The sequence below is a fragment of the Lissotriton helveticus genome, chromosome 4_1 (genome assembly GCF_964261635.1).
Source record: "Lissotriton helveticus chromosome 4_1, aLisHel1.1, whole genome shotgun sequence".
Taxonomy (NCBI): domain Eukaryota; kingdom Metazoa; phylum Chordata; class Amphibia; order Caudata; family Salamandridae; genus Lissotriton; species Lissotriton helveticus.
In genome coordinates this window covers 134,460,133-134,532,221 of record NC_136063.1, presented here as the reverse complement: position 1 = coordinate 134,532,221, position 72,089 = coordinate 134,460,133, and the positions used below count along the sequence as shown (strand labels likewise).

General features: G+C 47.3%; 1 long non-coding RNA gene and 1 pseudogene across 1 annotated transcript; one reads left to right on the top strand and one right to left on the bottom strand.

Annotated features, from left to right (window-relative positions):
• Nucleotides 1-15,118: 15,118 nt before the first annotated feature.
• LOC144827960 (small nuclear ribonucleoprotein F pseudogene) lies at nucleotides 15,119-23,892 on the bottom strand (annotated as a pseudogene).
• Nucleotides 23,893-24,406: 514 nt separating this feature from the next.
• Nucleotides 24,407-69,266, top strand: LOC144827062 (uncharacterized). Its single transcript, XR_013610012.1, has 4 exons — nucleotides 24,407-24,583; nucleotides 26,906-26,953; nucleotides 32,259-32,473; nucleotides 69,136-69,266. It is a non-coding gene; the product is annotated as an uncharacterized LOC144827062 (long non-coding RNA).
• The last annotated feature ends 2,823 nt before the right edge of the window (nucleotides 69,267-72,089 follow it).

The following is a 72,089-nucleotide window of genomic DNA, read 5'->3' as shown; positions in this document are numbered from 1 at the left end:
GCATGTTAATAGCGCAACTCCAGCCCCACTTCTTGCGATTATATAATTCCTTTTCGGACAAGGAAGGGCCGACGCCCGCCATGGGTATGGCAGAAATACCTCTTATCCCCAAACTGGGTAAAGATCCCACGTTATGTGCATCCTATCGCCCCATGGCTCTGTTGAACACGGACCTCAAAGTCTACACTAAAATACTTGCTAAACGCCTAGATCCCCACATGCCTGGCCTTGTGGAGCAGGACCAAGTTGGCTTAATCCACAATAGACAAGGGGCGGACAATGTGCGTAGAATCTCTCACCTGGTGGGGAAAGCGCACCACTGGAACAAACCAGCCTGCCTTCTGTCGCTTGACGCGGAGAAAGCGTTTGACGGAGTGGACTGGAGTTTCCTTCGAGCGGTGTTGCAGGAAATTGGACTGGACTGGAAAATGATCTCTGATCATGGCCCCTTACCTCTCCCTGTGAGCTAGGGTTCGGGTCAATGGACAGCTTACAGAACCCTTTTCCATTAATAGGGGTACACAGTAAGGCTGCCCCCTGTCCCCTCTGCTGTTTGCCCTTGTGATAGAACCTCTAGCAGAGATGATCAGGCAGACTGCGGACATACACGGCCTCTCCCTTGGAGAACAACAGAACAAGGTAACACAATTCGCAGATGATCTTATCTTCACACTATTGCGTCCACATATATCCCTTCCGGCGCTTCACTCTCTGCTACAGTCCTTTGAGTGTGCCTCTGGCCTTAAAATTAATAATGGCTGGGCTTTGAACCTTACAGAGGAGATGCCAGTCTTGAAGACGCTCACTCCTTATTAATGGGCCACTGATCATATGTGATCTTTAGGGCTCCAACTGACTCCCTCTCTGGACACGTGGACCTAGGTAAATTGGCGGGAATGCAGGAGAACTTTCTTGGAAGACTTGAGAGGGTGGAAATCCCTGACTTTCTCCTGGTTGGGTAGGCTTAATGCTGTCAAAATGTCAATACTCCCTAAAATCTTGTATCTATTCCAATGTCTTCCCACCCCTATCCCGCAACACCAAATACAGGGGCTCCAACGAGATCTCACTAGCTTCATATGGGGCGGGCGTAGACCACGACTTTCCCACAAGATCCTCATGCTCCCGCGAGACAGAGGAGAGCTAGCATGCCCCAACCTTCTGGAATACTATTGGGCCTCTCATCTCCGCTTTGTCTCAGAGTGGACAACCACTGAAAGTGAAAAGATCTGATTCCATATGGACAGGCTGGTAACTGGGCGTACCATCTGGGATCTTACGTGGCTCCACCGTATTGAACGCTCTCGCAGTGCCTATATTGCTGTGCCCACAAAAACAGTCCTAGATATATGGGACTAAGTGGCCGTGCGTAAGGGATTAACGATCTTTCCCTCCCCCCCCCCCCATTCTCCTATTGCCGGTAACCCACTATTCCCACCGGTCCTTCACCCACTAACATTCGCCAAATGATTACAGGGGGATGCAGAGTGATCGGAGACCTGTACAAAGGGGGACCACTTAAGGCATTAGCCCAGTGCGGGGAGGAATTTCATCTTCCACTGGTAGCGGGACTACAATATGCACAGCTACGGCATTGGGTGTCCCCACCATAGTGGCAACGGGCAGCTGTCCGGCCATTCACCCCCTTTGAGCGGCTGGTCCGTTCCTTCGACGAATCGAAGGGCCTTATCTCTCGGACATACAAGATCCTGCAGCATCCTCCGGACCTAACTGCACATCTACAACCCCTGACCTTCTGGTAGGTCGCTCCCCCCTCCGTTGCAGCGCCTCCATCGCCAGTGCCTTGTGCCCTCTGCGGCCGCTCCTGCGGACTCCCCTCCCTGGTGCGACGATCGCAGTCACCGCCGCCTCCTGAGTGCCCGTGCCCACCCCTCTGCCATCTGTACCCTGACTGCCTGAGCCCCGCTTTCTTTGTTCCTCGTGTGCCTGCCTCTCCTTTGCCCTACTGGTCTTGCCCTTGAGCTTGCCTGCCTTCCCTTGGCATCGCTCTGGTGGTTTCCGCTGCCGTATTTTCCCGCCGCTGCCTCCCCTGCGGCCCCGCCCTCGTGCCCATTCGATGCCCCCTTCCGCCTCCCAGCTGACCCTCCCTCCTCACCTCCCCCTCATATGGCGGCCGCTGCGCGCCCAAGGCAAGCCCGTCTGGCCCGTCCGCACCTGGACCACGCCCAGCGCCAGAACCCCTGGCCCCCACGCCAGCGACAAAGCAAGACTCCACTACGACGCCCACACCCTCATCGCTCTCAATCACGGACGGACCTCCAACTGCTACAAAGCCACCGCCAAGCGCACCCACGGCCCCTTCACCTGCCGAAACTTCACCTTCACCTGCACCAACGACGCCAAAGCACCAACAGCAACGGGATCCAACCGACTGCGATGCATCCTGCTCAACACCGCTCTGCACGCAAGCACGCCGTCGAGCTCTGGGACCTACTCACCACCACATCACCAGACATCGCCTTCCTGACCGAAACCTGGATGAACGAAACCTCCGCCCCAGAAATCGCAGTGGCCATCCCAGACTGATACAAGATCTCCCGTAGAGACCGCACCAACGGAGTGGGAGGAGGAATCGCCATCGTCCACAAGAACACCATCAAGATCTCCACAAACACCGACGACACCCTCACCACCGCCGAACACCTGCACTTCAAGATCCACACGGACCCCAAGACCACCCTCAGAGGCACCCTCGTCTACAGACAGCCCGGCCCGCGTCCCCAATTTTGCAACTCCATCGCCGACTTCATCAGCACGCACGCTCTGACCTCCACCAACTACATCCTGCTCGGCGACCTGAACTACCATCTGGAGAACAACAGCGACAACAACTCTTCCACCCTGGTCGACAACCCCGCCACCCTCGGAATGAAATAGATCGTCACCACCCCGACCCACATCGCCGGCCACACGCTCGATGCCATCTTCTCCTCAAGCCCCCACGTCACCTTCAGCCACGCCTCCGAACTCACCTGGACCGACCACCACTGCGTCGACTTCACCTTCCAGAAATCAGTCACCCATCACCGCACCCTACAGATCCCCCGCCGACGCTGGGGCAAAGTCACCAAGGAACTACTAGAAACTCACCTCGCACTCAACCCACCAACCAGCCCCATCGACCCATATGGTGGGCCCGCACCCTCAGACTCTGGATGGAAGACTGCGCCAACACCGTAGAACCTTCTAGGCTACCCACCAACAGAGACACCAGCCAGAGAACCAGCTGGTTCACCCCGGACCTCCTGGCCTCCAAGCGCGCCTGCCGAAAACTCAAACACCTGGCTCAGCGCCCGCCAACCGCGCAGCCCACAAAGACGCCATCCGCAACCATCACCACCTCATCAGGACCACCAAAAGAGCCTCATTCACAGACCGCCTCGACAACAACGCCCACAACAACAAAGAGCTCTTCAACATCGTGAAAGAACTCTCCAATCCCAACTCCTGCACCAACAACATGCCGCCTTCACACGCCCTGTGCGACACCCTCGCTGCCTTTTTTCACCGCAAGATCACCGACATCCACGACAGCTTCAACCCCCGGCTGAACACTACGGACTCCGCCACGACGAACACTCCGATCCCCACCCACCACGACCTCCTGACCACCTGGACCGACGTCAGCACCGAAGACCTAATCAAGACCATGAACACCATCCACTCAGTTTCCCCGTCTGATCCTCTTCCCCACCACATCGCCAACAAGGCGGACAGCCTCATCGCACCCCACCTGCGTAACATCATCAACCTCTCCTTCGGAACCGCCACCTTCCCTGAGAGCTGGAAGCACGCCGAGATCAACGCCATGCTAAAAAAAACAAAGGCGGACCCGAGCGACCTCAAGAACTTCCGGCCCATCTCCCTGCTTCCGTTCCCAGCGAAAGTCATCAAAAAGATCGCCAACTCCCAGCTCACCCGCTACCTAGAAGACAACAGCATCCTAGACCCCTCCCAGTCAGGCTTCAGCATCAACCACAGCACCGAGACCGCCCTCATCGCCGCCACAGACGACATCAGAATCCTACTTGACAACGGCGAGACGGCGGCCCTCATCCTCCTGGACCTCTCCGCCGCCTTCGACACAGTCTGCCACCACACACTCCGCACACGCCTCTACGACGCAGGGATCCGAGACAAGGCCCTGGACTGGACCTCCTCGTTCCTCACCGACAGAACCCAGAGAGTCCGCCTCCCCCCGTTCCATTCCGGAACCACCAAAACATCTGCGGCGTCCCGCAGGGATCCTCCCTCAGCCCAACGCTTTTCAACGTCTACATGGCTCCCCTCGCTCGCATCGCCAGACGACATGACCTCAACATAATCTTCTACGCCGACGACACCCAACTGATCCTCTCCCTCACCAAGGACCCCCTCACCGCCAAATCCAACCTGCACCAGGGCATGAAGGCCGTCGCCGACTGAATGGAGGCAAGCCGGCTCAAGCTGAACACAGACAAGACGGAGATCCTCATCCTTGGGCCCAACCCATCAGCCTGGGACGACTCCTGGTGGCATGCATCACTGGGAACCCTCCCGGCACCTACCAACCACGCACGCAACCTAGGGGTCATCCTTGACTCCAAGCTCAGCATGACCAACCAAGTCAACAGTCTCCTCCTCCTGCTTCCACACCCTCCGTATGCTCCGCAAGATCTACAGATGGATCCCTGTGGACACATGGAAAACTGTCACCCACGCCCTCGTCAGCAGCCGGCTCGACTACGGAAACGCCCTCTATGCCGGAGCCCTGTCCAAACTCATCAACAGACTCCAAAGAATCCAGAACGCCTTTGCACGCCTGATCCTAGACGTCCCACATTGAGACCACATCACCTGGCACCTGAGACCTGCACTGGCTCCCCGTCAACAAAAGAATCACATTCAAACTCATGATCCACGCACACAAAGCACTCCACATGAATGGCCCTGCCTACCTCAACAGTAAACTCACCTTCCACGTGCCTAACAGGAAACTCCGCTCCGCCGACCTGTCCCTGGCCTCCGTCCCACGCATCCACAGAACCACCGCCGGGGGCCGATCATTCTCCTATCGCGCCGCCAAGACCTGGAACGCCCTCCCCCTCCACCTACGACAGACCGCAGACCTCCCGGCCTTTAGGAGACTGCTCAAGACCTGGCTCTTCGACCACTAGCAGCAGCTTCCACCCCCCTACCCCCCCCCCGCGCCTTGAGACCCTAACGGGTAAGTAGTGCGCTTTATAAATTCCCTGATTGATTGATTGATTGATTGATCTATATCAACGCTAATGGCAGCTGACGTCATCCACGGAAATCACACCTGCAGTGTGGAATTGCTTATGGCGGGACATTCCTAAGGTCTATCGTAGCATCCCATAGAGGGAAAATGCATACAAAATTATGACACAATGGTATTACCCACCCACTCGACTGCACAAAATGTTCCCTGCCACAACCCCTTTGTGCTGGAGGTGCTCGAATGCGTTTAGAGACTTCATTCACATTTGGTGGGATTGCCCGCTCCTGACCCTGCTCTGGAAGGAAGTCCTTAGTCCTATTAAGGAGGTATTGGGCTTCCCCCTGCCCGAGTCCACAAACATGATCCTCTTGGGCCTGAAGCCTGACCGCCTAAAGGCACTTACCCGCAGCGATTAGATTATAGCCCTTCACATGCTTGGGGCGGCTAAAAAACTCATAGCATTATATTGGAAAAAAGCGGAGGCTCCCCCAATTGCCGCTTGGTTCGTGCGCTTATGGCATGTAATAACCATGGAACTTTTTACAGCTCGACTGCAAGCATGCGACACCCGCTTCACCGCTGTCTGGCAACCCCTAGTTAAATACCTCTGTAAAATAGAACATGCATGCTATCTACCCTCCAAACTTAGAGCTTTACGACTCTTTGAAGATGCCAGATCCTAACAGGCTACTCATGTAATGTAATCAGATCAACTTTGCGCGCAGTCCCACCGACAAGGATTAGGGCCTCCAATCTCAACAACATGCGCTGCTGCACCTCTCCCCCGTCCATCCGCACGGCCTCTTTAGCTGCCGTCTACTTCTCTTTCCTACTGACTCTTCTCTTTTCGACACTTTTCTGTTCACTCACCTCTAATTATTTTATATGGGCCTCTTGCCCGTGTTCTCAATGTTGTTGTTTTTTTAAAAAAGGTCCTGAGATTTCCCACAATGGACTGATATTGCTCTATATAATATGTCACGCGGCCGGCCCAACAAGAGTTGTAGGCAACATGCTGTGTTCAAGCTGCTCCACTAATGCCTCTCCATATATTTGGAGACCTTCTTATAATACGGTGCCGGCCCTAAATGGGTTGTTGGCCTGACGCTGTGTAAGTCTGGACCTATGCTCTACTCCTTATCTAGAAAATAAAAAACAGATTTCAAATAAAAAAAAGGTTTAAGATAGTTCAGTCTTTAAAAACTATGGATGCGTCACTTTACTTTTAGCACAAAGTACCTGGGATGTGTCAAAATCAAGGATGAAAACCGGCGCAGGGAAGGTGAGGCGCTGGAAAACAAAGTTATGCGTCGGTTCCTTACGCCCAGGGGAAGTGATTCTTTGGTTCCTTACTGCAGTGTAGGGGAGATAATATGTTGGTTCCTTACTGACAGGGAGAAGTGATGCGTTGGTTCCTTACTGTGATTGGAGGTGATGTGTCGATTTTCGGTTACGTGGCCTCGGTTCCTTACTGCTGGGTAACATTGATAAAGAACTTGTCGCAGCGATGCGTGGAAAATCCAGATGCGCTGGGGTCGGTACGGCTGAGGCGAAACCAGCCCTGTGTCGAATTTTCCCCGCCGCGAGCTGGTGATAAGTACAATCTTCAGGGCCTGAGTTGGAGCGGGTGTCTCTGACATCGAAGAGAAGGTGCTCGGGACTCACGACAGGCGCTACATCGATTCTAAGTCTGCATCGATGCGTTGGTTCTTCAAGCGCACGGCAGGCTTGTGGCGAGAAAACAGGAGCTGAAGATTGGTGCATGGATTTTCTTCTTTTCTTGCAGCAGAAGCCACCTCCAAGGGCCCAGAATTGGAATTGGCACTACTTGGCAGCTCAGAACTCCCAGCAGAGTAGTTCAGGGGCTGCAGTGTAGTCTTTGATGGCCCTTAGACTTTTTAACAGGAGGCAAGCACACACAAGCCCTTGGAAAACCTTGGCAAACAGGATACTGAAACAAAGTCCAGTCATTTCACTCTCTAAGACAGAAGCAGCAAGCAGTAGGCCAGCACAACACATTAACAAGCAGAGTGACAGTTTTCCTCCTACAGGTTCTCCGGCTCTTCTTCTTGGCAGAATCTCCTCTTAACCCGAAAGTGTTCTCAAAGTCTGGGGTTACAGGTACAATATCAAAAGGATAATCTTCGTAGTGTACAGATCCTGCCTTTCCGGCACGTGGCTCCAGGCACACCACAAGGGGTGAAGACAGTATTTTGAGAGGACAGGCACAGCCCCTATTCAGGTGTCAGTGACAACTCCTCCTACCACTCTAGCTCAGGAAGGATTATCCGCCTGGTGATGGGCCATCAGGATATGCAGTGCAAACCTCAGCTTCCTTTGTGTGACTGTCTAGAGTGAATGCACAAACAGCCCACCTGTCAGTCTAAACCAGACCTGGATTCCAAAGGCAGGCAGACGCACGGGATGGTAAAGATAGAAAATTCCCACTTTCTAAAAGTAGCATTTTCAAACACACAATTTAAAACCACCTCCACGGAAAGATGTTGTTTTAAATTCAGAGTTCAGGGAACCCTAACTCCAAATGTTATCTCCTCCTAATTGAAAGTTACACTTGTAAGATGTTGTAAGGCAACTCCAATAATAACCTATGTAAGAGTTAGTCCTTTCAATAGTGAACAACGAAATTGGCAGTATTTCACTATCAGGACATGTAAAACACACCAGTACATGCCCTACCTTCACATACACTGCACCTTGCCCATGGGGCTACCTTGGGTATACATTAGGGGTGCCTTACATGGAGAAAAAGTAAGGTTTGGGCCTGGTCCACATGTGTGAGTAAGTGCCTCTTTTGACATGATTAGTCCCCCATTTTTTACCTTAAAAATGATGTGGTTTTGATTGAAAGTCCACAGGTTCCCTGCCAACCAGGTCCCTTAGGCCAGAGCTCCTTCCCTAAAACTGTACAACAATCGGCAACTTCAGAGCCCGTTGAAAGTCCCTAGTAAATGGTACCCTGGTACCTAGGGCATTGGGACTAAACAGGGCCCTCTACGGACCCCTCACCAAGGCCATGAAAACTGCCACTGCAGCATGCAGAGACAAACAACACAGTTGACATGGCCTGTGTGTCCTGCCAAGCAGCACTGCCTAATGTATAGGTAAGTAACCCTTCTAGCAGGCTTTACAAACCCTAAGGCAGGGTGCACTGTATCTCAGGCGTGGGCATATCTCCATGAGTAGATATGCACCTACAATATCGAAATCATAGAGAGTACATGGGGTGGAAACTCAAGAACTCGAGTTCCCCAGCACCCTGATGGCTTCCCCGAATCTAAGAGTGTTTGGTACTACACTGATGCCAGTGTTGAATTTATTAAAACATGTACTCAGAGGGCACCTCAGAGGAGCCCCCTGAAAACCTGCCAACCCTGGTGTGGTCTCTAATTGGCTTTAACAGCCTGCCACCACCAGACATGTTTCTGGACCCCTGAGTCCAAAAACAAAGCCCACCCTGGGTAGAGGTGTCAAACCTTCCCACCCCCCCCAGGATGAGCACAGTGCTCAAGAGGGAAGCTTCCAAGGTGTTGTTGCCACCTGTGTAATGCAACCCCAGCCTCTGCTGCTAGCAGCAGATGGCAGCCACTGGTTCAAACACCCCACTTTTGGCAGGAAAACTTGGTGGGGAAAAAGAGGCACAAAGCACATTTTTCAGTGCAAAACCATCTTGAAGATGGTGGGACCTATCCAATCAGGGCTAGGGCTATGCCCCCACCCACAGGAGGATGGCATAATAGAGGCTGTAGACACCCAAGGCAAGCAACCCATTGGTCCCTACCTATTACTCCCCTATAACGCCCCTAAATCTAGTATTTAAGTGGCACCCCCAGATCCTGAAGTCCGATTCCTGATGACCTATGAAGCCCGGACACCGAAGAGCCGCAAGAAAGAAGAAGGAACAGCGACTGACTGCGCCAGCCCTGTCGGCCTGTCTGCCACCTTTCACCCTTGCTACAACAAGTCAACTCGTCCTGCAGGCCCAGCAACCTCAAAAACCCTGGGAGGACTGCCTATCTTGAACAAAGTTTCTAGATCTCCCATGGACAGCGGACTTGTCCAGAAGAAACCAACTTTAAAGAAAAATAACTTTGTCCTGAGGAACTGCAAAACCACCCCCTGACCCACTTCTGCACCCGAGGCTCACAGCCTGAGTCCAAGTGGCCCACTTGTCCTACGAGTGTTCCCCAGCAATTGTCACCCAAAGTTCACCGCGGGCTGAGCTCTGCTGGACTCTACCCCGATGCCTGCAGCCTTAATCCGAAGACTCCCCCTGACCTCGACCTGCTCGGTAAGCTGTTCCCGGCACCAAAGTATACCCCATGACAAGAAGCCCTTGGGCCATGGGGCAGCTTGACAAATGGTGTCCCTTCTTTCCCTAGCATCAGAACTTATCTGGGCAGCTGTGGGTTTTCTTCATCCAGCCTCCTGGCCTGAGTCTGCAGCCTTTTTCCAAATCCGATCTCCCCCACCGATTTACATTGGGTGCTGGATGCTGTGTTGGCACTCTGCACCTGGCCACCCCAGTGCCGCTAAGGGTGTAAGTTTGGTGCTACCTTGTGGCCTTTCTTGTGCTTATCATAGGAGATCGACCCATGACACTACTTTACTCACCTGTGAGCAGCGCTTTGTGGATCGCCCTCAGTCTCCATTGGTTAACAATTAGTGCCAGACCCCGAGTTTGACCTCTTCACCCGGCCTCCCCTGTGCCACTGATGGTGTAGTCTTGGTACCAAATTGAACCTTACCTGGTGTTGACCTCAAACCACGAAAACTGGATTTGTAAGTCGTATACTTACCTTCAAAATAACATTCTTGTTTTCCTCCCATAGGTTAACATTGCTGAACAAAAACATTTTTGAAAGTGAAAAGTACTTTTCTTAAAAAACGTACTCACCTTTTACCATACATCTTGGTCTTAAAATAATTTTTCTAAAATTGGTGTGGATCGCCTTTTTGAGTTGTGTGTGATTTATTAGTCACTGTGTGTATAACAAATGTCTTGCACTCCTCTGTGCTAGGCCTAAGGCTGCTCGACCACCTTACCACAAAATGAGCACTTTGGGTTTACATTGACCCTGTACACTTCTGTGGGAATCTCTGAACTCTTTACATGATATACCTAGTTATTGTTATATCACGTAAAGAGCCAGCTTCCTACAACTGGGCAGTTAAAACTGCAATCACAGACATGCAGTGGTAAGTAAAAATTAATACTTGTATAGCGCACTACTCACCCGCAAGGGTCTCAAGGCGCTTGTACGACTACCGCTGTGGAACCCATCCTGGCTTTCCCTGTGAGGTGTCCACTCTTGGGTGGAGGCCAGGCATCCTTAGCGTTGTGGGGTCGTTGTGGAGATTAAGCCTGAGACATGGTTGCTGGGCTACTCGTGGGTGGCAATCGGTGCTGCATGCCCACTATTATCATTTGATGTATGGGCCCTTGGCACACACAGTGAACTTTACTAGGGACTGACCAGTAAATTAAACAAGGCAATCATGAATAACCAATTATAATATAATTTAGACAGCAAGCATATGCACTTTCACACTGGTTGGCAGTGGTAAAGTGCCCAGAGTCCTAAAGCCAACAAAAACAGGTCAGAATAAATAGAAGAAAGAAGGCAAAACGTTTGGGGATAACCCTGTCTAAAGGGCCATGTCAAACAGTTAGCAATGAGATTTTGTATGGTTTGAAAGACGGTCTCTTAGATCCATTATTTTAGCATGTTAAAAAAACCTTGATTTCATTAAGATTCAGATAAACCATCAGTTGACGTTGAATTCTTACTGTTTATTTAAATGATTTTTTTCCAGAATTCTGAAGCCCATGAATTCCATCCGTGTTCCCATACTGACTTAAAAGAGGTGACACCTGTATATGCCAACTCTGAAGACAATGTGGACTTGGCTAAGGTAACAACTTTATCTGGCAATTCCGAACACAAGACACTGCCTTTAAGGTCTTGTGGTGATGGGTGAGACATCACTTGTACGTGTTAACTCAGTGAGCCTAAGTTTATTGTATTGTATTAAAATTAATTTTGTTTGATTCAGAAATGAGGTAGGCAGTGAGGTCAGTGGATAAGGATTCTCCTCCAAACATGGACGACATTCACAACGACATTCACTAATTGTCAAAGGTAGAAGATGTGATATCACTCACCCTTTGTTTCCACCTTCCTCATATAACGTATGCCCAGATGCAGAGACAAACTTTAAACACTGGAGGGGTCTTGTCCGTACGGGACCAGGTAGGACAATCTAGTTAAACAAACAAGCAAAAACCTGGTCTCGAATTTGTCTCAAGCTGCTCTTTATTTTAAGCAGACTGAGTGCCTCGATTAATTAATTCTGGGGCACTTATGTCATTACTCATATGAATACTTCCTTATTTCTTTAGGAGATTTACATAATTTAAACATGTCAAATTTCGAAACACCAAAACACAATTTTTTTTTTAAAAAAAGCAAAATTAAATTATAAACAATGAGTTATAAGCAACTGATACATCAACATTTAACAAATTATAAATCATTGGCAAGTTCACATTGGTACACCAGAATTTTTAAATAATAAACACTCCTATCCGAGGTTTGCTCTCAACATTAAGGACCGTTCTCACGACAGGCTTGTTGTTATTCTAACTCTACTGTGTCAAATAAAAATAGACACTGCTAAGTTGCATGCCTTTGATGTATCAGTTGCTTATAACTAATAGTTTATAATTTAATTTTGCTTTTTTTAAAAATTGTGTTTTGGTGTCTGCATACAATTTAGTGCACTACCCCGATTTCCCGCCCGTGTCTGAACTGAGGCAAGTGAAAGTTCCAAGCAAACAAGTCTATTTTCAATAGAATCCAATCTATCGTATATTGGGTGACATAACTTCTTAAAGGTGCATTCCAGTCTTTTCCATAAAGATGGGCCCAGATCAAACAATGGTTCACCCCCCTCCCCCCACATACTATTTGATTTGCCCCTTCATTAACTGATGGTAATTGGGTGAAACCAGGTGAAGTCCTTGGGGTGGAAACCTCATTGGGCACATGCGTTTTGCCAGTTTTTGCTTTTTTTCCTACTGCTTGCTCTTGTGCCCCCGTACGTTTCCTTTTCGACGTCAAACCTAATGATTGCATTATTGCATTACTGTTCCCGTTTTGGCGTTACTGGCTGACCGAGTCTTAATGTTAGGTGAAAGCATACTCCTAGGGTCAGTATTGAAATCACTCATGTCCTTTGAGGTAATAGAGCTTGTATCCAGAGGCCTGGCTAGCTGTAATGTCTGGCTTCTCTCATCCCCCCCCCCAAGGAGGATGAAATATCCTGAGACTCAGAATGCTGGGGAACTGGTGACCTAGCCTTTGCCAAACTCCCCATTGAAGATCTCTTGTCAAAGGGAATATCGAGAGATCGTCTTTTCTCTGTAAGTTCTATATCTTTGGCTGATGATACTCTAACGAGAAAATTGTCCAAGGTGCCCATTAACGATCCTCCAGTTGATTTCCTGCCATTCCCCCCTGTAGTCGGTGAGGTTGCCATGATCTTAACACCATCGCTGCTGGTCTCATTCCTCTCCTGTGCTGGGCCATAATAAAAATGTGTGTGGTCATGACGAGCTCAGCTCGTCATGAGCACAGGAGCACTGTACTGCATGACGAGCTGAGCTCGTCATGAGCACCGAAGGGGTTAACAAGAAGCGAAACTACCTCCTAATCTCAAATGACAGTAGAGACCCCAAGCACCTATGACCATCAGGACAAGGGATCAAGGGTACAATCGCTCACTAACCTTGTTCGCAGTTGTTAGAGGGGTGGCCCGTCCCCGTCCTCGACCGCGCTTGAACGGGCTTAAACGGGCCCGCCCTTGGCCCGGGCTTCGCCCAGCGTGACCCGCGCACCATCCCGCGACATCGGGGCTGTCCTCAGTTTTAAAGCGCCTCCGGGCACGGAAATGGCGGTGGCGGCTTTCGCCGCAAAGGAGCCTAGAAGTTGTAGTCCCCCTCCGCACTGCGGCCGCAAGATGAAAGGCTGCGGCGGCGGGAGGGAGACCAGGACGACCAGGGGCAAGGCAGGGAACAGGTAGGTACTCAGTAATGCCCCCTCAAGTGTCCAGATAGCGCCCCTGATCTTGTTTCTCTTGCCACAAATCTGCTCCTGAGTTTCTGATGTGAGGTCAGCTACATCTGGTACCTTGTAATATAATTCATGTATGAGAAGCTTTTGTTTTGGGTCCTATCATAGTCAGCGGTTACTGGACAGTATCCCCTGAGGCCCAAGTCTGTTATGTCTATCCCCAGCAGCTGGCTTCCTAAAAGGGGTTCAAGCGCACAATTATTTTAATAATGTATGGGTGGCACCCACTGTGCCAAGAATTTGTCTGAATCCAAACCACTGCTGTACTCTATGGGATACCATACGCCTCCATTGTATCACAAGAACTCTTTAGTATGTACTTGGAATCACTAGAAGTACTACTGGGCAACAATGACACAAGTTTAACATTGATGGGGTGACTCACAGCAATTCAGCAATCCAACACACTACATAAAACTGAGATCTGATCCCACCGTGAGAATACGGAAAGAGATTTTATCACTCACGATGGTAGGCCTGGAGGGTCTTTGGCTAAGTACCAAAGAATTTGACTATGAATAAAAAGGACTTTGTGATACCAGCGTTTTATACGCTGCCCAAAATTCATAAAGACAGCATTTCCCCCCTGGGAGACCCATTGTGGCAGGTTGCCAGTCAATACTTCAACCGCTGGCAGAATATGTTGATTATTTTTTGAAACCTTTTGTTCCTTTGACCAGAGCATATACACAAGACAGCAGAGATGTTATCACTAAACTGGAAGGCCAACCTTTTGATCCAACCAATGACATTTTGGTGACCATGGATATCAATAGTTTGTACACCAATATTCCTCAAGAAGATGCACTCTCTATAATCAGTGACATTTTGGAAACACGCATTCGACCTCATCAGGTTCCCACTGACTTTATAGTTCAATGTGCCAGAATTGCTCTGAAAGAGAATTATTTCATCTTTGGGTCTGATTTTTATGGCCAACTTAAAGGTGTGGCAATGGGCGCGATTTTCGCGCCTGATATAGCAAACCTCTATGTGGCAACTTTTGAGGACAGGGTAATATTCAACAATAATCCCTATGATGATAATCTACGTTATTACTTGCGTTACATCGATGACGTTTGTTTAGTTTGGACAGGCACAGAGACGAGATTGCAAGAGTTTCATGAGTGGCTAAACATGCAGGACACTAATTTACAATTCACACTGGAGAGCAACAGATCCTCGATCAATTTCCTTGATCTATCCATTTACAGCGATAATAACATCTTGGCGGTGAAGCTTTATACGAAACCAACAGCGAGGAATACTCTCTTAAAATATGATAGTCATCACCCACGCAACCTACGCAATAATCTTCCTTTTGAGCAGTTTTTGCGCCTGTGGCGCAACTGCACCAAGTAGACTAATTATTTTCGCGAGGCTAAGGTGCTACAACTTAAATTGGTGATGCGGTCCTACCCTCGTAGACTAGTGAAACGGGCAATGAAACGTGCTTGGTATTATGACCGGGAGGCCTTGTTGACAAAAAAAGAACACATTTGTTCGTTTGAGCTAGACACAAAACCTCACATGCGTTACTACGTTTGGTTCTGAATCCCACCAGATTAAGACTATCATAAAAAACAACTGGCATTTGATCGATAAAGTTGGACCCCATTTTGAGCAACCGCGTTTTGCCTTCAAAAGAGGTAGAAATCTTAGAGATTCTCTGGTGAGGGCTCATAATGAACCAGCACCTATGACTATACAGTCCCAATGGGGGTTACCACCGGTGGTTGGGCATTTCCCTTGCGGTTCCTGTGCAGCATGTGCGACTACCAAGACACTTAAAAATTGTACTGTGAATGGCAAAAACATCAAACTGTATCACCAATCAAATTGCAATACAAAGAATGTTATCTATTGCATACAATGTCCTTGCATGTTATCTTACATTGGTAAAACTACACAGCAAGTTAAGAAACGTGTGTTACAGCATCAGTCACGAATAAGATGTAATGTTACAACTGCCCCGTTAGTAGAACACTATCAACAAAAGTTACATCTGCCTACTGAAATGCAATGGTTTGTGATTGAAGTAATTAAAGGGACTAAACGTTGACCAAATGTAGATCGCTTACTTACTGTGAAGGAAAATAAGTGGATTTGGACCTGTGACACTGTGGATAGAGGTTTAAATTCCCTGATTGAATGGCATACTGTAGCCACCCTGTGAGTCATTGATAGCCCTATATGCCCAGTATTCTGGATTCTAAGTTGTGTAGAGATTACATCATTTAGCGGTTAGATTCCTGTTATGATAAAAATAGGTTGTTCTGACTGCTTCGCCCAACTGTCCGCTTTACTAATAGTTTTGTTCTAGCCAGGTATGTGATTATAGTTTTCGCCAGTTTTGACCCCAATATGTCAGTTCCATGGTTCCTGTTAGTTGTGGCTGGCTCTCTTACGTTACGTTGTGACATGGTCACTGACTTGCCTTTCGCCAGAGCTACAGTCTCTGACCCCGATGGCTTCACACTGTACCAAGATGGCTGCCGAGAACGTGTTACGTCATTACGCTCTGGACGCATATACACGTTAGCGTTTCGAGTCTTGGCTTGAACGCGGATACGGTTCGTGGAGCAACTGTGGTGCTTTCTGCATGTTATTAAGTAAGTTGGACCTGGGAGTGTACGGGTAAATACAGGACTAGTCGAATACTGCTAAGATTATCGTCAGCAATACTGATGCAGTGTTTTGATTTATAGGTGACGTGTACTTCCCTTAACTTATGCCCGAATTTTCATTTGAAACACGAGACTACTGGAGTCATTTACGTCTTCTGTAGGTAGGTGTATTGATACGAGGGTTGATATAAGATGTGTTATTTCGCATTCCTTAGTCAGTGGTGACATCTTATGTGATATTGATAGAGGTTGTTTCCCCCCCTGTTTCAGACTTGAGGTTAATGCAGCGCATGACCTTATGACTTCCGGCTGGAGGTCCTGGGTAAGCCCTGTGCTGTCCAGATTTTGTGTTTGTTTGGTTTATAATGTACTGAGTTCACGGCGGTGCTATGACAATGGTGGTGGTTTTGGCACTGGTGGATTTTTTAAGTGTCACAGTTAAGGTGTTTTCCTTTGGAGTGAGTGGACGATACCCTTTTGGCAAGGTTATATATATATTTTTTTTATATGTATTTGTTTTTAGATTAATATGTGCAGCGCTTGGTCCTGAAGATGGTCCTATGGATTGTTTAAACCAGCTAAGGACCGAAACGTCGACGCTTGGCAACGTTTTGTTCATTTTCTATATCATCATTTGATTGCTAAATGACTGTATTGTGATAAGTATTAGTTTTCACATGACATTCACTTTTCCATGTGTCTAACAAAAGTTGCCCTATACTACTAAAAATTTTGCCTGTCAATATTGTAGTAGTTTTGTTGCCATATTTGTAGTCTTGTATATGAAAAAAAGCACATAAGAAGAAATTGAGAATATTTGGAATAAAAAAACAGTTTAACTCTGTTTTCCTTGCTTTCAGTTAATGTTTGACCACTATGGTGGCAATATGAAAATTGATTCAATTTTGCTGAAATAATTCCTACAGGGACATCTGTGAAAACTGTTATTCACAGCAATTCTAGCATGGATGACAATGGCGTAATATAAGCTCTTCTTACTAAGGCCCTGATCACACGTTGGGTGCATATCTGTATAGCTAGAATTTCCGCTGTATTCTAGTATCTCCACACATACATCTACCTATTAGTATATAAAGTCCACAGAACAGTAGAATTTCTGTGCCTACCCAGAGTTACTGGGCAGAATTACACATGTAAATCCCATTTACAATGGGTTTAACACAGAAATGTACCACCTGCTCTGCAAGTGGGACAGTGAAGGGAGCTTAAGTGAGATGGGTGTGTAGAGGGAGCGATACTGCCTTACAAGAAGAGTGCATACTCCCGCTGTGCCTTAGTCCAATTAGAGTGCTAGAATGCTTCTAAAATTCAGCATATGAGGAATCCTGGATTTGCAGAACTATTTGGTGCTAATGACTTTAATTAAGATTCTCTTGAAGGAGAACTGGAAGAATTGGTCACTAAATTTTCTATCCTTTTGAAACAGAAAAATGCAACCATATTGCTTTTTGCGTTTTCCTTGCACTCCTGTTTATCAAGAGAACAAGGGCACTATTTAGATTGTAGAGAATGTTATTTACTCCTTTAACTGTACTCTGGATTTAGAGAACTCTGTAGCCCCAGTGGACAGAAATGCCATAATGGTGTCCTGTAAATGCACTGTAAGTGTACCATGCAGCTCCATCAACATGACGGCCCACTTTCAATATCTTTTTTAATTTTCAACAACACAATCCCAAAGTGAGATTTATTCTTTTTGAAAATAGAAAACACAATGACCCCTTGCCGAGGGAGTTTTATCCCATAGCGTGGTTGATCATTAAAATGTGTTTACTTTTTTAATTACACTCAAGTTTTGGATCGTTATGTGTGAAAGTAAAAACAAGCCATTTGTCCACCCACTCTAAATAGAGCAGGCAGACAAAAGGCCAAATCTCCGACTGCAATACTACATTGGGTTGAGAGAGGAGTATTTCAGTAGCAGATACCGAGTAGTCTCCATCACTGAGATACTTAAGGTCCACCTGTCTCTAAATGAGGCGGGCGGAACTTCAGTTTGGCCGTGCTGCTCCTCCTTTGCTGTTCGCTGGAGTACCTTCTCTGCCAAACTCTAAATCAGGCCTTAATTTTGCAATGGCTGTGCTTTTAGAGGCATTTTCTCCTCCTAGTTATAGCACCGTTTTAAAACGAGAAGTCAGTCCATACCTTCTGTAAAAGTCTTAGAACACTCTAACTTTCTTGAACAAGTGGAACTAGTGATAACTTGTGAGAATTGCTGAGGCTCCATGATAAAAGTCGAGTATTAATCACGTAGCACAGCAAAGGGACAAGCGAGACCAAGGAGGGGTTGAAGAGTTATTTGCATATAGAGGCACAAAATACAACTAAATTGCAGTAACCATAACAACCATATGTGCACTGGGGGTGTCGTGGTGGGTGAACGGCGCAGTGACACATGTGATTAAGCAACAACGGGGAGCGGCGAAAAAACAATAATAATAAACAGAGGGGGTCAAACAAAAGTATGTACAGTCACAAACATAGTTCTATTATTTGTGAATGACCCTTTGGTTGCCGCAAATGGCGTTTTAGAGTCGACGGGTTTCGACCTCTTTAGCTTGAGGTTATCATCAGGACAATGGTTACACGATTCAAAAAAGTGCTCTGGTGGTACTATGTGGGGCGAGGGAGGAAGTATCCAAAGTGTGTGCCTGCTAATCTGGAAGCGCGGTGCAGCGTTACTGGAAACAGAAGTCCGGTTGCTGGGGTGCGTTCATTCTTGGTAGGTCTTACATCGAGGGATTGAAGCATGCGGAGGACTTTGGCTGCGCTCTGAGGCGTTGGTTTGAGGGCTCGAGGGTGTCCAGTCCAGCTGTAACTCGCGGTCGAGGCAGTCCAGGAACGGGGGCCGCGATAAGTCCTGGGGCAAGGGGGCGTAGGAGCGAGTGAAGCGTCTCGGACTACGTGATTAATACTCGTGTTTAACAGTCCCCCTACATGATTTACCAGTTGAGACATTGTCCTTTTGCTGTTACACTTACCCGGTCTCAATTGGGTTAATGGGTTCACTCCTGTCTCTGTTTGCCATGATAAAAGTCAGCACTTAACAAAACACATTGCATAAATAAGCAAATCCCTGATTTTCATACAAAGGTCTATCTAATTTCACCTCAATTGTCTCTGCCGAGGCCTGAATATCACTAGTCCAGTTTGTTAAACTTTATTTGATTTTTGATAAAATCATGAAAGTGTACATTTCATTAATTAGCAGCAATATATCACAGTAAAAATACATTGAATCAAGATACATCAGCTAGAACTTTTAAGAGGATATTAGATAAAAACAAGCAATTGATGATAAAATAATTTCTAAAAATACCATCATTGTCCTGATAAAGCTAGAGTCTATAGTTCAGACACTTAATAACTTGCAGATAGAACACCAGACAAAACACAGGAAACAAAAAAAACGAATTTTGTGTGTCAGTAAAAGCGTTAAATAAAGATATATCGGTCTAATCTGTCTGAATTATTCAGAAACCAGAAGAGGACTTATATATTTATGTCAGAGATTCAAGAACTTAGGGGAAATGAATAATACATACATAGTGGCACAAACTGTTATCACAGTTACGAACAGGCAAATTAGATGGTTTATACCAAACCCTCTTCAGGAACAAGTGCTGATAAAATATGTCGAACCTCAGGAATGTCAAGAAGGTATGTTGCCGATTAGGCATATCCAAGAGGAGGTAGGACTTGATCATGCTGCCAGATTTAACAAGGACATACTTGCACATGGTTTGCTTTGTTAAAGCAGAGTTCTCCTGATCGGATGCCACTCTCTGAGAAAAGGCCTGCTTGAACCACGCAAGATCACTTTTCAAAATATCCCCGGGGTTGGTAAATAGTCAAGGTCACCCTAGATCCTGAAATTATTTCTTAATGTATTGTATTCATGGGATCTGGGCTACCTTGTCTAAATGAAAACAATCCTGGAGACTGTTGGACTTGGGCCTTAGGGCAGGTTCACCCCTAATCTTTTTGCTTTTATTTGTGACCCAATGTTAGTGATTTTTGGGTCTTGGCGCACTTTTTCCCTGTGCCCCAGAGTGAAGTGCGTGCGTGTAGTATGGCTGGCCTGCCCTCCCATAGGAATGCATGGGGAATGTGTGTGTCCATGTTAGTTCCTGATGTGTGGGGAGTGCAAGCTCGAGTTTGGTATGTATGAACTCGTGAGAATGAATGCTGCGCAATGGTATGTGCGGCTTGTATGTGTCTAGAAGGGAAGTGCTACTTCTGGACATTGATGTATGTGTGCAGTGAGGATGCTGGAGGGTGATTGGCTGGAGCTGGCTGGCATGCCAGGCTCCAGGAAGTCTGGATGGGTCTGCCCGGTGGTGAGTGTGAGATCAGCATGAGTGATGTGTGGGAGGAGTGCACCTGGGTCCTGGATGGGCTGGGTTTTTCCCCACACAATGCTGGCTCCGCCCCCCTGTGGTTCGTCTAACGACCCAAGCCTCCCCAGTGAATGAAAGGGGTGGTTGGGCCATCAAGGGTACTCCCAAGCCAGCTGCAACTGGTTTCCCCCCACCCTGCACCCTGAAACAAAGGATTTCACAGTATAAGAAGGGGCTGTGTCCCCTTACAATTTGTTCTACTTTTGGATCCTTGCCAGAGGGGGCTGTTGCTGCTGCTGGGGCCAGGAGGACCGCCACTTGGAGTGTCTCCCTGCCTGGAGACCCAGTGTGCTGGCTCTAGCCCTGCCTTGCCCCCCTGCCTTCCTCCAGACCCTGCTGGAACCTTTGCTTTACTCTTAGCGCTTGGGAGCGCTTATTTGCCCACTAGCGCTGTGGAGCGCTTTTCCTTTTACTCCTAGCGCTGAAGAGCGCTTTATTTTACCCCTAAGCGCTGGGTGCGCTTTATTTTGATTCTAGCGCTTTGGAGCGCTTTGCCAGGCCGAGCGAGTGCCCACCTCGCTTTATATTTAATTTGACGCCGGTGCCCACCCGGCATTGCCCCGTTGTTTCACCGCCGCAGTCCCAGGATCGAGGAGAAGGCGAGAGGAGGCAGCCGCTGACGTCACGAGGGGGCCGCGCTGGGATTGGCCCAGCCGGCGGAGATTCCCTCGCGTCATAGGACAGAAGCTCTGTGATTGGTCCCGACCTCAGGGACTCCCGTAGCGTCATCCCGGGGCCGCACAGGGATTGGCCAAGCCTCGAGGGCTTCCCCGTGTGCACCCAGGAGACCGCCAAGCCGCCCAGAAGGAGAGCCGACCGAGAGTGAGAAGCGCCGCCCGGGAAGCAGCCGGTGAGTGCGGGGGCGTGCCTCTTTGTTCCCGAGCGGCCCCAGTTGGCAGACGGCCGCTCCAACGTGGGCAGCATTTCGTTGTGGGAGCCAAGGGCTCCGGGGGCAATTGATCTTTGTCGAGCCTGCAAGGCTCCCGCCCTATGTATAATTACGAGCCCCGAGGCTCGAGGGGGCATTCGTTTTAAGAGCCCACGAGGCTCCAGGGACCTGCATTTGTTCTTTGAGCCCCGAGAGGCTCGAGTGCCGGCACCCTGGCCCATTGAGCCCTGAGAGAGGCTCTTGAGCGCCCATCATTGGTTTAGAGCGCAGAAGCTCTTTGGTGCCAGCACATTTGTTTTGCGAGCCAGAGAGGCTCTGGGGACACGAGTGTGGTCAGTAGCCCCGAGGCTCCCACACAGTGTCTCCTCCCCACCAGTGTTCTTGAGCCCACGTGGCTCCAACGTTTGCCTACCTGCTATTTACAACTGTCCAGCACTTAGTGGACAGTTGCTACGTTTAGGCTTTGTTCTTGGCTGCCTGCGCAGCCTTCCCTGACATTGGACTCAGGGCATTCCAGCCCCTTGCGAGGCCAGTTGGCCTGGGGGACAGTTCTAGTGTTGTGCTTCATGCACCCTGCGCAATTTGTGATTTACTTGTGAATTTGATTCCTGCGCAAATGTTCTACCTGCACCTCTGAATGTGTTTTAATGTTTCATGTGCCATTGTTTGTTATTACCTTTGCTAAAAGTGACCTGCTTAGGTGATTCTTTATGTGTTGTTCCCCTTTGCTAAAAGTGACCTGCTTAGAGGAATGTTTGTTGTTACCTTTGCTAAAAGTGACCTGCTTAGGTAATTGTTTGTTTTATCCCCTTTGCTAAATGTGACTTGCTTAGGTGATTATTTTAGGTTTCCTTCCCTTTGCTAAATGTGACTTGCTTAGGTGATAGGTTTTCCTTCCATAGGTCCTGATGATAAGGTCCTAGTTCCCTGCGTGATATCCCTACAGTGTTTAGGGTGGCGTAGGAGGTATTTACCCTTTACCAGTAGTTACTGGTGGTATGCTACATTAACTATTTTCTGTGTTACAGTCATTATATGTTTATGTGCTAAGTGTTATACCTACAAGTGCTATTTCTAAAAAGTGCATACCCCTGACAGTGGTCCAGGTGGCCCTGTCCTGTACATAATCCCTTGTAAATCTTGCCCGTGCCTGTTGGCACATTGTAAAGTGTGTGTGTTATCTAATGTGTTTTTATTATTATAATACAAAGGCTATTTTTGATATAACCTTGTGTGGAGTTTCCTTTGTGGTGGGCCTAGGGTGTTGTCGCTGGGGTGCGCGCGCAAACGCTTTACACATCGCCTCCGAGATTAGCCTTGCTGCTCGCGTCACGTTACCCAGAGGGTGAGCAGGGGTTATCTTGGTGTGTGTGACTCCCTTGCCCTGACCTTAGAAATGGCGATCCCTGACTGACTTTGGCGTGAGCCTTGGCCGGCCGGGGGTCCCGTTTCTAACAGAGACTATGTCGGTTAAAATGTAATTCTTCCTTACACCACACTGGACACCACAATAAAAGTGGGCAAACACGAATAAAATCTATATTATAAGACCCACCCAGTTCTTCGTGAATTATTTCAGCAGGGGTTCCGCTGCCATGTCCAGTAGGTTTCTCAGAAACCTCTTTTCAATCAATTGAACATAATCAGTGTTTGCATACCCCCAGATTTCATAGCCGAAGGTGGCCTTTGGGATACATTTAGCCTTATATACATCTAATGAATGTTTAGGGGGTTTATGCCCAAAGCGTCTGGCAAAGTCGTTTCAGCCCCAAGATGGCCCTTTGTTAAACCCTCCATTTTGAGATCTGTATAAAGTTGTAGTCCCAGATAAGAAAGATTTTGTACTCTAGATAAAACCTGGCCCTGTACTGCAAAATTGCAGGATTTTGTATTCTTGAGACGTACCACCATAAAATGTGATTTCTTAAAATTAGTATATAAATCCAAGCTATTCATAAAATCAAGAAATGTATCTAGAAGTCATTGCAGGCACTTAGCTGTACAAGTGATTAAAACCACATCATCGGATACATGCGTACTGGATCATTCTTCTAACAACTCAAGGAACATCTGAGCCGATGTCTGAGTACCTACTCTAGCTGATTTATATATATGATAATTAAAAAGGGGGCAAGAATGCAGCTCTGCTGAATACCATTTTTTTTTTCTTTTACAAAAAAAAAGTTTTATTGTATAACCCAAAATTCTACATTCATACAGACAGCGATCCATAAATGATACATCTACTAAAGATTTAACAGCCATCTTCAGACTTAATTCTCTCATTTCTCCATCTTCTTTCTCCTCTTCCACCCCTCTGATATAGAGGACATTGTTACACCTTATCAGATAACGCCCCATCAATGTATTCTTCTGTGTTTGCCAGCTGCATGTTCATATATCCATCGACAGATACTAAATACCCTTTGTATTCTATTCCCCATTTTAGTTTGCCCATTACTGGCTTGCCAGTCAGTCCATTGAAGAAAGGCTTTGGGTTCAGTGGTAAACTCATGCTGGGTTAATTTTCCCTCACCGGGAAAACACAAAAAAAATTCCTCCCCGGGGCCGTAGAAATCACGTGCCACCGCCGGAGTGCTACGAAAGAAAATGGCGAGCCGAACACCATTTTTAAGATCAAAGAACTTAGCGCGTCCATCATTAGAAACAAATCTAACCTACCCCTTTTAGGCCACTATATAAGTCTCTCATGAAGGGGACGAGTACCTGATCCACCCTCAGCATCACTAATATACATAATCACACTATCTGCTCCCCCTTAGTACAGAAAGATGCATTCCAGTACTTTTGTTGGTGATACTGATACATGCAAGGCATATTATTTGTCTTGCTTGCATCATGAAACAACTAAATGCTCCTATCGATCCAATAATAATGGTTCGGAGCGATCCATTATTCTTGAAGAAGTAAGAACCTATGTCCTAAACTACAGTTTTACATGTAAGTAAAGAATATTTCAGTTTTTTACTTTTTTCAATGAATACTGTGTTGCCTGTTGCAAATATGATCACCTACATTAACCAAAGCTTTCTTTGCTGATATCTTACAGGAACTATATGTTCAATCAAGAAGAAAGCCACATTGATACCACAGAGTTTGACGATAGTTATCCAGAGTGTATGCCGTCTCAAGAGGAATGTGAAGGGTCTTCAAATGGCAGTGAATTGTCTGACGCTACGATACTAGTTCCATCTACTGAAGTTCCAAAAACAAACATACATACAGCCAGAGTAAGTCTTTCGGGACAGCTGACAACAGATAGCACAGACTCACATCAATGTAATGCAACCAATAGCGATGACAATGACTCTGTTACAGATATTTTTTCTAGTAACAAGCTCAGCACACTTGTAGCTGAAAACGTTGAAATAAATAGAAGAGGAAAATTGATTCATAACAAAAAACAATATTGCTACTATGTCTAAAAACACAGGTTAAAATGCTGCGCCACCTGTGTCGGAAATATCAAACTGAGAAAGAGGTTTCTCATGCAATGCCAGTAAAATGTCGGAAAGAAAGGTTGAAGAGGTTTGCTCTAATTAGAAACTCAGGAAACTATCAGCATAACCAAGAGGTAAAACAAACCTCAGGAGATCAGAGAGGAAGACAACCCAAACAATTATTTGCACTGTGTGTATTGCAAAGTATGTGTGAAAAGATTTGAGTTATGGAGACACAAGAAGAACTGTGCTTTTGCTCTAAAGTCTGAAGTAAAGGTATAGAGACAAAGTCCTGCGCAAGCTCTTGCTGCTTTTTATGAAGCAAAACTAAGTAATGTTTCAAACAGTCTTTGGGAGTTACTTAGACATATTCGTGGCAATGATATAATGTATGCAATCCGAAGTTATTTGTCAATAAGAGAATATGGGCAATATCTGTATAATAAATTTCAACATGCTATAGATGATAAAAAGGAATACATCAGATGTAAATTACATGAGCTAGGACCACTCATTTTTCAGCTCAGAAAAGAAAAACATGAGCATAGCCTTGAAGATGCTGTAAAGTCAAATAACCGTAAGCATGTCAGCTGTTAAAGGTATTGCAGGTATACATTTTACTACAGGAACACGGAAGACACCATCACTCATTTTAAAGTTAGGATATTTACTATCACACACAATGCAGAGCTCTGTAACCCAGAGACAACCTGCCACTTAACAATCAAAGCATATTGCATTGACATTTAACAAAAACATTATACAAAAGAAAACTGAAATGATAAGAAAACATAACCCCCCCTGCACTGTCTTTGCACACCACCAATGTTTGTACACAGTCGCCCGCACATAAAGAACACCATTATCAGGACCCAACAAGCCCAGAACCACAACTCCTGCCCAGCTTATCCCTCAAGTGCCACATCTCTCACAACAGGGGGCTTCAGATCCAAGCACCGATATACCGCCCACCTCTTCCAGATCTTATAATGTTTCATCGGGCACCCACATGCCTGAAAGATGGGAACCTTCAAGCCCATATTAAAGTCCCAAACCATTTTTCCACACCAATAGCGGAGGTCGAGCCCTAGCCTTCCACCTAAGTGCAATGTCCCGCTAAGCCAGCGTAAAGCCCAGCATCATCAATTGACGTTTATAAATATTCCCCCCCGTTATATGTAACCACACCAATTTTGGGGAGTAAGGAACCTCCCATCCCAGGACTTCCGCAAGGCAGGCCAAGACTCTTCGCCATAACCTTTCTATCACTGTGCATTGCCAAATTGTGTGAAAGAGAGTACCATCCTCCGAGCCACAACTCATGCACACCGGGGTCTCTATCACGCCAGCCCTCCAGAGCCGGACGCGAGTATAATACATACGGTGAGATAGTTAAATTGAATCAGCCAGAGAGGCATGGCTATCACCGCTCCACAAGGGGACACAAGCGCTTCCGTCCAGTCCTCCTTATTCATGGGACCCATGCCATCTTCCCACCTACCCCTGCGTTTATCTAGCGTGGTAGGACTATTTGTCACTACGGTTTGGTATACTTTAGAGATTTTATGGTCGTGCAGGTCCCTCATAAATACTTTGGCTTCAACGGGCAAACAACACATTTTTGAAAGCATCACCTTTACTGTTTTTTTTTTAATTAAATTAGTGTTAAAGAAAAGCCTACAAGGTATGACAAACAGAGGACACAGGATTAAAGGTAGGTGGTACATTTTTCAGAAAGGTCCTCTGCGTATGCTTTCCCAAGGCTGCAACTCTTCCAGAATCACTCTTTAGGCACAAGAGTCTACTTCATCGTCACAGAGATGGAAAAAGTAACCATAGTGAGAAAATGAAGAAAGTAAACTAATTCTTTATTTTCTTCATGCAACTTACCCAGAGAAAGCATCAGAGAGATCCTCAAATAATTTTTAACTGAGAAAGTGTCAATACCCTCATAGTCTTTTATCCAAAGTTGCAGAAGACGTTGACACACTGCGGCTGTTCCTGTCTATCAGAAGTAGATCTAAATGTTGAAACAAACTGTAAATGACTGCCTTCATAACGTGTGTAAAGGATATGGCCTTAAAATTCTTCTATTTTATTTTCTTATTTTAGAACTTGTGGAAGAAGATACGAGACAATATTTAAGTGCTAAAGATCAAGGTATGCAACCTATATTACAATTATGTTTCTTATGCTTCCAACTGTATAAACATACAAATGTATCATGTTAATTAATGTACTCGCTGTACGAGGAGATGCTATATGAGAGGGCTTATGTTTTAGCTGTTAATTATTCACTGCTGATGTTTTATGTCTACAAAGTCACCTCATATCCAAATATAAGCAGGTTGCTGCCTTTTCACTGCTAGGCAGGGTAAGCAATTCAAAAACACTTTACGAAAGACACTGCATGTCCCTAGAGCACCCATGTATACTGTCCAGTGTGTTGCTGCTATACTCACTGACATCGCTGTGTTGGCTGTCCAGACACTAGTAGTGTGTGAAATGTGGTGGGCTCATCTAGGCTGGGAACAGAGCTGTGGTGTCTAAACACAACAGGTGGGTCCCATGCAGTTAAGTGACATCCTGTGCCTTAAGCTTCATGCATGAGCTACTTACTATTTCTTCACTTTCTCCAACATTGGTTCTTTTATATATTCACATGCTTGAATCATTCTCCGTTGTCAGGCTGGGAATCCCCGGTACACTGGCAGGAAATTTTCTGCTCCGCTTACCAGCGAGTCACCCATTGCATTCCAATCAGCTATGCCATAATATTCGGTTCCTCATTCTAAAATGGCCGCCGGCGTGAAGCGTTGCATGACAACTCTCATATTAATTCCAGGTGGTAAAGCGGCAGAATGCTAACAGGAAAGAAGCAGCACACTCTGCAGTTGCTCGTGTAACAAGCAATAAGCGCCACTTAAAATTTTGATTAAAAATAGTTAATTTTCTAGACAAACGACCAATCCAGGATCATGAGGATCAGCATGAGCCCCATGTAGGAATTGTCACCACTTTTATGTTAATGTTGTACCCTGCCCGGTGCCGGCATGGAGGGTAGGTGAGTCTGCTGATCCCCAAACAACTGAATGGGCACCACGCTACAAGGTGTCCAATAGAATCACCGCACATGGATTGAGGCGATATCCCCTACTATGGGAGATCGATGAACCACACTATTGAATATCTTTATCATAGTGACCACTTGTGGTAGGTAGCTACTAGCCTCACTACTGAGTGTAGATAGATTCACTTCACATAGAGTAGGTCCTGAAGAATTGCAACAGATTATTAGAACCAATAGGCAAGAAACATGTTGACCCTAGGAGATGAGCATAGCTTGTACTGAACCTAGAAGCCAGGAAGCTGCCACTCTACACGTTTTTAGTCAAGGGCATAACCAACCTGAATAAAAGTATTATTTGGATTATCCTACTTGTTTAACCACACACTTCACTGTTTCTACACTTCACGGGCCACACCCCCCCACTTAATCATACTGCAAGGAACAAAAGACCTCCGACAAAGAGCCCGTTTAAGGGAGCCCGTTGGGTATTGCAGCACCGACCCAACGAGGAGCAGGTCCAAATGATGAAGCATGACACCTAGCTTGCTGGGTGTGTAAGGACCTTAGTTCCGACAGAGCGGGATCCCTCCACTTTTAACAGTGCCTGACCTCCATACCGTATTCCAGGGTATTGGTGGGTCGGCCGTCATCAAACCTTCATTGCAGAGATCTATACAGGGCATCTTTGCTGGACCTCAGTAAAAAGCCCCCCTGTTCCCTTACTTTGTTGAACAACAATCCCCGGTAGACTGTCACGGCATTTTCTGCTCCGCTTACCAGCGACTCACCCATTGCATTCAAATCAGCTATGCTATAATATTTGGTTCCTCATTCTAAAATGGCTGCCAGTGTGAAGCGTTGCTTGACAACTCACATATTAAATCCCAGGTGGTAAAGCGGCAGAATACTAACAGGAAAGAAGCAGCACACTCTGCAATGACAAGAAATTCAAGAGTACAGTTGCTCGCATAGCCAGCAATAAGCGCCACTTAAAATTTAGATTAAACATAGTTAATTTTCCAGGCAAACGGCCAATCCATTCAAAGCTTGTAAGTCGCCAAACTATTGCTAAGAAAGGGGACCCCTGAAACTAGTACAAAGTACACCTAGACAGGGAAAATACAATAATGTAAAAAATGCGAGGGATACTTCAAAAAAGGACACAACTTTTTATGTCATGATTAAAGAGAAAACACAATGGTGACACACAAGAACAAACTATTTGTTTAAGAAAGTGCAAACTTATTTATTTATCTAATGATATTATTCCATTGTTTGGTATTTTATAAAAAGACACATGTAAGATTGAAAAGTTATTACTGTCAAACATTAAATATTAGCACAACTCTCGCAGACGCACAACACTCTTACCTCTATCACACAAGACCATACACACTGAGATCACACAGAATATACATAGATTGCCATAGTTAATATGTTACAGTTGATTATCATTATCAGAAAAGGGGGACTGAGGAAACTAATAATTATATTGGGATGAGTTATCCGGTCCTCTAGATTGGAGCAGATGTAAGGCTGACTCTACGCGCGTTTCGACAGATCCACTGTCTTCATCAGGAGTTTCACCTTTACATGTTGTGCTCATTTGCTGGCTCGATTGTCATTCTTCCACCCACTGTGGATTGCACCACCGCACAACAGTAATTAAAGTATTAATGGATTCAAAAGAAAATGTCCATCCAGTGTTGGTACAGTTTTAACATATTTCTTTAATCTTCTTTATTTATTTCAATTTCATTGGCCAGCCAATGCCTTTCGTTCAGAAAGAACTTCGTCAGGGCGTATTTCTGTGTCCAATAATCACAGAACTCTAACTTGTCTGTCGTGGCTTGATACCTTGCTCGTAGTCTGCTAATGTACCAGGGTTGCGGCGTGCTCCAGCGGCAATAGAGTATCTACTTGAGTGTTCAAAGTCGCCAAACTATTCCATCCAATTCGAAAAATATATTATTCTATCCAACTTGATGAGTGAGACGATGGGGTGATGATGAGGATCAGCATGAGCCCCATGTAGGAATTGTCACCAACATTCATGTTAATGTTGTACCCTGCCCAACTTCGTGAGTTTTATGAGGCTATGCACCTCATTTTTGAGTGGGATGACCCCTCTGGAGCGCCTTTAGGCCCTGTGTGCTCATTGAGTGTCCCCACTGGATTTCCACCAGCAGGTCCACCCTTGGCGTTAGTCTGGCTCCCTGGATCTGGTGCTGGATTCAGAGCAGCGTGGATCACAAGACTGCGACCTACACTAGAGCTCATTCCAGATATGTCATTCCCGGCACTACCTACGCCCCAGGGCAGCACCGATCCCATCATCATACCCAACTCCAGTATGGAACTGGACCTGCATCACCCGATGGCTGTTCTGGCCCCGGCCAGAACTCAACCTTCCGAGTCAGTTCCAGTGCCTCCTTTTTTCAACAGCCCTGCACAGGCGTATGTTTGGGGTGGATCATACAACCTCCTTGAGGAGGCCGATGACGTCTGGTTTGAGGAATTGGTGAATGCCAAAGGTATGGACACCTCTCCAGACATTGGCCTGGGCTCTTCTCCCACTGTGGCTACAGAAGAAGGGGCGGCTTTGCTATGGTTGTGAGGAGGACGGCTGAGATGCTGGATCTTCAGCTGCCCTCGGTGGCAAATGATGCCAAGGAGTGACGAGGAAGTCAAATTTATAGTAAATATTTTCCAAAAAGTACTTTCAAAAAGCCACCTTTTGCCTGCCTGAAGCCTCTAGAAACCTATCTGCCTGAGTTTCCAAATGTCACCCAGGAGCTGAATGCCTCATTAATGAGGTGTGAATTGGCCCCCAGAGCTGAAACACAGGCCTTGGGTGTTTGCAGGTGCAGGTGTTTTGTTGCTCTGACAGATGTGCATCTGGGCAGTGCCCAGAACTTAATTATCTTCAAAGATGTCTCCCCTGTCACAGGCAGCTCTAGTTAACACCTGGGCTTGACCCATCTTTTGTCCTATTAGCCAGCCAGACACCAATCCCAGTTGGAGAGGAGCTTCCCTCAGAACCGGTTTTGAATGAGAACAGGGAAATGGCTCATTTCCCTGGCCATACCTCTATGGTAGGCACATGAGTTCTGCACAAAAGAAGAAAGCCTCTTACATCTTGGTTTTCGGTAGAGAGGGGCACTGTGGGATTGGTTGCAGTAGGGCATACAGAAACCACTGCAAACGTATGTAGAGTTACCCCGGGGAATTTGTTCCCTATTGATTAGGGAGGGGCCTGGATTTACCCACACCCACAGGCTAGTGTCAAACACAAATGTGGCATCCCTACCACCCTCATCAGAACACTACTATGACCTGTGGAAGACAGAAGGTCTGCACCAGCTGTTGAGACTTGTGAGGAGAATCCTAAGAGCTGGACCTGGTTCCACCTGTACCCAGGATAACAAGTGGACTGCAAGGGTCAGTCAACCAACCTCCTGTTAAGCTACAGAGACACAAAAAAAGTAAGAAGCCCATTTTCATGGAAACCCCTAGCTGGACCCACCTTAGGTTCTGCCGATGGCTTTTGTTGAAGTGAGTCCTTGTCCCCATGCCCTGTTTCTGAGGTCCTGGTACCCTCGGCTGGTGACGTTGTAATCCTCCTACCTAAACCTAAAAGCTGGGACTTTTTGCCTGGAGAACTGGTGTGGGACCAGGACCAAGCTGTCATCTGTTGAAGGTGCTTCTCCAGTGGGCTTGACTTCCCCACAGCTCCAGCTTCGTTGTACTCCATCCTGCATGACATGTCAGACGGCGGTCGGCTTTTTTTTGCAGTAAAGGCACGCGTATTCTTTGACTTAGGATTGACCTGCAGGCTATCCTCCAGGGCGCGATAATTCCTGCCTGCAAGTCCAGACCCACCTGTTCCCCTCCTCTCCTTCCACTGTCTTGATAAAGACCCGCCGTGACCACCAATCGGGGCGCATCAGGGTCGAAACGTCGACGTATAACCTTGGTCAAGTACCCTCCAGGAACGGGCACAGTAACCATCTGTTTCCTTGGAGCATTAACTCAGAACTCTGACCGTTCAACTACAAAACTTTCCTCCCTTCTCTCCCCCCCCTCGTGTACAATACTGTATAAAGTTGTATATAAGTGTCACTGAATATTATTGCACTATTCACTTTGTTCACCAACAGTCACTCTTCACTTGTTTTTATCATTTACTGAAACGCATACGGAATGAAGTAATTCCTCTATATTGCATCTGTGACTGTTTACTATATAAAAACTTTGAATTTTGTTTGTTTTCAGAGAGGTTTTTATTGAATTTATTTGAACCTAATTCATCTATTGTGTTATGAGCTAATATTGCCTTTCTTTGAAGCAATGTATTCTGCCACGCAACAGAAGCACTGTTTTCTTTAATCGTAGTACTCCACAGCAGCAAATCAGATTCACCAGACCTGCGCTGTCCGGCATCCGACGATGTCAAACCCTCTTCAGCTACAGCCTGCAGCCTGCAGCCTTGCCCCACTGAGGAAATCAGAATGCCAGAAAAGAAGTCCAAAAGTATACATCTTCAGTAGATGCAGGAGAGAAATTCAATCACTTCTCATTCAGACTTCTCACACTTTGAAAGGAATAAGGTAACTAGCCCCCAATATCTGTTTAACACTGAACATGCCGTCAATTTCCCCAATTACTGATGAGTTAAATCACTGACTTTCTTTCTTCAACCCTCTGTGGAAAAGTGGGTTGACTTTGAGATTTAACATATTAGACTTTTACAAGTCAGATCAACTCTTTGGTCAATTCTAACTTGATAAATAATGACCTCTTCCAAAGCAACATATTGCTTAGTTCATCACAGCATGCGTTCTCATCCGCCATGCCATATCCTGCAGAGATTTATGACACAATGTAAGGGCCCGCTCAAGAGGCATGCCCATCCCCACTGAGCTGTTTGGCCCACAAAGATATCTGTAAGGCAGTGACTGGGGCTTCCACCTCTGCTTTCACAAAGCACGGCCACCTTTGAATTTGATTCAAGATCAGAAACAGCACTTGGATATGTGGTGCTGCACAACCAAACCCATTAAGGTATGCCCCAATTATGACTTTTGTCTATATGCGGTTTATCTTACTTCATTGATAATCATTATTCTGGCATGTTAATCTGTGAGAGCTAATGTTGAAGAAGAAGAGGTTCTCTTCCAGGGGATACTCTTCTATCGTTATAAGCATTGAATAGTTCTGCCCATGCGCTGGGATCCCAGAGCACATTTTAAATATATTACAAATATATGTTTAGCTGCACTAAAGTATGTAGCACTCTAAAAAAAACCACATATATATGTATACATCTATATACACATGCCGCCTATAGAAAAGGTTGAACAAATGCTCAAATTACAGTGAGTGTTTCATTTAAACATTCAACATTTCAGCAATACAGAAAATGAGACTTTAGAGTGTAAAACATAGTCTTTATTTCAAAGGAAGAGGCAATGGAATGGAAGGCATTGTTAGCCAAAAGGCTGCATTGAAACCATAACATAGAAAGCTGGCACTGGGCCTTGTTAGACCTCACAGGGCCTGCTGCATCCTATCATGTCCCACAGGTGACATTCAGGTCAGTTTTTTTATCTGTCTCCTTCAGTGAGAATCCTCTGTGACCACTACGCTCTACAGTTTTTCAAATTCTTGTGAGAAAATTCTCCAAAGATTTTGTGTTAACTCTACTGTTTTAAGTACCCGGTGTCCTTTAAACTATTTTTGGGCTGAAAAATATTTTTCCTCATTCGCATAATTTTTTTATGTAGGGGAAGGAAGAGATAGGTAAGAGACGAGCAATAGTCACAAATACAAGAGAGGTGCAAACAGAGAAGATTAACCAGATGATAAACTAGATCAAAAGACAAAAGGACTGATTTTAGGGCAAAAATGTGTTCATCAGAAATGTTTTCACTTCTTTTTTGAAGGAGGCAGTAGACGGAATCAGGCAGATTTCCAGAGGCAGAGTTTTCCAAATTTTTCGGGGCAATGCCCGAGAAGGCTCTGCTGCATGTTTTCTTTTTGTGGAAAATTTGATCTTTCAGCTGCAGAGAGCTGGTACTTCGCAATGATCTGAATCCACCTGATAATTCTAGTTTTTGTGCCAAATTCCTAGGTGTAGTGAAATGTAAGGCTTTATGAGTAATTCACACAATCTTTAGTTGTATTCTTGACTCATAAGAGAGCCAGCTAGGGAGATGTGCTTGTTCCCTTTTGTTCCAGTGATGAATCTGGCAGAAGATTTGAGAAAAGCCCTTAAAGGGGCCAGTTTGTATCTAGGCAAGCCACAGAGTGTAGCACTTCCAGAAATCCACGCTGGGTAAGACCAGAGCTTGGACCCCAGATTTAAGGTCATCCTGGTGGAGGAAGTGTTTTAGTTTCCTTAAAACGCTCCTTTGGTGGCAGTACTGATGTGATCCCTCATGTTCAGGTACTTGTCTAAGGTAATTACCAAAGATCTAGCAGAGTCTATAATGCAAGAAGAGCAGGTGAGGGGGCGTTAGATGCTTCACCCATTAGTCAATCTTGAGATTGTGGTTAGATGGGGTAATGAGGAGGAATTCCGTTTTGGCAGCATTGAGTTTGATATAGTTGAAAGTTTGCCAATTCTGGGTATTTTTTAGAGTAGTGTTGAGGGACATGATGTCTTCTGGGGAGGATATTTTCAGATACAATTGGGTGCCATCTACATACATGTGATAATGAATGTTCGAGGATGTCAAGGAGTCTGCTAGAGGTTCCATGAATAAGATGAAGAGAGTGGGGTAGAGGGTGGATCCCAGTGGGACCGCAAGGGTGACTGCGGTGTGCTTTGACAAGGATTGATTACCCTTGACTCTTTGTGTTCTGTTATGAATGAGGTAAACCAGTGTAGGACGGACCCTGATAAACCCATACTTCATTCAATTAGGTTTAGTAGACTGTCCTGTTCTACAGTATTGAACGCAGGTGATTAGTCAAAGAGCATAGAAAGAAAGGATTCATTCTCATCCAGCATTTTTGATACGTCATCCACTATGTGAGTGAGTGCTGATTCTGTGCTGTGACCTTGAACGAAGCCAGCTTGGCATTGAACAAGGATTTGGAAATGATCTATGTGGTTGCAGAGTTGGATCTGGACATTTTTCAAGAAGAGTCCAGGTTCCGACTACTCTCAGATCTACTCGCCAGGGTCTCTAAACGTACACCACCGCCAAAATGTACTCCTTCTTGTACATTTTCTCCTGAGGCTACATCCTCAATTGCTCAGGGACAGACAAGGTCTCTGCGAACATATAAGAGTCCGCGGATACAAAATGACCATCTAGGACTCCAAGGAGGCACAGGTCAAAATCAAGGACACCTGTCCAGATCTCAACAGTCTCGCCGATCTAGATCTCATAGAGACAGGCACAGGACTCCTTCCTGGTCCACCACCTCTCTCTCATGGGTGTAAGATTATTCAACAACATTATCGCACTCACCCCGGCGAGGGTATCTCCAGTGATTGATCTCATCTGTTTCAATAATGCACTCATCAGAGGGCCAGCTAAGCTGAATATTGACATTCCTGCACCTGTCACTTCATCATCAGTCATATTCGAGATTCTCCATCTCAGAGTGGCATCCAGACCACTGCTACCTTTGACTCCAGGTCTACTGGAGCCTGCAATGCAAATTTTCCTGACTACAGCATCCCCAAAGGCTACACCGTCACAAATTAAAAAAAATACAAAGCCCCCGACCAAGACCTGTTTTTCATCTGAACCACCTCCAGAACCTGTGATCGTAGCTGCCTCAAGAAAAAAGCATACTGCTGCATCTCGACAGTGCCTCCAGATAAGGAAAGCAAACAATTGGTGTCTGTGTGCAAAAAAATGTGCAGTACATCTGCATCCTTTATGAAGGTGGCCAGCCCCTGCGCATTATTTATTTATTTATTAGTTTCGTCATAAAACACAATACAAACAATTGCACACACAGTTACATCGATTCAAGTCATCTTAATACTTGTCAAAGTTATTATTCAAAAGCATGAGTCAGACATTTAGGGATTACTAACTTCTCGATGTCTACTATGGGCCAAATCTCGGGCAGTGCTAGTAAAGTGCTCAATGCCACCTGCCAGTGTCTTACGTGAGTCTCGGCTCCTTCCTGACGTCCCTGCCGTAGGTGTTTTTATATGTGCCAGTGACCTCCTTAGTCTTCTATGTGTCCACCACCTGTGATGATGTCTCGAGGGGAGTAGTCTGTGGGTTGGAGACTGTGTCAGAGGTTGTGTTTGAAAATTAGGTTTGGTATGGCCCCCAGTAATTCCCGGGACCGCTTCTTGGAGGGAGTAACTCATTGTATATATTGGCCTGTGTTTTACAATATAAGTCAGTAAGCCATTCTTTAATCAGTGGTAGCGGTACGTCCATCCAGCGCAGTGCCACACAATGTTTAGCTAGGAGAAGCCCAATGGCAAGCAACGGCCTTACTGCCTTGCTAGCCCTGAGATCCTACCCCAAAAGGCCATTTTAGGCTCTGGTTCCAAATCGGCGCTGATAATTGTACCCAGCTCCTGAAACACCTTGTCCCAAAATACCTTAATCCCCGGGCACTGGCAAGCTAGGGGCAAGAATCCAGCGTTCACCGCCCCACACCTCTGGCAGCGGGAGTCTTCTGCTAGCCCGCACCGAAACTGGCGCAGGGGTGCAGTATGCCCTATGCAAAAATGTATGATGGTTAAGTCTGTGCCTCCCGTTGAAAGAAAATGACCAGGTACGGGAGCAACAATACTGCCACTCTTTGTCGCTTAACGGGGTGCCAAGATCCTATTGCCATTCCAATCTGACTCTGAGTACCTCAGACGTACGAGTGGCCTGCAGGCTAGTGTAAAATTTAATAATCAGCTTAAGGGGCTCTTCGACCTTAATGAGGCTAGTGAGTGTCTCCATAGCTTGTGGTTCCTGTAAGTTGTCGCCCAGGAGATCGCGCCACGTGTGTCTAGCCCTGAAGAAATGAAACAGCGCTGTACCTGCCGGCTTCACCTCCGGTTGTTGCAAAGCCACCCGGGAGGTTAGTGTACCATCTCAAAAGAAATCTCCCATTCTAGTGATGCCCACGGATTGTAGTGCCTGTCTTGCTCCCGCATCCTGACACAGCGAGAAATACAAATCCCACTGGAGTGGCATTTCTGGGGAATACAGGAAGGCCCCTGCCTGCATATCTAGTAGCCTCTGCCATGCATGTATCGTAACAGCCAAAGAATTAAAGACCCGCAGACTCCTAGATGGCAGGTGTGTAAGCAACTGGAGTAATAATAGTGGTTCCGCCGCATTTCTTTCCAGATGCAAAAAGGGTGTGTCTTGTGGACCATGAATCCAGTAATGGGCAAATGTACTGTTAACCGCATTGTAATATTCAAATCTGGGACACCCAACCCGCTGAGCTCATAAGGCAGAGTGAGCGAGTCCTACCGTATTCGGGGCTGTTTACCAGTTGTGTTCGCCAGATCTTCAATAGATATTTAGGTAAGAGAATAGGTATATTCTGAAAGAGAAAGAGGAATCTTGGTAGGATTACCATTTTCATGATAGCGATTCTTCCCGTTAATGAAAGCAGGAGTTTTATCAATTTATCTACATTGTCTACTAGTCTTTGTGTGGCCTTACCATAGTTTTCCTGAATCACAATTGTTGGGTCAGTAAGACATTTAATCCCCAAGTAACGCACAGCCTCTTTGGTCCAGCGCAGGGGGAACTCCATACAGGGTTTGATGGTGACAGGGGTGAGGGGGAATATGATAGATTTAGTCCAGTTTACTCGTAGCCCAGTACCCACCAAACCGGACCACCTCCCGTATTATAGGGTGTCAAATTTACCTCTGGGTCATGAACATATAGCAACGTGTCATCCACGTTGACGGAAATGTTAAGGTTGTACTCGGGGAATCCCAGCCCTCTTCGAGTGTGATATTCACGAATGGCACAAGCAAAGGGCTCTGCAACTATTGCGTACAGTAGGCACCCCTGCCGTGTTCCACGTGTAATGCGGAATGACTGGGAGACTACATCTCCAATCCTCACTCTGGCTGTGGGCGATGCATACAACACTGTCACTAAAAGTAGAAATATATTTCCAACTCCTATCTGGCCCAGTACCACAAACATAAAACCCCACTCAACAGAGTCAAAAGCTTTCTCGGCATCGAGAAACACTGTTGCAGCTTTAACTTCTGGTCTCAGCACTACACCAAACAGGGTTCTCAGGGTGTGAGACAGGTTACAACTGGGGACAAACCCCACCTGTTCTGGTCGTGTAATGCCAGGTACTAAGGGGGCCAACCTATTGGCTAGAATTTTTGCGTAGATCTTCGTGTCCACGTTCAGCAAGGACAATGGCCTATATGAGGAGCAAGTGCTTGGTGACTTTCCCGGTTTTAATAAGGTGACAGTGATAGCCTCGCGCATGGAGGGCGGCATGATACCTGACTCCGCCATCTCTTCATCGAGCATTTTGAGGTGGGGGATCAGTATATCTAGAAATTCTTTGTAGAAGAACCATCTGCCCCCGGGGCCTTCCCTGCTGCCATCCCGCGCGGCGCACCTTGAATCTCATCAGTTGTCAACGGCGCCACTAAATGTTCACTAGCAAGGACATTTTGATGTATTATAGATATTTCTATATGGCCTCACTGTCTGTTGGGATTTGGGAGGTATATAAATTCTGGTAATACGCGCGGAAGTGTGTTACAATATCTTCAGTGGTGCCAAGCGGATTCCCGCTATCGTCAGTCATGCCTACCATTTTATCTGATTCCCTCTTGGGCCTCAGCAATCCTGCCAACATGGCACTTAGTCGATCCCGCCCCCCCTAAATACGTGCCGTTGCATACTTCCCCATATTTCTAATTTCAGTGTTAGCGGTATCCGGGAACTCCACTAATTTTAGTTTAAGGTTTGCGGCGGTTTGTGCGTTCCCGGTCTTAGACAGTGCCCGTTCTAGTTGTCCAATTTCCTTTTCTAATAGATCCAACCCGCCCCTAATGAAGCGCAGTACTCCGGCATGCTTTGAAATCACCACCTCCCTGATATAAACTTTTAAATGCTCCCAGACAGTGGCAAATGATTGTACGGAGCTAATGTTATTGGAAAAGAACTCTTCTATCGCCGTTGCCAGCCCCTCTTTAAATTCAGTGCCTAATAAAGAATAATGAGCCAAGCGCTACGTAAATGCCGTGACGCGAGGAGCGTTGTAGCTCAGTGTTAGCCGAACCGGGGAGTGGTCAGAATATGTGCGCAGGAGATGTTCGCAGGTGAATACCTTAGACTTTTACCCCGCAGATATTAACCAAAAGTCTATATGGGTATAGTTATTGTAAACGGAGGAGTAGTGTGTACAACCCCGCTCTGTGGGAGATCTATCAGCCTGATTCATGAAGCGAAATAGCGCCCGCAATGGCAGCGAAAACGCAATTGCGGGTGCAAAACATGGAATCGGCATTCATGTACGAAATAGCGAAATCGCTAAAAAATAATAGCGAGCGGAATAGCGATTACGCTGTAAAAGTCGCAGACTCCGGGAAGTCGAGCATTAGCGAAAATGAAATAGCGACCAACCACGGAATCTGCGATTTGAATAGCGAAACGCAATACTGTCTCAATCGGCATTCATGAAAGAAATACATTAGCGAAAAATCGCTAAATCGCACATTAGCGCGGCGCAATTTAAGGACAACTCAAAGCAGGTGGTAACCATAAAAGCCATGATTAACCAAATTTTGAAAAACTGTTAGCCAATCACCAACAGGTCCAGGCCTGACCAATCACACATAAGGACATTCAGCAGCAGCAATAGGCGTTCCACAATGCCTGGGATGTACATGGTGGTGAGGCGGCGAAGGCTACAGCGAGCAGCACGGAGGAGACGCATGAGGCAGGCACGGATTTACCGGCAGCGGGTCACCTTGCTGGGGCAAACCAGAGAACAGATTTATGCCAAATACAGGCTGAATGGGGAAATGATCACCTGGCTGATACAAGAACTCGACCCCATCATGCAGCACCCAACAAGGCGAAACAATTCTGTGCCCACACATGTGCAGGTATTGTGCAGCCTGCACCTCCTGGCATCCGGCAGTTTCCAGGGCATAGTAGCCGCTGCTGGGGGGATTTCCCAGCCCACCATGTCACGCTGCCTCCACACTTTTGTTGACGCCATGCTCACCCAGCTCCACCAGCACATCACATTTCCCACCAGCCAACAGGATTTGGACCTCACAAAACTACAATTTTATAATGTTGCCCATTTTCCCCATGTCCTTGGCTGCATAGACTGTACCCACGTCGCCATCTGCCCACCAGCTGGCACGGAGTATATGTACCGCAACAGGAAGTCCTACCACTCCCTCAACATACAGATGGTCTGCAATGCCAAGACCATCATCACTGACATTGTGGCCCAGTACCCAGGGAGTACCCATGACTCCTTTATCTTCAGGCACAGCGGACTCCACACACGACTGATCAGGGGAGAGTTTGGGGAAGGACACCTACTTGGTAAGTACACTTTGTCGACAATGTCACATTGCTATGAAGTAACTGCGCTGCACAGGCAATCAACATCTGCTCCTCTCATTCAGGTGACAGTGGCTACGCCCTACGGGAATACCTCCTGACCCCTTACCTCAACCCTGCCACACCTCAGCAACGCCGCTACAATGTTGCGCACATCCGGACAAGGAACTGTATTGAAAGGACATTTGGCCTGCTCAAGAGCAGGTTCCGTATACTGCACAAGACAGGTGGGGCCATGTATTACAGTCCTGCAGCGTGCTGCCGCATTGTGGCTGTCTGTGCAATGCTTCATAACATTGCAACCAAGCGCCGGATACCTGTTGACATCTCAGGCAGTGAATCTGAGGGGGACGACCGGCCACCAGCACATGCGCACCATGCACGCGGGGAGAACCCAGCTGAAGGCCACAGACGTCGCAACCATATCACAGCTAACAATTTCTAGCCCACCCCCTTCCCCCACCCCACATATCACAATTGCATGCAAACTGTAATGATTACACAAGGCGTATGTGTGCACCAAAATAAATGTATTTGTTTGAATCACAAAAAATATGAATGGGTGTTCGTAATAACTATATACAAAAAGCAGTATTCATGCATACTGCATGGGACGCTCCATTGCAGGCTTAAGTTCAGCCTGCGTCTGTGTCCCTGTCACAATGTCATTGCCGTCTCCGGCGCACAAGTTGCTGGCGCCTGGGAGCCTCTTCCTCTTCCTGGGCAGCTGGAGGTGGGGCAGCCCTTGCGCTGCGCCTAGGTGGGGGGGCCTGCGCGGCAGAGTGGCTGCTGACACTAGAGGTACCCTCACTAGCATCATCACCCCCCACAATTGCCGGAATCACAGGTGCGTGCAGTGCGGTGACCGCGGTTGTCAAGTGCTCCAGCACCCGGGTGATATCTTCGCAGCACTGGACGAGTTGGTGCTGCTGGGTTAAGGAGCGGCGCGCAAGCAGGGCGGTGGCATTTGCCGAGGAATAATTGGAGCGGCTGTTGGTGGTCAGCCGGCTCAGCAACTGGTGGTGGCGCCTGCCAGCAACACTTCGGTGCTTCACCAGCGCAGCGGTGTTGTCTTCCATTGCCGTCGTCATGCGGTCAATGGCCGCCGTCATGCGGTCCACCCTGTCGCCCACTCCCGCAACATTGCGGCCGATCTTCTGCAGCTGGAGCTGGATGGCTCCCTGCTGCTGCGACTGGCGCTGGTGTAAACGCAGCATGCGCCGCTCCACACTCATGCATGCGTGGAAGTGGCCATTGCCCCTCCTGGTGGTCGGCCGCTGTGTAGCCGATGTGGCTGGCCCAGATGGTGGTGGACGAGCTGCAGGTCTTGCAGCAGCTGGTGTTGCAGGTGCGGCAGGTGTGGTGGGTGGCCTGGCCTTGGCAGCTGGTGGGCCTGAGGCAGATGCGGCAGGTGTGGTGGGTGGCCTGGCCTTGGCAGCTGGTGGGCCTGAGGCGGATGCTGCAGGCAAGGTGGGTGGCCTAGACTTGGCAGCCGGTGGGCCTGAGGCGGATGCTGCAGGCAAGGTGGGTGGCCTAGACTTGGCAGCCGGTGGGCCTGAGGCGGATGCTGCAGGCAAGGTGGGTGGCCTAGACTTGGCAGCCGGTGGGCCTGAGGCGGATGCTGCAGGCAAGGTGGGTGGCCTAGACTTGGCAGCCGGTGGGCCTGAGGCGGATGCGGCAGGTGTGGTGGGTGGCCTGGCTGCTGGTGATGGCGCTGGCGCAGGGGCTGGTGGCTGGGTGGCAGGTAGGGATTCCTCCTCCTGGGCCTCCTCGTCGATCAGCAGCCTCTCACTGTCGCTGCTATCTCCTGCACCTGTGAGGGTAAGTGGATACTCATTAGGTGCATGTGACTGACAGACGTGCAGATGTTACATGCATGCTGGGTGTCATTCCCTGGGTGGCTGTGTATTTGCGCACTTTGGAACCTTTCGGGCCGCATTGTGGTAGTACTACATTGTGGACATACTACGTCTCCCACAATGCTTCAGGGCATTTCCTGATGCACGGCATGACTAAGGGCCAATGAGTGAGCCTATTTGGTCATGGGCGGTCATAGGGACAGGGTCGCAGTCGCATGCCACTTACCTTGGGTGTCTTGGGTGGGGCGGGAGGAGTCCAGAGGGGTGACGCCAACACACGCCTCCCTCTCCAACGTGTCCTCTACCCGGTCCTCCAGGGGGGTGTTGGGTGGGACAGTCGGGCCACCTCCTCCGGTGCCTGATGCCTCACCAAGGCGCTCCGCAACCCTCTCCTTGGCACGCCCTCGGAGGTCGTACCACCGCTTCTTTAATTCCTCAAGGGACCTGTCCGCAACTCCCACAGAGTTCACACTTGCCGCAATCCCCACCCAGATCCTCCTCTTCTCCTGCTCCGGGACCCTCCGGGAGTTTGCACCAAACAGCTGGTCGTGGTTGGCCACCACACCCTCTATGAGGTTCTCCAGCTCCTGTTCCGAAAATTTCAATTTGCGCTTTCGGCCAGCGCTGTTGCTGGGTCCTGCCTGCTGGTCCTCTGCCATAGCGGTCGCTATTTCGGCGGGGTCGGGATGCGCAAACGGCGAGTTGGTGGCAGCTTTCCGTCGTGGACAGTCGACAGTTGGCGTCACTGTGGTGTTTGGGGGTGGGATTTGGCTGCTTCCTGGTTGTGATGTCATCACGGTGCTCGGAATGCGTCTTCCCGTTTTCCTGATCCCGCGAGAATGCGACTCGCAATCCCGTGCAATCGGGATTGCGAGCGCAATCTCGTGCGATCGGGATTGCGAGTCGCAATTCCCGTTCGCCGGTAGCCGGAAATAGCGATTATTCTGCGTTTTTGGTGGGTCGCTAACGGCTTTAGCGCCCGCATGCGAGTCGCTATTTTTTCTCAGATAGGTACATGAATGCCGTTTTGCGTTTCCTCAATAGCGAGTCGCTATTGATCGCTATTAGGGACACGCAAAACGGCCCGTACATATGTCTCCAGATATCTAGGAGGTCGTCTGTATGCATAATGTCCTGTAGGGCTACTGCTGCGGTAGCTGGGCGTCTGGGCGGTCCCTAATTTTGGGTCTAATGTGTGGGATACCCTCCATTGTACCAATTTGGCCGCCAGTGACTTTACGCCTGCCTTTCTGTCGATCCATAACAGAACCCTTCTAGCATGAGATGCGAAATCAGAGGAAAAAGTTCCTTGTAATTTACGTTGCACATCTCAGCTACATTCTGGGGTGAGATGTGTCTCCTGTAAAATTGCAACAGTCACAGAGTGTCTTTTTAGATAAGCACTTATTTTTCTGACTTTTTTGCCGTCATATAGGCGGCGAACATTCCAAGTAATAAGTTGAAGACCCTGTGGTCCTACCCTGTCAGTGGCCATTCGGTGGAAGCGACCACTGTGGAAGACGGAACCCCTTGCCTACGGTGTACACTGTGCGGAAACAACATAACCAATTAAAACCAATGCAATCATGAATATAAATATCAAGAACATTCCCTCCCACCCCATGAAAACCCACAACAAGTGCTGCTATTTGCATTCCCCCCACCCCAACCCCAAAAAGCGAACCTTAACCCCAGAAAAAAGAATACGAATAGTCTGATACACTTGGGGGCAGATGTTGCCATCAGTTCTGGTTCCCTTTCCCACCATGTCTATGATTTAGATCACAAACAAGTGAACCCTGCATCCCTGTGAGGTGCTGAATAACATAGTCTATGCACCCAGCAAGATGTGCCTGCATCTGACAATCAGACATTTTTCTTGGGGCCATTGATAGAGCCCTCTCCCAACAATACATACTAAACGTGCTGTGTTGTAACTATGCTTGTTACCCCTAAGCATCAAGTCACGCTAGTTACCCATATTGTCTCATGATAGTTCATAAAGTGTCCTCCGCAGGACAGTTTTTGCAGTCACTTCTCCTGTGCTCTGTCTTCGGGGAGACTTGAGGAATCCTCCGCATGCGACTGCGAGGCCGACGGTATATCACGTTGTTTCAAGGACAGGACAGCTTTTGGGTCAGTGAAAAAGTGGACCTTACCGTCCAGTTTGACTCTTAACATCGCGGGGTAGAGCATGCTGTATTCTAAATTCAAGTCCAGGATCTTCTTTTTTGCTGGGATAAAGAGCCTACGCACCTTCTGAACTTGAAATGTAAAATCAGGAAATAGAGAGATATCTGAACCCTCGTGATGTAGCGATCCCAGTTCACGGGCCTTACGCAGGGCAGAATCTAGGTCCCTGTAGTTCAGGAATCATGCAATTATAGGCAGAGGGGGTGCCCCGGGAATTGGCCTGGGTACCAACGAACGGTGCGCACGTTCTATTATGAAAATTTCAGAGGAGGTGTTCCGGCCCTGAAGTGTGACAAGAAGTTGCTCCACATACTGCTCCATATTGGCAATATTAGATGATTCAGCCACATCCAAAATGCGAACATTGTTCAGTCTCGATCTCGCTTCAAGATCTTCAACCTTTGCTTAGAGCACACGTACAATTTTGTCACTTTCTTAGTCAATCTCTGCGTCCGCACGTATGACATCTTCCATGTCGGAAACCCGTTGTTCCGCAGTATCAAGTCGTTCCCCGTGCTTGTCCAGCCGTTCTGACATGCGGTCCATTTGAAAAGATAGTGCATCAATTTTACTGTCTATTTTTGAGAGACTTTGTTTCACATCTATATCTGCCCCTGCTTCTGGGTCATCTGAGACATTGTCTTGTTCAATAGGAGCGGGGTCCCTCGACCTTGGGGTTTTGCATAAGTCAAAATGCAGCTTGGGCTGGAGCTTGTCTGGTTTGCCCTTGATGTGTGGATGAGCACAAGTTAAGTGAGCTGTGCAGGAATTACTGTTCGCCTTGAGGCACAGCTATACAGGGACTCACTCGTGGTGGGATCTCAGGGCTGTTGTTGGCCGTGGGATCAGTCTAAGCTCTCGTGCCACAATTCACACAGTTCTCGTGCCGTGTCCACGTGTAGAACTACTGTTTGACTCCCACTTGATATTAGCTTTGATGCGGCGACACACCTCACCTTAAAGAGCCGACCTTTGTGAGCGTGTGGTGAACGGCGCGGTACTCGTGCAACTACACCCACCTAAATGCGTTGATTTGGCTAACCAAGAATATGAGCACACTCCAGAAGGGAACGCATGTTCACAAGGGCCCACAGACGCTGTCTCTTGTGAGTCATCTGCGTGAGTCATCTGCGCCCTCAAGCACTGGAATCCATTGAAGTCACAAGGCGATGCACGTCGCAGGGCCCCCACGTCTCTCAACCAGTCTGCACTCAGGGCATCAGCATGATGCCTTATTGCAGAGGGAGCCTCCTCCCGGAAGAAGTGCGTCTTGTTTATGTAGCGGCCCTTGAAGAGAACAGGCCACAAACGTATGCTCCGTAGACACTTTGAGGAATACTCCTGGCCCTGGTCCGTGCCTCTGCCCGTCACCCCGTGGATGCAGCAGCTTACTGCGACGTGTACCTGCGTGTACCAGGAGTCCAGCCAGTCACATCACTGCTGTTGTTCGCAGGGCACACAGCGCTCCACCGAGAGGGCGTTCGTCAGGTTTTTCCCCTCCGAGTAGGGCCGCTGAAAGGTCTCACGCTTCATTACTGCCAAAGTGCATCATTGTCAGCAGCTTCCATGATATTGTGCCGATTTTTAAACCGCAGGGTGCTTTCGGTAGCTCTTGGCTGCGGTAAGACAATGCCGCCTCTCAGGTAGGCTACCAACTGGATTTTCATGCTGATATTGCCGGATTGTTGGTGGTAATTTGCGGAGCTGCCGTAACTCGCGGCCATCTTGGAGTCAGGCAAGCTCCGCCCCTCCACATTATTGGGGACATACGACAGATCACTCTGGGACTCGATGTCCAGGTCTATGAAAAATTTGCCAAAAGAGGACAGGCAAGACTTTCAGGAGATTCTTCAAGAGGGCAGACTGGTTGCAAACCAGTTCATCAGTGCAGCTGCTGATGCTTCTGACCTTGCAGCTTAAAGGTATTAACATAGGATTTATGTAAGACGCTCCTCCTTACAGGCCTGAAACCTGAGGCCCAACAAAGGATACTGAATCTGCCATTCACAAGAAATTCTCGGTTCAGAACAAACGCAGATGATGAGATGGCAAAAGTGAACTCAGGACTAAATACACTCAAGGCAGTGAGTCTCAAGACGTGATAAGAATTCCTCTGCAGGTCCTGGCCCTATGATCGGCAATCTTATCAACTGAGGGTTTGAACCCCTCACTGGGTACCACAGCAACAACACCACACCCAATAACACTACCATCCCCATCGTCGACCTCGAGGAAGAGGAGCCTTTTGTCCATAAGCATCCTCCTCCAAGACACCAGCAAAACAATGAGCGATCACTTCCCACTTCTCCATTTCCCGCTCCAGTGGGGGGAAGTATTGTCTAACACTTGGACAAGTGGCATGAGATAACAAGCAACAAGGGGGTCTTGAACATTGTTAAAAATGATTACTCAGTCATGTACAAGTCCCCTCCTCCTGCTGTCCCACCGAGGAAAACATCCTGTCATCAACGAGTCTTATTGCAAAACAAAGTAGAAACACTGCTCCAAAAGGAAGCCATTGAGGAGGGTCCATTCTCTCAAAAGGGACTGGTAATATAACACTTCTACTTCCTGGTCCAGAAAAAAGGCCCTAATCGAGAGTACAGGCCCATTGTAGACTTATGGCTTCAGAACAAGTTCATCCACAAGAAGAAATTCAGGATGCTTGCCCTTCACCAAATCTACCCCCAACTCCATCAGGGGAACTGGATGTGTGCCATTGCTCTTCAAGATACCTACTTCCACATTCCAATTTCCAGGAAACATATGAATTTTCTGTGCTTCAGAGTGGCATCCAAGCACTACCAGTACAAGGTGTTGCCCTTCAAACTAAACCATCACCTCGCACATTGTTGAAATGCATGGCAGTAGTCTCAGCATACCAGCGGAGGAAGAAAATATTAGTCTACCCATACTTAGATGCCTTAAAATGCTACAAGATCTGGGCTTACAAGTCAACTTCAAAAAGTCAATGTAAGTACTGACAAAAAATACACTACCTGGGTGCGATTCCAGATACAAAAGACGCAAGAGTTTATCCTTCGGAGGAGAGCTTATCCTCAGTGAGTCCGAAATGTTACACTCCTTTGCACTCTTCATCCATTGGCCAGACAAGTGGCTCCTCTGCTAGGGTTGATGGCCTCTTGCATCTTCATTGTCCCCAATGCCAGGTTACACATGAGGCTGCTACAGCAAGCTCTGGAAGATCAGTGGTCTCAGTTTTCAGTCCTCTGGGAGGGCAAAGTGGTTCTCCCACAAGATGCCGGGCAGTTGCTCATGTGATGTGTGCAGAGTCAACACCTAATGGTAGGTGTTCTCTTTTACCAGGAATTTCCCATGCAGACTCTTATCACAGATGCTTCATTCTAGGGTTGGGGAGCTCACGTGGGCTCTCTACAAACTCAAGGCCTGTGGTCAGACAAGAAGCAGCTATACCACACCAACATGCTGGAGCTGAGGGCAGTCCATCTCGCCCTCAAGTCTTTTTTATCCATCCATAAAGACAAACTTTCTCCTGCTGCAAACAGACAACACAGCAGTAATGCTTTTCTTGAACTAACAAGGATATCCTGAGTCCTGTCCCCTATCGCTGGATGCACAAGTCATCTGGAAGTGGCTAATTGCCAGGGGCCTGACATTCTCTGCCATCCACCTGCCAGGGACACTATCCACTCAAGCAGGTGGTCTCTGTCTTCACCGAAGTGCATGACTGGATTCTAAATGAAGACGTCACACAAGAGATCTTTCGGGAATGGGGACAACCGCAAATCGACCTGTTTGCAGACGAAAACAACAAAAAATGCCAAGACTATGCATTTAGGTTCTCCTGACTAGGTACAAAGGGGAATGCCCTTTTGATAAACTGGTCATTGAGATTTCTCTGCGCATTCCTCCCAGTTCCGTTGATTGCTACAGTGATCAACCATCTCTACAGGTCCACGACCAGAATGATTGTCATAGCACCGGAATGGCCCACCAGTGGTAGTTCCCAGACATGCTACACCTTTCAGAAAGACCACACAAGCGGTTATCATGCAGACAATGAAGGAAGTGACCCAATTAGGGCCATCCGGGTCACTCACGACCACCTCTCAGCCTTCCATACAAATGAAGAGTCGGTCAGACAGTAGAGAATACAAACCAAAGTTATTTTATTAGTATTCGCGGAGTGCAGTCTAACCCCCCTACTTAGATAGCTGCAGAGGGAGTAACCCCGTCCACAAAGTAAAGTTAGATATACATTTACAACACCCCTAAGACACGCCCAGACTGAAACTTTCCAACCTGGGCACAGATGAACAAAGGAGGTACAGAAAGATGAGCTATCATCCTGAGACCTGGTACACACTATCTTAGCTTTAAGGTTACTCAGCCAGTGCCCGTCTCTAAGAGATTAGGAGCAGGGCTACATACTAAGAAAGGCATGCAAACACAGAACAAGCTGTTCATTAGTGCAACGAAGCTCAACCTTGAATTATAAAAAGAAACAATAGAGGCTACTTTCTGCTGAGGCAGACTGTATGAGACAAGCTTCATTTCGATCATGGCACAAAGTGGTGGCTGAATAGAAAATGGTGCAGCAAATGCTAACTTAACTCGCACAAGGATAGAAGGAGTCAGCTAGACATATTTTCAGTCCAACAACAGGTTCCCCTTCATAAGTTTGGAGGACAGATTTTCCGTCCCATCCTGCCCTCGCTAGGCTAATGTATGGAACATGCACTTGAAAATCGACAATGGAAAGATGTGAAATGCTATGTAAAAAAAATGCACTGATAGCACTAAAAGGTTGATGATGAATGGAGGAGTGTACCCTTGCCATTTAACAAATCACCAGTGTGCCTTGGGGCAATGATTCCCACTGGATGAAAAGAATGTCATCTCTACCTGAAACACATCATGTTGTTCAGTATGTAAGCATTTAACATGAGTGTTCCGAGAAGATGCCTTTGTGATGTGATTTATTGCAAAAAGAACATTAGAAGTCATATAGCCTTATAGACCAGCATGTACGAAAGCAACGCTATGCCTGAATAAAATGCGATATCAGCTGTTAGTATATATGCAGATGCATACAGTGTAATATGCTATTTATTTCCATAGTTGTGTGGGGGGAGGGGCCATGATTCACAAGAGACAAAGCTTGGAATCTCGTTTGATGCCTCTCCCTTCCCTCAACAATAGTAATAAATAGCATATTACACTCTGAGCATCTTTGTACATGGGTTGACCTATTTTTCATGTTATATTTCTTTTTTTTTATAAAGGTATTTAATCAAAACCAGGATGCAAGGGGTTAGATTTGTTTAGTCTGCAAACATCACAAATACCTGATATTGTGCATACTCACATTATTATCAGTGTATCAATTACGGGTGAACACGCAGTTTTTAGCTTATGTGTGCGTTCACCCAATTGTGATACAGAAGACTAGGGGTCAACTAAATAAAGGCCACTATAAGCTCAACTTATTTATTTCTTATCTAGTTCCAGATTTAAAGTTAGCATTGGTTGCCATTGTCAGTTCTTCTTGCATGAGGAACATTCAATATCTACTACTGCAGTATTGATTATGGGGATATTAGGTAATTTTTTTGCAATTTGGGTATGTGGTAGTTTATTGGCAGATTTTTTTTAATGTACTTCCACTTTGCTATTCTAAATCAAACAAGAAAGTATTTTGGTTTAAATAAGATTAAACACAACCCTTTAATAAAACAATGTCTTTATTTATTTGTAATCTATGTCTGAGCACAGTGGCTAATTATAATTAATGTGTTCCCATTATGGAAATTCTAATCTCCTCAATTGTGAGTTTTCACTCGGCAATGCTGGGACTACAAGACAAACAGAACTCTGACAATGATTGTTTTAAGCACCTGATTTTAATCTCGGTAAGAGGTAAAATACCACAGAAGACACCAAACAAAATAAATCTGGATACAAACACAGTGATTACAGACATTTTATTATAACTCAATTAGCATTTTAAAGACTGCAGTCACCTGTTAATATGGCACTGCAGTGTTTCCGTAAATTAGCAGTGCAAATTGGAGTTTGAATAGATTGAATGAGATGTTAGGAGAGCAAAGGAATGTTTTTCTTTTAGGTGAAAGAATCAAATGTTGGGTATTTGAGAATGGGGGATGAGGCTAAATGTCTGTGCCGTTATGATTCTTGTCATCCAGTATGCACGCCTGTTGCCTGGCAGATGTATCAATATGTTAATTAGCTAGTAACTACATGTTCTGTTGGGTGCCCCAGTACAAAGTTCTGGATTTAGAGTCATTCTAAAAGATGTGATTGGTCTGTATTAGTTCATAGAGCTTTGTGTGGAGTATGGTCCTTGATTATGACCCTTTTTATGGCTAGCTTCTTAGGTCCTAGGTTCATAGCAGAATTTACCAGTCCTATCAGAATTATGAAAACCACAAGAAGAATTGTTTACTTTCCTAATTTCTGCAACAAGGGTAGAGGCTAAATGGCATGGGTATACAACGTTTACAACGCAACTTTTACAACGCACTACCATTACAACGAAACTTTTACAATGCAACATCCATTACAACGCATACATTTACAACGCATGACACTACAACGCACACCTACAACGCATACCATTACAACGCAGTCATTACAACGCATACCATTACAACGCAAAACTTACCATCCAACACTTACCCTACTGTTGCACCCCCTGGAGTTAGAATAGTAATTTTAACCCCTACACTATCCAAAACTTTCCCTACTGTTGCACCCCCTGGAGTTAGAATAGTAATTTTAACCCCTACACTATCCAACACTTACCTTATATGCAATGTAAAATAATGCGTTGTAATGGTATGCGTTGTAAATGTAGTATGCGTTGTAGTGGAATGCGTTGTAAAGGTATTTTTTAAGAATTCGTCGTAATGGTATGCATTGTAATGGTGTGCGTTGTAATGGATGTTGCAGTGTAAAAAATGCGTTGTAAAGGTATGCCTTGTAAAAGTGTGCGTTGTAACGTCATACATCCAATGGCATGACTAGGAGCAGTGGGACCAACACAACATTTCATGGATATTTGGCACAGGGGAGGATTGTGCATTGCAGCTCAACCTTTAAAATGGGAGGATTTTTAACCTCTTTGGTCATACGCAGGCCCATGATGGGTTGGAGGTGAAGACCCTTCACTTTGTAATTTTTATCCCATGCCTCTCACAAGCCTAGTAGAGATCATCCACATGTGGGCCTGCCTGCCTATTCGCATATTAGAGCTGCAAAACACAGAATTCTGCATTATGCCACATCAGCTTTCCCTCTTGATGCTCCTAGACCTGGCATTATTTGGCGTGTTTCCCCTGTTTTCTCGCTTTCCGACCTCCCGGTTTTGACTCTGTTTTTGCTGGTTTAGTGTCTCTGCGCCCTTTCTAACTGCTGTTCAGTGTTAAAGTGCAAGTGCTCCTATTGTAAATTAGAAATATGGATTGGTGTTTTCATGATTGGCATATTTGATTTACTGGTAAGTCTCTAGTAAAGTGCACTGAGAGTGCCAGGGCTTGTAAATCAAATGCTACTAGTGAGCCTGCAGCACTGATTGTGCCACCAACACGAGCAGTCTTCCAAAGGTTTCTCAGACCTGCCACTGCAGTGTCTCCTGCAGTTTTTACTGCCATGTCGACTTGGCAAGTGCACCCACTTGCCAAGCCCTAACCTTCCCTCTTATTGCATGTAAGTTAGCCGTAAGGTAGGCTCAAAGTTCCCCTAGGGGCAAGGTGCAGTGTATGTGAAAGGTAGAACATGTCCTGGTGTATGTGACATGTGTACAGTGTATTTCGTTTTTCCCTATTGAAAGGCTATCTGCCCCATAGGATAGAATGGGTGTTTGATTATAACATCTTATAAATATACCTTCCCATTGCGACTAGATAGGAAGATCGAGTTTAGAATGCCTAAACTCAGAATATAAAAATGCATGTTTTAGTAAAGAATATTTTTATATTGGTTGTTTGAAAATACTACTTTTATAAAGTTGGTATTTTCTTGCTTAGCCATTCTGTGTACCTCTGCTGGGTTGTGGATTGACTGGCTGGCTCTGGAGTGATAGGGACTGGGGATGTGCATTCTCTTCAGACAGCTACTTGGGGTGGGTTGAGGTGTGTCCGGTCTTTGCTGGAAGAGTCAGGGCTGGGCTGAATAGACCTGGGCTACATTTAGAGTAGTGGGAGGAGATTGTTTTGGCACCTGAATGGGCCTGGTCTGCTGTGCAGAATGCTGTCTCTACCTCCTGCTGAGAAGCTGGGCCATAGAGGGCCAAATTGGTTTGTCCTAAGCACAGACACTTTCTGCCCAAGAGAACAAAGAGAAATGGAGTATAAATATTGGGGCCCTGACCCCAGCACTTTAGAATTCTTTTGGTACCAAAACAACTGCTAAGAGGAAAACCTGGAGAAACTGTGAGGAGAAACTACCACTTTGCTGTGTGCTTTGCTGTGTTGGGCTGCAATGGTTGCTTCTGTCTTGGGCAGTAAAAGGACTTAACTGAACTTTCTGTAACTTCTTTGTGTGAGTTTCTCCAACGACTTGCCCTCTGTTTAAGAAGTCCCAGGAATAGCAAAGACTTCAAGTTCATCTGCTACGAGCACTTGGAAGTGTGTGTTTTGTGCTGCAACAGAAGAAAAAGCAATCCGACGCTGTCAACGATGTTGAAGCGGAGTCTGTGTCCTGAAGGCACCGCAGAGGGCAAAGCCGTACTTCGCACCTCAACCCTGGTCTCACTGACAAAGCCACTGATGACGCCACCGAGCCGCTGCTTGCACCACGACCTGTGGGCACAGCACTCTGCACCGCCTTGCTTCACCCCGCCGCCCTGGTATCACCGATGATGTCGCTCCACGCTTACATTGACACCGCTGCTTGTATTGTGGTTTGAGGGCACTGCTGGTAAGTTACACAACACACCGCCGCCATCCTGCACCACAGCTTGGCCTGCTGGCAGCGCCATCAACTCCAGTTCGTCAGCCGATTACGCTGCTGCTTACACTGTGACCTGCCAGCACTGCGACGGGCATGGCATCACTTCGCACTGCAGCCCTGGTCTCACCCACGCCACTGGATGACCGTTACCCTGTTGCTGCCTGCACCACGACCTGAGGGCACCACACGCTGCACTTTGCACAGCAGCCCCAAAGCCTTTCGCCGCTCTGACTTCAACCACAAGGAGTTTGATCTGCAACATGTGTGGCTTCAAGGGCCTGATGACTCCTGCACCAGCTTACAGTACGAGACCTGCCGATGCCGGCTCTTCGGAGCTCAACAAGAGGTTGCAGACGCCCTGCATTTCTAAAGGGACTGTTTGCGGGTCTTCTCGACACCGTAGCTGGCCCGTGATATCGCAGTCATCCAGAACTGTTTGTATTTTTTGCTCACAGCACCGTGATAGCCCTGGATGGAGATATCGACTTCAAGGAACTGTAACTCAAGTCTTGTTTTGCTTATTGATATTTCTCCCAACTGTTTGGTGGATTTTTTTTTTTATATATATTTTTATTATTTGAAGAAAAACAAGAGAGTGAGTACATACATCGGGTACCGTATAACAGAGCACATTGCGGAGGTGAACAGGCAAATAGACTAAATAGGTACATATCAATTAAACGATGACCGAGACGTCAACACTAGCAAGTATGTAGCAGGAGTAAGGACATAACAATCCACAACCCGGCTAGGCGGAAACCTTCAGGGCCCGTCCACCCGCAAAATCAGAATGATTATAGCCAGAACACATGACACCCGAAAATGAGAAACAGAGTAGTTCAGGATAATCCACCCACATCTCGTAGAAGAAAGAAAGAAAAGAAGAGAAGGCCATAGAAATAAAATAAAGACAAAACAAAAAACCCCATCCCCCCACCCAGCACCCCTGCAGATGGCTACAGCCCAACCCACTAGCAGCGTGCCTGTCGCCCCAGCTAACTAAGCCCTAAAAGAAGGAAGAAACGGAGGAGGGCATCGTCTATCATATCCCCAGCCCCCTCTCCCCCCGCCCGAACCAAGAATCCCCTGAAGTAAATAAAAAAAAAAAAAAGTGATAAGCTGTAAATTCGTGGCGTAACAGGGGAAACTTCAAATACCGCCCTGCCTTCCATAGATAGTACCATCGCAAACCCCGTGTCCAGCGAGACTCGATGTGAAAATCAGTCTCTCAATCTCAACCTTGTCCCCTTCGAGCAGACACCCGAACCCCTTCCGGATGAATAGCCGCTTCAGCAGGATAGTCAAAACATAAAAAGATCGGAACAGAGTCAAAACCAGGATGTAGCACCGGGTAGAGAGTGCCGATAACTCCACCAGGGTCCGAGACTCCCCTAGCCCTCACGGATGCACAGCGTTGTTGCGACCGCCATCTTAGCGGCCTAGACACACAGGGGAGTAACGCAGGCCCAGGCCGACAATAGCTTCCAGCGTTGGGTTCCGGAAGGGGAGCAGCAGGTAGTCCATCCATAATCAGCAGTAGTCTTAGGCCACACGATCCAGTCACCACTTCGTGTTCTCTCCGTTCAAACGCAACACCGTTCAAAGGCTCCGACACCTCCCACAGCACAGGGTCTGGGTCCCCCGTTGAAGTGGCCATCAAGGGCATCTCGAGTAGTTCCGCTTCCCGCAGTGGAACAGGGTCCGGTCCGCTCAATTCCAGTCAAGCAAGTTATCATTGTGCGTAGGTGTGCATCAATACACTCATGGAATGACCCTATGGCCGCCAACACAGTTAGTAGTGAAGGGACACTACAGGTTCCTTCCGCAACACTGCATTCGGTCTCAATCATAGTGTCGGCTCTGGAGAGCCCCGTCCCTCGGAGGGGAAAACAAGTGGATGCGGAACGGAAGACTGCAGAGGGGGACACTCTGTTGGTGACAATGATGGTCCGGACGCAGCTACCACAGGCGGAGAACCCCACCCGGCGAGCACCCGCCGCTCCCAAAACAGGGCCACCGGGCCAGGAACCCCGGTCCGCTGCTGCAATTATGTGTCGTCACCCCTCTTCCAATGTATATCAAGCACACCAATCGCCGTCCGTAGCGGGTCAAAAGAAAACTTGCCACCTCAGCTGACCGGACCCTGCCACACAACCACGGCCGATGTTGTTCAACTTCAGCCCGGCTGGGCCAGTACTCGAGACCCCGGCTTTCAAGCTGGTGTAGGCCGCAAAGTGCCACACGACGTATCTTTTTCCACCGGAATGGCAGAAATCTCAGGATTGCACCGTTTCGATCCAGACCAGTTCAGACACAAGAAGGATTATTCAGACACAAATTCAGGATATATGACAGGATCTACTGGCAGGAGACGGAGGTCGGCGGAGCCGGGAACTCACGCGGCCATCTTGGTTGCTATCGTAGCTCCTCCCCTGTTTGGTAGATTTTTATTAATTTTGGTCTTGTTTACACAGATAAAATATTGGTTATTTTTATAAAACTGATGTAGTGTCCTTTTGTAGTGTTTTCACTGTATTACTGTTGGTTATGTGCAAATGCTTTACACACTGCCTCTGAGATAAGCCTGACTGCTCGTGCGAAGCTGAGGTGAGCAGGGGTTATTTCAGTAGTGTATCCCCCTTATCCTAGCTAGAAGGAAGGGTCACTATTTGGACAAAGGTGCCAACCATTGCCAACTAGAGACCCCCATTCCCCCGGTTGCTTGCAAAAACCAGGAGGATTATTTTTAAAAATGAAGCCTGTTACACTCATTAAAATAACATGCTACACTATGTGCACCATTTTTACATTTTTAGTATGGTTTTTAGGGGGATATACTACTGATTTCTTTCATTTTCCCTCTTTTAATCTGGAATCTCACAATAAAAGTGAAAGAAGCAAGATGACCTACGAAAATGTTTCAATAAGATTACCTCTAATCACATTTTGTATAGAGGGAGAAAATTAGAACAATTCATGCAGTCATAAGCCATTTTTGCTTCTTTAGTTTTTTATGTTTTCTATGTTTTCTAAGGCAGAGTAGCTTCTATTTTTATAACTCATGTATTCGTATGTAATGCCTATTTTTTCACTTCACCCAAAAAAAAACATCGATCAATATCCACCTTCCCAAATGGGTGAATTTTCATTGATCAAGCTGAAGAATCACAATGGAGTGTTCTGAAGTTTTTTTTGTGTAAAGTATAGTGAAGATTGATCAAATGTCACGTTTTATAGGCATGTAAAACACATTTACATGCATAGGGCCCCAAAAGTTTATGACTTTTGGTATTCACAAAGGTAAGTTATGAGTAGTATCTTTACGTTCGCACTCAGGCTGAGTTTCTGCACTTGGGCAGAATATCTGCACTCGGGGTGGAATCTCACCACCAATGAGCGTGGAGATTTCACTCCACACCCGGAGTGGAATCTCCACACCCGGAGTTGAATTTCCGCACCCAGAGTAGAATTGCTGCACTTGGGGATGATCTCCGCCCTGAATGTGGAGATTCCACCCAGAGTGCAGACGAAAAGATACTACATGTAACTTACCTTTGTGAATACCGAAAAGTAGTACAGTTAGACTTTTGCTCTAAACTGACCTAAAATCTAACTTCACCGTTGTGAATCAGGCCCATTGTGTTTTGTTAACCTCAACAACAATTATTCTTTGTAAGTGCCAATCCAGAAATATTTGTTATCAGGAGATTATACCACGGCTGTACATTTGCCAGGTGTATGGGATCTAGTCATACTCTCCAGTCACGTCTAGTAATTGAGGAGTTGCATTTCCCTATTAATCTTACTAATCTGATTTTATGCAATAAACTATTTGGTTACACCCACTGAATTATTAATGCACATGTACCCTCAGAAGAAGGCCCTCGTTCCATTTGTCGGTTCACATTTTCTAGCTCCTGGTATTCTATTTCTCGCACCCCATATAAAAAGGGCAACCCCACAAAATGAGCCCAGTTTAAACACCTAATTCATTGTGTGCAGACCCCCAACTCAGGACGCCATACCTATTACTGAGTGGACTTCCCTGGATGAGTATTGGGTGAAACTTTTGCTAGTGAAGTCTCCAGACTCACAAAAAAGTTTGACTATTCGATTCCTACATATATATTGTAGAATAGGATACATATTAGGTTAGAACTCAGTAAACATTTCAAGCTAAAAACAAGGTCAATTTATACTTTCAGCTACTACCCACTGGAACAAGGCAATTTTACAATTTGAGATGTAGGATTCGTTTGGGGAAATCAATCCTACTTTGCACATTTTAAAACTCACTCATGAAATATTTGTTTCAATTAGATGTTCTTTATGGAAATATTGAAATAAATAATTCAATTATGTACTTTTCATGATTCACCATTCTCCTAAATGTGGTAGGACATTGCCTATGACCTGTTGTGCCTGATCATTTCTTTTGGCTGACCTTAAGACTAATGGCTCACTCCAGAGTAGGTAGGCACATCCCCTAGGGGCTACTGATTCTGTGGCATTGCTCTTGTCCTCAGTACAAATCAGAAACAGCACTTAACTGATTCTTCAATCATGTTTTGGAGTGTTGTGTGTTTTGTGCATGGGCCATTGTAGTTTTCCCTATGTTAGCCTAATTGTGAATGTTGTAGGCCGAATTTCCTTTTGCACACGTCACTATATAAATACGTTTGCTTTTGTGCGATATAGTATTTTCACACAGAACCTGCAAATGTTTTCGTGTTCTGTTCTTTTCCTGGTATTTAGTCTGAGCACCATAGACAATGCCAAACAACAATGCCCCTTGTTATTCTCTCTGGTCAGACACTAGCACCTAGACATAAAACGAGAATGCAGGTGCTGTTTATGAGTACACATATCTCGTAATATAACTTAGCACAGGAGTCTTAAACACATTCAATGAGTGAAGGTCCTGGGGCAAGATGACTGTTAGCTGAGATGTAGAATGTCCATCTTTGTATGCTACGGTACACGGTCTGCCACTAAACCCAAGTATCTTTGATATATAATCATTTAGCTTCAGTAGAAAGGGTTGGGGAGGTAGGCTAACCTATCTTACAACAAGACGGCTTTTGGTGGTATATGGTTTATTAACCATGCTAACAGTATTTTTGGTATGCATCTGCATTTGTTTTCTAATTGTGACACTAATACTGCATTTTAGAGCACAGTAGTTCAAATAAATATTCTAAACTTCCTTCATGTCTCTTGTTTATCTTATTGTGGACAAGTACGAGTGAGAGAACAAAAGGGTGTGTCATGTTAACGCGATCCCTGAGATGGTCGCGAGTGTTGTGTTCTGTAGTGCTAATTCACTTGTTTCACTGGTAAGATTAGGAGGACAAGTGAGGCACTATAGCTAGTCGAACTAGAGCTCATAGATGCTGAGGTGGTATTGTGACTCAGTCCCATCATGCCGATGTTCTACGGTCCCAGGCATAGTTCTGTTCCTGAGCAGAATCCCCGCACCAGGATTACCCTCCCCTTCTGTGCTCATACCTTCACATTGCCTTAAGGCACACCTGCATCAGGAATGCGTATAATGCATACCTGTGTCTGTTTTGTGATGAAGGATGCTTATGTCCGTGGGTTGATAATCAACCTACATGAATAAAGCCTAAAGGGTATTGTGATTTTGTGCTTAACAAGACTTTAAGGGTCCTCACTTGTGTAACAGACATACCTTTTTCTCTGGTGCTCAATAGTTTTTGTGTATTACAAATGCATGTACAGGGAAGTTGTTCAGATTCCTTCTAACAAGTGTTCGAGTCTTTATGTACACTAGAAGGTGCCAAATACATCCATCATTTCCAACAATGTAGGAATGTAGGATCCTTGTAGCATGGTTACCCCCCACTTGTTGCTGGTGTCAGTGTGTTTTGGACAAATGTATGACACTACAACGCATGCTTTTACAACGCATGCCATTACAACGCATTTTTTACAACGCAAATACCATTACAATGAAAGTTTCTACAACGTATACCATTACAACGCAAAGTAATTTTAAAGGTTGAAAAGTACCATTACAACGAAAATAAATAAAACGCTTACCATTACAACGCAAGAAAAAAATATTATATTTTTTTAAATAATTTTGTAAAATAACTCCTGGGACGGGATGCAGGGAAAATAGGGGTTTTGGGTGGGGAAGTGTATTAAAATGTGGTAATAAACTGAACATATATTTTAATTTAAACGAGCATCTTTACGAATTAATACTCTGGTATTAAATTAAATACTCGAATATTACACTAATTACAAAGAGTATTAAAATTAAAATAATTTTGTAAAATACCTCCTGGGACGGGATGCAGGGAAAATAGGGGTTTTGGGTGGGGAAGTGTATTAAAATGAGGGAATAAACTGAACATATATTTTAATAAAAACGAGCATATTATCAAAATTAATACTCGGGTATTAAATTAAATACTCAAGTATTACAGTAGTAACAAACAGTATTGAAATTTATATAATAATCATTTTTGATATATAATAATTTAAAAACAAAATAAACAAAACATATTAACTGAACTAATCCGGAAAAGAATTACTAACACATAAACATAGCCGCCATTTTAAAAGCAAAGGTAAACACAAGTCCTATTACACTTTTCATGACCCGAACACCAAGCCACTGAAAACAAAATGGAGGAGTAAACGCAATTGAATCGATAAAACACTAACTTTTAAATATGAAATTTAAAATATAAGTTCACACATCAAACGAATCAGAAAAAAACACATATTAAAAGTGTACTTTTTTCAAAATTTATGGCGACACCCACAAAAATGTATAAATACTAGTAAGACACCATTTTGAAGCCAGTGGTTAACTGACTACCAGAGAGAGCAGACTGATTTTCCTGACACACCTACGTTTACCGAGCAACAAAAACTCGCCAAAACCAATACTTCAACTCAGAAAAATTCAAGTAAGTATAAGACATAGCAAATAAATACATAGCATAATTGTGAATAATTTTGAACAATTTTTTTTTTAAATCAATACTTATTTCAGTTTTCAACATACTTGAAAATCGATTCTTCAAATTTGAAAACACAGATAATCTTTTAACGATATTAGTTGTAAGTACATTTATTTAAATACCGTATTTTTTAAATGATATTTTGAACATTAAAATGCTTTATTGTTTAAATGAATATTTAAAATAGACAATATGTAACACGTTTGTATTTTTCCTTAGAAATCAGAAAAAATGTTTTTTTTACTATAAACAATAAATAATAAATCAAAAAATATTTTTATTTCTAAAAAAAGTAAAAATATTTAGTAAGCTAAACAGTTTATTATTTTTGATTTCTCAGCTTACTAAGGGGTCCATTAGGATGTTGGGCGGTGGCGGCGGGGCGGAAAAACAGCTTTTCCCCTCCCGCGACCAGCGGGAATCACGTCCGCCATATTAGTATAGCAAAACATAGGTCATTTCCCATCCGCCGCGGTGCGCTGCGCACCGCCATCAAAGTGCGCCCGCCACCACGGCGGTGGGAGCCAATCGAGACTCTCCGCCGTGCGGAATGACGTCCGCCCGCTCCATAAATTAGGATAGCCCAAACAGGCAGACGCACCGCAGCGGAGACACAGCACAACCAGAAAAGACGGAAAGTCGACAGCGGAGCGCGATCGCCGAGACCTGGTCATAAACGCCATGGACCCAGCCCTCCAAATGCATCCGGTGATGTACCTCCTACAACACTACCGTCAGCGGGCCGCCGCGGAACTACAGAAATACAACACACAACACACAGGCCGACAAAGGGTCCAATCACCACACAGACACCCTGCTGGGGGTTACAAAACATCCACAAGGGCACCCACACATGACCCACCTGACAACAAGGCACCCCTCTGCTTCCGGGACACACACCGACCGCCAACCAGCAACAATGTCCCGGTCCCTGTCACGTCCCCGCCGCGGTCAACTCATGCGCACAATGCAGAAGGCAGGGCCACTCCAAGGCATTGGCAGGGCACAAACACCATAGGGACACACCACCCCCAACCACACATCAACACACACCAGCAAGTCACTGGCCAGCTGTCCATCCTGTGCACCCCCATGCACACCAACAAGCACTGCAACAAGCAAGCACAATACAGACCCTGCACCACACAACACACAACCAGGGAGACAGCCACTGAAGGAGTGGCTGACAAGGAACACACACAACACCAGTGCCACACACACTGAAGGCTGTCAATACTTGCCAGCACATACACACACAAACACACACACACCCTGGGTGTAGCCACAGACACAACACAACACACAGGAAAGCACCAATAGATGCCTGACAAAAACAACACACAAACACTACCGGAACACACACTGAACCCCAACAGAAACAGACATACCCTGTCATCCAAACTGGTGGAAGGCAATGGGAGCACAGACACAACAGGAGAGCACATCATCATCACTCAGGAACAAAACACACACACCATAACACACATCACACAAAAGAAGTGAACCTGCACAGACCCACACTGACACATCAAACCAAGCATAAATGCACATGACATCCCAATCAACAAACACCACAGGACATCAGGGGATGCACATCAGGCAATGCCAAGGCCACATACACACAGCACTGTATGCACAACAAGCAGTCTGTGCACAACAAGCACAACAGCCACACACAGACATGAATGACACAACCTCAACACACACACCACAAACCAGCACTGCACAAATACAACAGCACACACAGGAAGTGAAGGAATACCACAGCCAATACACAGACATCCAATACAACAACAACACATGCACCACTCCGAGATACAAGAGCCCAGCCACCCCAACCAGAGCACTGGGCAGCACACACAGCTGAAGTGCACATGACCAATCCTGAATGACTAATAGCACAAGAACAGCACACATAAACCATTGGGGCAATGTCTAGAGTGGAACAACACTCTTGGCCCAAGAACTGCACCACAAAGCACAGTCACACAAATGAAGTGATTGGTAGGCACACACACATGGAAACCAAGAGGGGAAGAGCTATAGGGCGAGTGTCCATGGCACAGGTGAGAGTGCAGCACAGCAGAGCAACAGGGCCAGTGTCCATGGCACAGGTGAGAGTACAACACAGCAGAGCAATAGGGCGAGTGTCCATGGCAATCAATCAATCAATCAATCAATCATACCATTTGTATAGTGCACTACTCACCCGGGAGGGTCTCAAGGTGCTTAGGGGAAGGGGTATGCTACTGCTCGAACAGCCAGGTCTTGAGTTGTCTCCTGAAGGCGAGATGGTCCTGGGTCAGCCGAAGGTGGATGGGGAGTTCCATGTCTTGGCAGCCAGGTAAGAGAAGGATCTTCCTCCGGCGGTGGCTCTTCGGATGCGTGGTACGGCGGCGAGGGCGAGGCTGGTGGACCGTAGCTGGCGGGTGGGCATGTAGAAGGTCATGCGGTCGTTGAGGTACTTGGGGCCCAGGTCGTGGAGAGACTTGTGTGCGTGTGTGAGGAGCCGGAACGTGATCCTCTTGTTGACGGGGAGCCAGTGCAGGTTCCTCAGGTGGCTGGAGATGTGGCTGCGTCGGGGGACATCCAGGATGAGTCGGGCGGAGGCGTTCTGGATGCGCTGGAGTCTTTTCTGTATCTTGGCTGTGGTTCCGGCGTAGAGGGCGTTTCCGTAGTCCAGTCGGCTGGTGACGAGTGCCTGGGTGACTGTCTTCCTGGTCTCGGTCGGGATCCAGCGGAAGATCTTGCGAAGCATACGCAGGGTGTTGAAGCACGATGAGGAGACGGCGTTGACTTGTCTGGTCATCGAGAGGGAGGAGTCCAGGATTAAGCCCAGGTTGCGTGCGTGGTCGGTTGGCTTGGGTGCGGTGCCCCGGGTTGGGGGCCACCAGGAGTCGTCCCAGGCGGAGGGCGAAGATCCCAGGATGAGGACTTCCGTCTTGTCCGAGTTTAGTTTCAGGCGGCTGTCCTTCATCCACTCGGCGACGTCTTTCATCCCTTCGTGTAGGCAGGTTCTGGCGGTGTCGGGGTCTCTGGTGAGGGAGAGGATCAGCTGGGTGTCGTCGGCGTAAGAGATTATGTTCAGGTTGTGCTGGCGTGCGATGGCTGCAAGAGGTCTCATGTAGACGTTGAAGAGGGTGGGGCTGAGTGAAGATCCTTGCGGAACGCCGCAGATGACTTCGGTGGCCTCTGAGCGAAACGGGGGGAGGCGGACTCTTTGTGTTCTTCCGGCGAGGAACGAGGTGATCCACTCCAGTGCCTTCTCTTGGATACCGATGTTGCTGAGGCGCTGGACTAGGGTGCGGTGGCAGACAGTGTCGAACGCAGCGGAGAGGTCCAGGAGGATGAGGGCCACTGTTTCCCCCTTGTCGAGCAGGGTCCGGATGTCGTCGGTGGCTGCGATGAGGGCGGTCTCGGTGCTGTGGTTGGCTCTGAAGCCGGACTGCGAGTGGTCGAGGGATCCGTTCGTCTCGAGGAAGGCGGCCAGCTGTCTGTTGACGATCTTCTCGATGACTTTAGCAGGAAAAGGGAGGAGCGAGATGGGGCGGAAGTTTTTGAGGTCGGTGGGGTCCGCTGTTGGTTTCTTCAGGAGGGCGCTGAGCTCGGCGTGCTTCCAGCTCTCCGGGAAGGTGGCGGTGTTGAAAGAGGTGTTGATGATGTTCCGGAGTTGGGGTGCGATGGTGGAGTCGGCCTTGTTGAAGACGTGGTGTGGGCAGGGGTTGGTCGGTGATCCGGAGTGGATGGTGTTCATCGTGCGGTCCTCAGTGGTCACCGTGGTCCAGGTGCGGAGGGTGGGGGTGGTGGGGGGCGTTGGTTCGACGGTGGGGTGCATGGATGGTGCGCTGAAGCTGTTGTGGATGTCGGCGATCTTGCGGTGGAAGAACGAGGCGAGGGAGTCGCAGAGGTCTTGTGACGGGGTGATGTTGTTGGTGCCGGTGCTGGGGTTGGAGAACTCCTTGACGATGCTGAAGAGTTCCTTGCTGTCGTGGGTGTTGTTGTCCAGTCGTTCCATCAGGGATTTCTTCTTGGTGGTGCGTATAAGCTGGTGGTGCTTGCGGGTGGCATGTTTGAGGACGGTCATGTTGTCGGTGGTCCGGTCGAGGAGCCAGGCTTTCTTGAGGGTGCGGCAGGTCTTCTTGGAGTCCTTGAGTTCGTCGGTGAACCAGGATGCCTTCTTGCTTCTGGGTCTACTGGGAGGGTTCTTCAGTGGTGCGAGGTCGTCAGCGCAGGCGGCCAACCACTGTGTGAAGTTCCGGGCTGCTTCGTTGGGGTCCGTTGCGCTGGCGGGTGGGTTCTGGCTGAGAGAGGTGGTGAGCTGCTCGGTGGTGATCTTACTCCAGCTTCTGTGGGGAATCTGAAGCGGGTGGTGGTGGGTCGTGGTTCTTCTGAAGCTGAAGTGGACGCAGCTGTGGTCAGTCCAGTGGAGTCCGGTGGAGTGGCTGAAGGTGATGTGCTTGCTGGATGAGAAGACGGGATCAAGCGTGTGGCCGGCGTAGTGGGTGGGGGTGTTGACCAGTTGCTTGAGGCCGAGGTTGGCGAGGTTGTCCAGCAGGGCGGCGGTGTTGCGGTCCTTGTTGTTCTCCAGATGAAAGTTGAGATCTCCAAGGAGGATGTAGTCAGCGGAGGGGAGGGCGTGCGGGCTGATGAAGTCCGTGATGTCTTCGCTGAATTGTGTGCGTGGTCCCGGGAGTCTGTAGACGAGGGTGCCTCTGAGGGTCGTCTTTGGGTCAGTGTGAATCTGGAAGTGGAGATGTTCGGCTGCGGCGAAGGTGTCGATGGAGTCGGTCGTGATGCGGTTGGTGTTTCTGTGGACGATGGCGATGCCTCCTCCGGTCTGGTTGACGCGGTCCCTCCTGATGATCTTGTACCCGTCCGGGATGGCGATGTCGGGTGCAGAGGAGGCGTTCATCCAGGTTTCCGTGAGGAAGGCGACGTCCGGTGATGTTGCGTCGAGGTTCCAGAGTTCCACGGCGTGTCTGTGGACGGAGCGGGTGTTGATCAGGATGCACTTGAGGTGGTTGCTGCTGGTGCTTGACTTGGCGGGTGCGGTGCAGGTTCGGAGGCAGGTGAACTTGCAGGTACAGCAGGTGAAGGGTCCGTGGGTGCGTCTCGGGGTGGCTCGGCAGCAGGCGGGGTTCCGGCCGGCATTGAGTGCGTTGAGAGTGGTGGCGTCGTAGGTCAGTCGGGTAGTCTTGCATCGGCGGTGGGAGCCAGGGGTCCTGGCGCTGGGCGCGGTCCAGATGCGGACGGGCGCAGACGGGCTTACCTTTGGCGCACCTTCGGCGCCCGCTGCGCGTCAACGCTGCGCGTGGGAGTGGGCATCATAAGTAATGCGCCAGGAGGGCGGGTCAGCTGGGTGGCGGGAGCGGGGCGGCGAATGGGCAGCGGTGGGCGGGGCCGCCGGGAGGCAGCGGCGGGAAGAAGGTGCGGGCGGCTCGGCGGTGTCGCTCAGGCAGGCAGGCAGGCAGTCGGCGTCAGCGGGAGCAGGAGGGGGCGACCAGGCCAAGGTAAGGCGCTATGGCACAAGTGAGAGTACAGCACAGCAGAGCAACAGGGCCAGTGTCCAGGGCACAGGTGGCACAGCAAGTACATGAGAGGCTGCACAGGGGAGAGTACAGCACAGCAGAGCAACAGGGCCAGTGTCCATGGCACAGCTGAGAGTACAACACAGCAGAGCAATAGAGCGAGTGTCCATGGCACAGGTGAGAGTACAGCAAAGCAGAGCAACAGGGCCAGTGTCCAGGGCACAGGTGGCACAGCAAGTACATGAGAGGGTGCACAGGGGAGAGTACAGCACAGCAGAGCAACAGGGCCAGTGTCCAGGGCACAGGTGGCACAGCAAGTACATGAGAGGCTGCACAGGGAGAGTACAGCACAGCAGAGCAATAGGGCGAGTAGCCATGGCACAGGTGAGAGTACAGCACAGCAGAGCAACAGGGGCAGTGGCCAGGGCACAGGTGAAAGTACAACACAGCAGAGCAATAGGGCAAGTGTCCATGGCACAGGTGAGAGTACAACACAGCAGAGCAATAGGGCGAGTGTCCATGGCACAGGGGGGAGTACAGCACAGCAGAGCAACAGGGCCAGCAACACACCCAGGTTGTAAACAATGTTCAGGAATAGCACACCTGTATGAGAGACAGGCGTATGAGGGGGATGTCCATTCACTCCTAGCTGTCATGCGGAGTTGGACCTGGCTGTGTTTCGGGGACACCAGGCCCACTTGAGTGGGGTGACAGAGCCCCAGGTGATGTGGGACTATCAGTGGCTTGGCAAGCTGGAGGGCTGTGTGGACCAGGTGGCATAGTGGCACGTGGAGGTGGAGTCATGGCGACCTCAGACACAGTGTGGGTGGGAGAGCTTTGAGGGGCCCTTCCACTTTTTGGGAAGATGAAATGCCTTCCCTGTCTTGGGGTTGATGGGAAGTGGTGATGACACAACAGGCGTACACACCAACTGTCCCACATCAGGTGCAGTCACTGGCACTACCTCTGGTGATGTGCTGGATCCTGCGGTACGCTTTGTCTGGCTACGCCTCTGGACCACCTTCCCCTCTTTGCCAGGTGTACCCCCTACAGTGCCATCCTTTGCCTTTTTCTCAGGGGTGGTCTTTACAGTGTCCTCCTTTGCCCTTTTCTCAGGGGTGGTCTTTACAGTGCCCTCCTTTGCCTTTTTATCAGGGGTGGTCTTTACAGTGCCCTCCTTTGCCTTTTTCTCAGGGGTGGTCGGGGTGGTCTTTACAGTGCCCTCCTTTGCCTTTTTCTCAGGGGTGGTCTTTACAGTGCCCTCCTTTGCCTTTTTCTCAGGGGTGGTCTTTACAGTGCCCTCTTTTGCCTTTTTCTCAGGGGTGGTCTTAACGGTGCCCTCCTCCACCAGCTTCACTGGGCTCGGAATTGGGGTTGATGTGGTGGGGGGATGTGTACCCTTGCAATACAACACCTCCTCAGTGGGCACAGACACTGCATGGGTAGGTCTGTGTGAAGTTTTAGTGACAGGAGAGTCTTTTGCTGGTGATGCCTCTGCGGCATGGGAGCCGATTGTCTGCCTCATTGCTCTCTGGCCTTGCTCTTCCCTGACTGGCTCTCGTCTGTGCATTCTGGGGTGGCCCAGCTCTTCTGTGGGGATGGTGTCTGTGGGCGGGAGTGTTTGGGTTGTGTCTGTTTTGTGCTCCTTGTGCTGTATCGTCTCTGTGACACAGCCGAACCCTGATCACTGTCATCTGATGTGGGCACTGACTGGGGGGTGGACAAAGGCACCTGAGGTTGAATGGGAGCATGTGCCTGTTGAAGGACAGAGGTCACTGCAGATGACAACGCCTGGACTGTATGGTGTAGCCCACCCACGTCAGAGTGTATGCCCTCCATGTATGCAACCACCTGGCCTAATTTCTTGTCATGGTCGCTGAAGGCATTGAGCAGGGCGGTCTGGCCCACACAAAGCTGGCGCAGGAGCTCTACAGACTCTACCCTTAAACATCAACCCAGGGACCTGCGGTGGGTAGTTGTAGAAAGAGTGGTTGGGGACCAATTCAATATGGAAAATAGGTTACTCAAAAAAGAGGCACGTTGGATTTTTCAGGAGGGTATTGATCAAACAGGACTGAATGATGTATGAATAGGATATCCTCCATTTAAGACTGTTAGGGATATCTCCAATCAAGCCCATACACTTGGTGACAAACAAGAAATATGTGCATTTTGGGACCCGATATGAAGCTATGTCAATATATCTATCTATGCAAATAGAATCATCTATGGTATGACACAATGGATACAAATCTGGGGAGTTTCTGAATACGTGACAGACCACAACTCAATATGTCTGCATACTGAATGCAATTCTTAGACAGACAGGCAGACAGGAGTAGATAATCACGGGATACAGGACTACATTGTTAGCCTCCGATACTCCTGTAGACACTCCTTTCATTAAGACTTAAAGGAGGGGTACCTTCGACATACCTAATTTAATCTGATGTAAAGAATGAGTTTTATATACGATTATTCATAATTGAATAAAAATCCCCCATATGTATTGTAATATTTAATGATTCATCGGGGTGCTTAGGAAACATATATTAATATTAGCAATACTGACTGGTTTATACACAGCTATAGTTGCACGTTCCTAGATGGTCCCCGCTGTAGACAGAGCCACGCCTTCCAAAACGCTACGTGCGCCAGTAATGGGCGGAACGTGAAACGCTGATTACAGTGATAGTGCCGGACAACTTTAATAGCAGGACGGACACGCACAGTGAGCACAGGGGGTTGAGCGGAGGCCATAGACCTGCACAGAGAGGTAAGAGTGTGAGAATTGTTTAAGTGGAGGACTCTTTCGTGAGTTTCAGGGGGCAAAGGATGTAAGTCTCGATGTGCAGGCGTGGTTACGCTGCACTAGAGAGAAACGCATGCCGGATGCCCGACTTACTGACTCGTATTTTTTAAGACCTATACAGGGAGACCCATGAAATGGGGCCGGTAAGCGGCTTTCTGATTGTGGCATAGGATTGAAATTGGCTCACAGGGTCCCCGATTCGAGTCATAGAGATATTGACATTGACAACAGCTACTAAGGGATATACTGCATGAATGGCATATAAAACCTTTTTGCGTTCCTTCAATTAAAACGAACATGGATTAAATAGTACTTCTCTATGGTTCATTATATTGGAGAATCTCACCATGTATGTTGTTTTATGTTGCAGACTGACCCAAGGCAGTTTTCCGGTGTATATACAGATAGCAACGAACATCGGAGTTTTAATTTCTTCTACGGGGGCGCTGGTACACGTATGAACAGCAGCTACCTGGTAAATACCGAAGAGGTTATATACAGCAGAGATTTGTCCAATCTACATCTATTGTGACGATGCCCAATCCCTATATATATGTGTCCATTGAATGTGTTGTGAGTCGAGGTTTTTAAGATGAGTAACATAATTATGTGGTATATGTGTTGTTTCTGTGTAACCATAGGTACAATAAAAGGAGAAAATAAGGTGCAGACCCAAACCCTGATGAAGTTGCCGGTAAATTTAGATAGGCAATGAAACATGTTGGTTTTAACATAGCGGGCTCACTGCAAGGAATAAAAATATTACAGCCAGTGCAGCCGAGCTATTTTTAATTGGTTGGTGTTTCCAAAACCTATGTTTAGAGTTTGGTACACTTTTGGGTCATTAGCACTTTGGCACTAATTGTTATTTTTGGCTTTAGTTGCACTATCTTTCGCTCTTCCCTATATTTTTTCTCCCTTTTTTTGTTCCAAGTTGGCAGTAGCTGATGATGAGAACGTGAGGACACAGGCGAATACCAGTCTGTTTGTTCCTCCCCCGGGTGTTGCTCCCGTGAGGCACTGCCAACTTCCCCACACTTTTTTCTGAATTGGAGAGGTGTTTTCACGGTTGTTACAGTTCTACACATATACAGATTTTACACATTATGAAGTATGACCTGGTAGTATACATAAGGGACTGTACAAAGTTGTCTACCCTGGTCGATATCCTAAGTAGGTATCTAGTAATTTGTTTTGGAAGATAGGTATCTTTACATAATACAGGGGCAGGTCTATTTGTGGTGTAAGTAGGTTGAGTGGGGGGTGACCTGTTTAAACCCCTTCTTCCCCCTTTGGCTCCTATTGGTTCATAGGGTGGACAAAGGCACCTGAGGTTGAATGGGAGCATGTGCCTGTTGAAGGGCAGACGTCACTGCAGATGACAACGCCTGGACTGTACGGTGTAGCCCACCCACGTCAGAGTGTATGCCCTCCATGTATGCAACCACCTGGCCTAATTTCTTGTCATGGTCGCTGAAGGCATTGAGCAGGGCGGTCTGGCCCACACAAAGCTGGCGCAGGAGCTCTACAGACTCTGCACTGAGGGCAGCAGGGGTGACAGGTGCAGGGGCAGCGGTGCCAGGTGTGAATGTGATTCGACCCCTCTTACTGACACGGATACGGGCAGCACCAGAGGAAGTGGATGGGAGGCTGGCCACCCGGCCGCTGTGTGGTAGATGATGACGCTGACTCCCCATCCCATGTGCCTGACAACATGGCTGCATCACCGCTGGCATCAGATGATGTAGTACTCTGTGTCTCAGCCACGGATTCCTCCTGTCCCCCTCAGATGCGCTGGTGAGCTCTGTGTCACTGGCCTCCGGTGCAGCTGTAGTGCTACTCACGCCACCACGGGTTTCTGGCTCCTGTTCCTCCGTGGTCTTTTGCGAATCTGCATGAGAACGGGATACAGGGTTGTGTAAGTGTCTTCATCTGGTCACACAAATTACAATCAATGCAATACAGGAGAGTCCAAAATCAACATGGTAACCACCACACCCTGCAATCACATTGCAGCAACACACAACATAGACCACAGCAGTGCCTGTAACGCTGAATATCTGCCATAACTGAGCCATGTTGATGCCACACAGCACTACACCCTGCCCGTAGATGAAGTGTACCACACACACAACTTGGCCTGCCCACACCTTGGGACATGAAGAGAGTACAACACTCATTACCACTGACAGACCTTCAGGGAACAGGAGGGGACAACACACACACTATTAAGACATGACAGTCCACTATGCCAAGTGGGCCATACCAATCACCATGTGTTACTCTGGAGCACATTGTTGGCAGATGTGTGTGCCTCAACGATCATGGTGCATGCAAAGCAGGCATACATGAAGTCACACTCAGTAAGTGTACACTGCTGTTCACCCCCTAATAGATACCCCACACTATCCCAATGCTGAATGGCCACGTGGAGCCTAACACATCTGGCACTGAGAAAGTACAGCAGGGAGGATCTGCTTAGTAAGGCCAGGGTGGCCCAATGCCTGATACTAGCACACATCACAGCAGCCACTCACATGACACAGCACAGCACAGCAACACACGCACATCACATGGGGCACCGCAGCCACAGGCCCTGTACACATGCATCCACTCCCAAACAAAGTCACCCTCCCCAAATACTCACCACCCCTGCTTTGCTGCTGATGCTCCTTCAGATGTGCATCCAGGTCTGGATGAGTCACTGCCAAGATGCGGCCCATTAGTGGAGTCATTTTCATTTCATAAAGCTTTATTCGGAACGTTAAAAAACATGTCCATAAAAGCACATACATTTACAGATACAAGCATTTCTTTAAAAAAGAAAAGAAAAACACATAATACATATATTATCCAGAGGGGGATGGAATAAATATTTAAAAAAGCTTAAAAACACATACTTTTCCTTGCGATAATTGATTTAAGCAAAAATGTAGCAGTAAAAAAGCAAATGTCCTGGTTGTGCAAATTAAAAAGCAGTTTCATAGAGTCCGTGATTGTTCTCACTCCAAATCTTTTCAACATTGGCTTTAAATAAAGTTTCCGTAATTCACTATACAATTTGCATGATAAAAGAAAGTGCTTAGTGCTCTGTTCCGTTTCATTGTCACAAGCACAGGGTCCTGTAGGACGCAATTTAATATCTGGGCACGCAACAAGATAATGTACTGTTCCCATCCTCATTCTGGTTAGTACAAACTGATGCGAAGCTCTGGTTACCTGTGACAAGTACGGATGAAATCCAATAAAATCATTCATGCTATTGTACAGTATACATGTGGATAATTTAGAATCCTCAAGACAATGCCTTTCATTGCAATGATT